This window comes from Triticum urartu, chromosome 6, assembly GCF_003073215.2.
Source record: "Triticum urartu cultivar G1812 chromosome 6, Tu2.1, whole genome shotgun sequence".
In the NCBI taxonomy this organism is placed as follows: domain Eukaryota; kingdom Viridiplantae; phylum Streptophyta; class Magnoliopsida; order Poales; family Poaceae; genus Triticum; species Triticum urartu.
Window position 1 is genome coordinate 507,102,074 of NC_053027.1, and position 72,089 is coordinate 507,174,162.

General features: G+C 46.3%; 1 protein-coding gene and 1 pseudogene across 1 annotated transcript; one reads left to right on the forward strand and one right to left on the reverse strand.

Annotated features, from left to right (window-relative positions):
- Positions 1–24,495: 24,495 nt before the first annotated feature.
- On the reverse strand, positions 24,496–25,947 carry LOC125514639 (expansin-A5-like). Its single transcript, XM_048679979.1, has 3 exons — positions 25,641–25,947; positions 25,200–25,530; positions 24,496–25,103 (listed from the first exon to the last, which is right to left on the reverse strand). Exons 1-3 carry the CDS (start codon positions 25,861–25,863, stop codon positions 24,797–24,799), a joined length of 861 nt encoding a protein of 286 aa, XP_048535936.1. The 5' UTR covers positions 25,864–25,947; the 3' UTR covers positions 24,496–24,796.
- A 4,866-nt stretch (positions 25,948–30,813) lies between these two features.
- On the forward strand, positions 30,814–35,370 carry LOC125516885 (annotated as a pseudogene).
- Positions 35,371–72,089: the final 36,719 nt, after the last annotated feature.

Sequence of the window (72,089 nt, forward strand, 5' to 3'; positions counted from 1 at the left end):
TAGTATCATATACTACTACATGGATTTGACGGAAAGATAAAAATACATACGGATCCATCAACGTTCAACGACATCCTCATGCCCTAGTGCGTCGGGTCACCAACCGACGTGTGAGGAGCAGCGGCGTTGGCGGCGAGCTCAACGTGCTTCTGAACAGTGTCGTCCAAGGTTGCCCTGCGCTCCAAGAAGGCCAGCGTCCTATCGTCCTCCTCTTGCATGTAGTAGTCCTTGTGGATGATTTGCGCGTAGACGTGGGTGATTATGTCGATGGTGTCTTGCTGCGCCAGGCGCTGCGCGGCGAGCGCGACCTCGAGGTGGACATTCTCCGGCACGACGGCGGGCAGTCGCAGGGCCACCAGTGCGTCGAAGAGGTTGTTACCATAGTGGCCGTTGAGGGTGGCGGGCATCGTAGTGCCTAGGCGCGTCGGCTGGAGGCTTACGTCAAAGTCGTCCGCAAGCTTCTTGACGACGGTGAACTTGTTGAGGAAACCGACGAGGACCTCATCGAACAAGGAGACGAAGCTGTCGTCCAAGCGGCCCTCGCCCTGGCGGCCTCAAGCAATACTACCTGGAGACGTTCCTCAGTGCCGGGCCGTAGGCCGGCGTCGTGGACCATCTGGCACAGCCGACTGATGCTCGCGCTCATCGCCTCCATGGGTTTAGCGTAGCTTCTAGTCAACTGATCTTGTGATTTGAGTGATCACTCAGCCCTTGGTTAGCGTGCGTAGGTGCGTAGGATTTCGTACTACTCCTCGGCCCTCTACTGCACCTGCCTTTGGCTGTATGATAGGTGGGCCAGCCACCCCCTGGGGCCATGTGTCATTCACCCAAAGGCAGTTTCCGTAAGTCAATGAAGCTGCGTCCCCCTCCGTGCCAGTGCAGTATAGTCATCTCACCGGACCTCTAGTTGGGGCCAAACGGGAGAAGTTTGATGGTTACTGGTTTATTGGTCCCCTTTGCATTTTGCGCCAAGTTTTGACCTTTGATTTGACTATTAAATGTTAATGCATGTAAACAAAAATGTTGTGTAAGTCACCTTACGAAAACCAAATAATCCCAAAATACTTAGGCACGGTGCATTAACTCCCTCCTCGTTTTTATTTCGTGACATATCAACCAATGAGAGATGTGGGCCGTGCATGCTTTCAATGACTTGAGACTACCAAACATGACATGTAGTGTTTAGTTCATTGCATGTTATCCTATTAGTACTCTAGTTAGGAGTAGCAAAAAACATTAAGTTCTCTCGCCGATAGGAATAAAACACCATGTATTTATTTACAGAGGGAGTAGTACATTTTTGGTGACATGCATTACTAGATATTGCTAGTCAAATACTAAAATCCAGATGGATGTGGTAGTACTCCTAAATCCAGACGGTGGTGCTACTAGTACTAGTAGTAGTACTACCAATGTAGTAGTAGGAGTACTAGCACTGTACTATCCGTTGATCAAATTATTACGTGCTGCTCCTCACAGTGAAGTGACAAGACCCTGCGCCGGAGATGACACTCGAGTATAGGCGCCGTGTTCGGCATACCATATTCAGCCTCACCGTCTGCAGTCACTATCATCATGGCTGTAGAGCTAGCCTGCTTAAAACTAGCCATGTTTGACATAATTTCCCGTGCATAGATGCCCGTGCATTGCACAGAACACCAAGATTGGGGGTGGATGGCTCCGGCAGCGGCCATCGCGCCAGATTTTTCCACGGCCTTCTACTCCTAGATGTGGTGGGGAGGAGATGAGGCTGATTGTGAGAGACAAGGAGTTGTTTTTAAATAGGGAACAAGTGTGGGCATCTTTTTCAAAAATGGAGAAGCTTGGTTTGTATGCATCAGATCTAGATCCGACGGCTATTGGTGAAAGATGGGAGGCACAACATCATCACCAACTCAGGACCTGTTTGATTCCAGAATTTTGAAAACGCGGGAATAGGTCACCCTGTGCGTTCGGTTTATTCGGTTTACATGGTTCGATTTATACGGTTTTTCAGTTTGTACAGTATTAATACTTCGGTAAATATGGTATGAAATTAAAATACGGTTCGGTTTCGGTATATACCAAATTATTTCGGTATGGTTTCGGTATATACCATAAAAACCAAAGTTGACGCGAATTTGGAAGTGACGTAATAATAATTAGCAAATTTATGACTCAAAACACATACTATTCTACACAAATAGTATATGACTATATATATAAGTATAGATGCATGCATTGATTCATCTGTTGATGGTTATGGACGTGCTTAGCATTTTAAAAATAGAAAAATGACTATGTTACAAGAAAAAATTACGTGCTTAGTAGTGCATTTAACTCATGTACAAGAAAAATGACAACTTGTATGGTTGTTCATCTCAAGAAATATAAATTTATTTTTTACTTCGGTTTATTCGGTTAACCGTTTGGTTTCCGGGTATATACCATAGAAACCAAGTTCAAATCGGTATGAAAAGTTCATACCATACCGAAACTAGAAACCATAAAAACCATAAAATTGGTTCGGTTTGGTTTATTTTTGGTATGGTTTTTCGGTTCGGTTTTTAAATGCACAGAGTGAGGAATAGGACACGGCAATATTACAAGTTTCAAACTGATATTACAAATGTTAGGAGTAATGCTGCACCTACAAAGAGGGAATTACTAGGAAGTTTACATAAGAACTTCTGTTACTTTAGGTGGATGCAACATTATCGTACAAACTAAAATCCACCACCCTGACAAGTCACTAATGGGCAAATAAGTTTTCGAGTCTCTGGCCACTTGATGTTTCAAAAACAAATTCAGCTTCTGCGAAGAAATGAGCTCCACCGTGTACCCGCGCGGGTGTGGCTGGGCACGAAGCGTGAGTATGTGCATGGTGCACCTATTCTCTTCTTGTATACGTACACCACCTACGTGGGGTTGTGTGAGAGAGATACAAACCTAGAGAGATATGGTGTGTGGGTTCTTGAGAGTTTTTTTGTGGGGGGGGGGGGGTCAATAAAAAAATTTAACATATGCAATGTGTGTGAAATAGAGTCCTGGATATAGCACATATATATAGAGGGGGCGATCCACGAGAAGAGAGTGGAGGTATCATCGGCTTGAGGTGTCCATAGAATCGAAGAGAGGGATGATGTGTGTGTGTATGCGCGCGCGATCGATAAAGAGTGCCATCGAATTTGTGTGTGCCCACGTCAAAGATACAGAGTGGCTGGCCTATTGGAACGTGAGATGGGACATGTGCAGTTTGTTTCTATGGCATGGATACCTACCTGCAGCGCTCGACTATCGGTGTGTGGTGGGGTAAGAGGGAGGCCCAATTAACTATAGAGGTACAATGGCTGGTATATGTGTGGAGGAGGAGAGAGGCCTACCTCATGTATTAAGGAGATCGATCTGCCTCACGTATTAAGGGAGATCGATCGGCATCCATGCATATGTGCAGGAGATGAATAAGGTTGGGAGAGAGACAGAGCTAGAGTGTTGGAGGGGGTGGTAGTGGAGTTGCTTCTAACAAATGGTGGGATAGGCTTGCTAGAAAAACGGAGGGCATGCCCGCAATATCAATAAGAGAGGAGATGGCTGCTTGTTGTATGTGCACGTGCGTGTGAGAGACGGGTCAGGAGGCATGCACGAATGATGAGGGGGGACGATGTGGCTGTGGTAAGCTGACGTAACTACATAGGAAGATCAATCGCCCTTTGTAAGATAAAGGAGAGACATAACTTGTGAGGTACGTCGATCGATGTGGGGGTAGTTAAAGTCGATCTAGGTATATGTTGGGAGATCGATCGGTATACATGCATGTGTGTGTTAGAAGAAAATGAGGCACGAGGAGAAGGATAGAGAGAGAGAGGGATGCATGTAGGAGGTGGTACGAGAGGCATACTATATCGAAGGGGAGGAGTGTGCGAGTACGAGAATGATGAAAAGAGTGGTGGGAGTGAGGCATGGACGGTAACAAGAGAAGAGGGGAAGCTTGTGTTTGTGCTAGGCACACCTGGCTAGAGAGGCATATCGATCGATGTGTGCTATAAAGAAGGAGCTGGCGGGCCTACACACACCGTGGGCGAACGACCTAAAGTGAAAAGGCGAATTTGCGCGATGGAGCTAGAGAATGCTAAGGGAGGGTGAGAGGGATGCGGGCGTGTGCATGCACAAGAGAAAGTTAGCACTAGCTACAAAGATAAGAGGGTTGTGTGGGTGTAAAAGACGAATAGAGATCATATATACTTCATTATAAAAAGCGAATTCGGATATTTGAAGAATTTATCATAGTGTTTCAAACCGATGGATGTGTGAATATATATAACGGTGATACACATGGTGTGGTTATGAACATGGTATACTACATTTAATATGTTTTATCTCTACTCTTATAAAAAACAGAGTTGTTGATGATGGTGTGCCTGCCATCCTGCATTATAGTCCGTCTGATTTATATCTGGCGGATAGCAAGGAAACTATGATGGTTGAAGTTGGCAACAATCATGATTGTAGATTCTTATTGAAATAGAGAAACGAATTCAAATTTAGTTCGAATTGTAGCGGTAGTATAGACATTTGGAATGCACTAAAATGTTGGTACGAGTAGGTTACATGCATTATACAGCAAGCGAAAAATTTTAATCGGACATAACATGGATTCATACTCCCTCCTTCCATCTATATAGGGCGTAATGAGATTTTTAAGACCGCCTTTGACTATTCACAAGATTAATAGTACATGACATGCACAATGTGAAAATTATATCATTGAAAGAACCTTTCACAGACGAATTTAACGGTGTGCTTTGTGTAAGTTGCATGTCATATATCATTGCTCTAATATTTGGTCAAAGTCAGCATCGAAAAACGCATTAGGCCCTATATAGATGGAAGGAGGGAGTAACTTTGAATAGCATTTGTATAGTAAAACGGGGCAAGACTCTCTCTTTATGTGGTGTGAATAGTTTTATTTTTTTCGTTTTCTTTTTGGTTGAGGGAAGTGCGAATTGATTTGGTACGTACAAGTACAATATTACTACACGTTAGGCTTGTCCCTAAAATTCAACCTGCGTCTTGTTATATCCCGAAAATTAAGATATCGTGCTCCCAAAACTGGCGCCTTCACAACCCGCGCCTTGCTATCCCAAAATTACAACGCGCGCGAAAACTCCCTCTAGCTGCCAAATCCCGACACGCGAAATCCCCCTTCTAACCCTGAGCCGAAAGGGCCGCTAGTTCAAATCGGTGGGGGGTACTTTTATAACACACCCTACATTTTGGACAAGCGCGTTCCTAAGTCATGCTTCACCCCCTCCCGTCGCCCCCTTTTCGCCATTCGAAATCCCAGGCCGCCATAACCTCTCCGCTCCAGCCGCGAAACCCCACCCTCCTCCGTCCGCCACGTCACCGCTGCCCAGCGGGAGCCTCTTCCCCGACGACGTCGTCCAGCGCGACAGCTCGGCGTCCCTCGTCCACCTCCCCGGATGAGGATCTGTCGTCCATCTCGCCGTCCCGCCGGTTCAGCCGCCCCATCCTCCACCTCCAAGGAGCTGCTCCAACGATCGCCTCGTCTATCGCGGCTGCTCCATCCCCACAGCGCCGCCTTAACCTGCACCACCGGAACCGCAACATCCTCACCGACTCCTCGGACGAAGCCGAGGCCTACTCATTGCATCGCACCTTCTCCTTAACTCGACCTCCCGGCGCCAACAGTGCTCCATCCCTCACCCCCATGGAGCGGCTACCTTGAAGCCGGCGCCGCGGGCGACATCTCCACGGCGGCTCTCTCCCAGTGCGAGGCCCCTTCGGCAGCGGCGTCCATACCAACCGGATCTGCTGCTGCTGCTCCGGCTCTCGCTCGATCGCTCGCTCACCCAGCTGCTGCTGCTGCTCTCCCCCTCGCTCGTGCTGCTGGTCTGCTCCGATTAAGCCACACTTCAGTTGACTGAATCGACTTTTGGGTCAGTCGATTTTCAGGGGTTGGGGGGGCTCGCCGGAGTTAAGGAAGAACCACCCGCAGCGGGGACGGGGACTCGCCGGAGAGGTACCCCACTATCTATCTTAGGGTTCAGGGTGGGCTGCGGGGAGCCTAGAGGGCTGGCCGAGGCGGCGGTGGTGAGTTGTTTCGGGGCGGCGAGGCGGCGCTGGGGCCGGCGGCAAGGCCGGTGGTGGCTGGCGGCTCAGGGGGGTGCAGGTTGAAGATGAACTGCAGGCCCTCCCTAAACTACATGTCAAGTGCCTCTCTACTACCATTGCGTTCAGTTTCGACAGTAGCATTCAGATTCCACAGTAAATTTCAGTTTCGACAGTTAAGTTTAGAGTCAATAGTTTTTACCTCATCTGTTGTAGTCATGTGGTTTTTGGTGATGTTAATTTTACACCCATTTTACATCATCTATTGGAGATGCTATTAGAATCCCACTTGAGATTGACGATGTCTGTCTTGTGCTGCTTCAGCCTTGACGTCTCACGGCTCACCGGAGCTGCTCCAACGACAGAACGATCCGTCACAACAAAGCAGTGCCCTGGACGCCATCTACAGATTCCTCAGATCTTCCTCCACACCTCCGACAGCCACCTCTACCTCAACTGCTTCAGTGACCAACCCAATGATGCTGAGGTCGACACGGCTACGTCAAAGAGGTTGTACACTTGTTGCATCACTTATTACTATACATTCACGTCGATCCATTAGGGCTATTTTGGTTCAACGGAAAAACATCGATCCACTGGTTGCTACCATCACTCTAAATTTCTGCATGCTCTCCTTACATAATCTCACCATATTTTTTCGTATGCATGTCAGATATTGTACACAGTCATGCTGAACATGTAGATAAAAAGAGAAGAGTTTTGTGCGGCAATACAATGTCATGCAGACATCGCTCCATGGTGGGTTCAATGGCAAACCCTCCCCACCCCTCTCCAGATTGTAATCCAGAGGAATATATCTGTTCTGAGGTGGATTCGAACGCCGCTAACCACTCCTATTTAGCCCCAAGGTGTTTGCTATACCTTCGCATGATGATGTTAGTCATATCATGCATATGTTGCCTTGCAGTGCCTCCTTTTAACATCATATATGTCATCTACTTAGTTTAGACATGTTCTGTAATGCCACCTGTTTAGTTTCTATATCATATATGGGAATTATGCAGTCTCATGTCTTTTAGCCAGCCATAATATATGTGAAATGTGCAATGCCATCCTGTTTAACCAGGCATCATGTATTTGAATGATATCTTGCCCATCCTTTTCTTCATTACATTTCCATTTGTCGACAATGTTTGTACATTAAACTACTCTTCCTGTGAATCAGCCATTTGGGTGGGAGATGGAAAAATCTGGAGTGAAAACAAGGCCTTCAGAGCAGACAGTGCTACCTGTCGAAGCAGATCTCTTGTTGGGTCCCGATAGCTCCTTAGAGATGGATTCAGAGACAAATGACCTGTCCTATTCCCCCGCTGAGGTGTACGCTCTAACTTGGCACGGTTATACTGCTCATATCATGCATATAGTGTCTTGCATTGCATAGTTTAGACATCATATACACAATATTCAACACCATGTTCTTAGTTCAGACATCATATTGAATGCCCTCTGTTTAGCATATAAATCACATGTGAATTAAATGATGTGATCCTGATTACTTAGATAACATGTAGGTGAATTATGTCATGCGATCATGTTTAGTTATTCATCATATCTTTGAATTATGTTATGCTATGCTATCCAGTTTAGATAGACATCATATATGTGAAATTATGTCATGCTATCTGTTTTAGTTAAACAATATACATGTCAACTATTTCATGCCCTCTTTTTTCCACACTATCTATTGTATCTGTCTCTCATACAATGTCTGTACATTCAACTATGTTTCCTGTTTATCAGCCATTTGAATTGGAGCGGGTGATGCCAGTATCTAGCGGACTAAAAACATGGTCTTTAAATAAAACAGTGCTACCTCTTGGTGGAGATAGCACCCCGGTTGTACATGCACAAGAACCAGCCCTACCACACATAACCCAAACTCTCGCAGATTGTACCCCTACTACGATGGACAGAGAACCAGCTTCACCCAATCTAACCCCAACCCCAGCCGATAGTAACCCAGTTCCTATTGACACAACACCATCTCCACCACAGAGCTCCCAAACAAGAGCAGTTAGTAAGGCAGCTCCAGTGCCCATAGGGCCAGTACTATCACGGCGAACCCCAACTCCACCAGTTAGTACGCCTATTCCTGCGGAGGAAGCACAACCAGCTAGTCGTAGTTTAGCATCTATCGCATTTGATGTTGTTAAATCGTATGTGCATATCTTCCCATCTTGGAAATATTATACTGAAGATGAAGGAAAATGCCAGTTGCAGGTGTTTGTCCAGGAGTTATGTGTAAGTAATGTTATTCATGGCAATTACTTTGCTTCGTCCCATACATCCTACCTCCATGATGGCTATAATAAGCAAATTTTCCCATTTTTCTCTATAGAGAAGGACCGATTTGGAAACTCAGGATGAGGTAACCACTGCTAATACCTCTGCTATCTTCAAGAATGCTTGGTGGCAGTATCGGAATTACCTAAAGAAAACGTACTTCACCGGTAAAGAAACTCATCAAATTCCCTTACGTTCTCCTGAGACACATTTACTGGACGATGACTGGGAACGCCTTGTTCTGTACTGGTCCCGAACCAAGAATTTGGTAAGGTCTATGAGCTCATTTTCTATTTTTAAGTATTATATTCTTGCGTCTTACTGTACTTTGTTCATGTAGAACAAGTGCCTAAACCTAAAGAACAACTGTTCTAATTTAAGATTCCATTACTACCATAGGACATAGATATATGTTTGTTTGATGCTTTCATTATGTACTAGTACTTGGCAATAGAAGACTTGGTAGTTTAATCCTGTCCACCTTACTAATGAACTGGTTCACCGCAATGAGTTTCATATACTAGTACATGCTGAACTTGTTATGTGTCTGCTTGTTTCTTCTTTTAAAATGCTGACAGAATATTGGGGAAGAGTGCCTTATTAAGAAACGGTAAAGGAAGTAATGCAGATAAGGTTCAGGATAGTGACACATCCTGTCTTGGTTTAGTGTTGGAGTTACTGGCCACTACCACTTGCACAAGCTATTCAAACTCACTGTCTGAATCAGTTCGGTTTGTTGAGTCTCAACTACAAGCTGAAAGACATCGATCAGCTGTGCTGCGACAAGAAGCAGAAGGACTGCGGAAGTCCCTGGAGCATTCAGATGCATACTTTCTAGTGCAACAGCAAGCGTTGGAGGATTTTAGCGCCAAACAGGACAAAGCTAATCAGCTTGCTAAGCTTATTGCCAGCATGGTGGATACCCAAGATAACGTTTCTTGAGCTCTTCTGAAGTTGTTTCAGTTATGCTCTTGTTCTGCTACCGCTTTTATTTGCACTGGTGGCCAATTTTGACGGCCAGTGTATATGATATGCTGCTTTGTTCCCTATATTTGCACTGGTGGCGAACTTTGTTGCCCAATGGATGTAATATGTGTAATAGCCGTGATAGCCTAGCGTTAATTGCTTGCTTATTTATTTCCTTGTTGTCTTGTTTATTTGTTTGCTTGTAGTCATTGCAGTTCTTTTTCCGCGGTTAACTTGTGGCTGCAATAACCTATTTTTTAAAACTAGGCCACAATAACCATGGACTAATATTTACTGTAGTGACACTCGGCCTCCTACGGGCCGTAGAAACAGTGGGCCTTCTACGGGCCATAGAAACAGTAGGCCTTCTACGGGCCGTAGAAACAATGGGCCTTCTACGGGTCGTATCATCAATGGGCTTTATACGGGCCGTATGATCGATTGGCCAAACATGGGCCAATAACAGGCCGCATTATGGCCGTAAACGGGCTAGAGTTGGAATCGTCCGTTCATGGGCCGACCGTAACGGGCCATCGTTAATAGGCCATATTTGATGACGCTATGAAAACGGCCCAATGTATTAACGGACCACAAACGGGCCGACTGTAACCACGGGCTGAATTTGGCCCACAAGCAGAAAATGACAGTAACGGGCCGTAAGTAAACGAATGCTGGAAATGAGCCCAAGAATAAATGGGCTCTGAGAAGGCTGAAAGATAACATGGGCTGGAAACGGCCCAACGGAATAACGGGCTGTTAATGGGTATAAAGTGATACACTGTTCATTACGGGCCAGTTTCACCACGGGCCGTTAATGGGTGTAAAGTGATACACTGTTCATTACGGGCCAGTTTCACCACGGGCCGTTAATAGGCCAAGAGTTACATAGGGCCTCATATGGGCCGAAAGACGTCATGGGCCATACAGGGGCCAGAAGTGAAAACGGGCTGGAATCATATTAGATGGCCCAGATGACGCTACTGGGCCTAATTCGGATAGGGCATAACGGGCCTTGGTTTAGCGGGCTATAAATGGGCTATATGCGAACAGGCCGTTAACAGGCTTTCCATGGGCCGGCCCGCCACCTTTTGACCAAATCAAACGGGCCGGCTTTTTCACAGGAATGGGCCTTTGTTGGGTCGTGCCACGTGTCGACGTATCATAGGCGCCTTCCGTCCAATGAGTGGTTGACATCTGTCCCAACGATGAGCCGACACGTGTTTCCTCCAGCCAATGATGATTTTACACGTGGAAAATCCCCATTGGTCGGGGTTGTTAATGGGTTATCGGATCCAAAACCCGACCCGATAGCTTAACGGTGTTCCGTTACGGTGGATGCCACGTGTCGGTCACCCTTGACGAAAGCACTTCTGTGACGCGCGATTTATCGTCATGGAAGTGGACACTTCTGTGATGATAATTTTGGTAATGTCATGGAACACTTCTACGACAACACACGTATGACTATCTTGATCCTGTCATAAATTTGTCATGGATGTACATGCATGACAAAAAAGCGACCTACTGTGACAAACACGTATCATCACGGAAGTGTATTTTTTTTGTAGTGGAGCATCCTCCGTTGTTATCTCGTCACCTTTTTTCTGGCTGCTGTGTTGGCTCGCGGTAGTACTGCTCCCAGGTGAGTGGTTGTACCGTAGGCACCAGCGGTAGTACCATGCTGCGGCGCGGTAGTACCGCAGGTGCCCACGGTAGTACCGCTTCCCTGGAGCTCCACTACCGTGGCCCACCAGGCTAGTACCACTCCCTCACGGTAGTAGGGGCGGATGTAATTTTTTACATCCGCACCTACCACGGTAGTACCGCAACCCTTCCGCGGTAGTACCATGCTCAGCTGTCAGGCAGTAGTACCGCCCCTCTGCGGTAGTACTGTGACGGGTTTTTGCTTCTTCCGTTTTCAGCGGAAGTAGGCACGGATGTTTCCTTATTCCCTGGCTAGGGGAATCCTGCCTTGCGGTAGTACCGCAAGGGGGAGCAGTAGTACCGCGCTCGCGGAAGTACCGCCCTCATCACTTGTGCTACAGGTCTGCCCTATCTATTGCTGGTGCTGCGGCAGTACCGCAGGCCTGCATGGTTGTACCGCGTGACCTTGCGGTAGTACCGCTTGGTAGCAAGCGGAAGTACCACGTGGCCCTACGGTAGTACCGCTGGCCTGGAGCGGTAGTACCGCTGGTCGCGGGCTGGTAGGTGGATAACGGTTGGATCTTTGTCCCACACTATAAAAGGGGTCCCCTTCTTCCCCGTTGACTTATCTCTTCCAACCCTAAGCTACATTGTTGCTCTAAGCTCAATTTTCGCCCGATCTCACTCCCTAGCCAATCAAACTTGTTGATTTGCTAGGGAGTGGTTGAGAAGGCCTCGATCCACACTTTCACCAAGAGAAATTTGATTCCCCCACTAATCCCTTGCGGATCTTGTTACTCTTGGGTGTTTGAGCATCCTAGACGGTTGAGGTCACCGCGGAGCCATAGTCCATTGTGGTGAAGTTTCGTGGTGTCGTTGGGAGCCTCCAATTGAGTTGTGGAGATTGCCCCAACCTTGTTTGTAAAGGTACGATCGCCGCCTCCAAGGGCACCAATAGTGGAATCACGGCATCTCGCATTGTGTGAGGGCGTGAGGAGAATACGGTGGCCCTAGTGGCTTCTTGGGGAGCATTGTGCCTCCACACCGCTCCAACGGAGACGTACTTCCCCTCAAAGGGAAGGAACTTCGGTAACACATCCTCGTCTCCACCGGCTCCACTCTTGGTTATCTCATGCCTTTACTTGTGCAAGCTTATTTGTGTTATATCTCTTGCTTGCTTGTGTTCCTATCCTTGTTGCATCATATAGGTTGCTCACCTAGTTGCATATCTAGACAACCTACTTTAAAGAAAAGCAAAAAATTGTTAGTTGCCTATTCACCCCCCTCTAGTCAACCATATCGATCCTTTCAATTGGTATCAGAGCCTCGTCTCTTTATTAAGGACTTTACCATCCGAAGAGTATGGTTGATACCGTAGACGGTGTGGAGGAACACTCCGGTGTGAATCCGATCTCGTCTACGGGCGATGGGGGAACCTCGGTCTCTCGTGAGGAGTTCAATGTGTCCTTGGAGACATTGAAAACCTCCATGACAACCGAGGTTGAAAGCATGTTTACTAAATTCCTTAAAGGGCTTAAACTATCCACCGCACCGTTGAAGGTGGATGATCCCACCGACAAGGTGACGGATGCTATCTCCGACAAGGGGGAAGCTAGTAGTGAAAAGGCTCCTTCTTCTAGTGGTAAAATTGGCACCGACATCTTTGCTCATGTGGAACCACCACTTGTTTATGGTGGATCGGTTCCTTCCACCCATTTGAATCATGCCGGTCCTCCCCCTAAGATTGTGAAAAATGAGGACTTTGATTCTTGGGTTTACCGCTTTAAGCGTCATTTAAATCATGTGAACACTAATCTTTGGAGAATCATTGAAGAAGGTTTCCATCCGCATGATCGAAGCAACTTCACTCCTCGAGAAGCCGCGGATAATCAATTCAATGAGAATGCTCTCTTCATCATTCAAGATGCAATTCCACCCGAAGATCTACCTCATCTTCGGCCATTCGCCTTGGCCAAAGACGCATGGCTTTGTGTTGTCTCACTCTACCGGGGAAGCTCAATCATTCAACGCTCCAACTATGAAGTGGTGCAAGATGAAGCCGATGAGTTTGCAATGAAAGAAGATGAAGAACCTCGTGAGCTTTATCGGAGAGTAATCAAACTCGCGGTCTCACTCCAAGATCACGGGAGCAAGGACACGGATGACAATTGGATCAAGCAAAAATTCCTCAAGGCGATGATGCCCTATCACAAGGCCATGTCCTCCGTCATTCTTCAAAGGCCGGACTTCCACACTTTGACATCAAGCGAAGTGTTGGATGAGTTTGTGGCCATGAACATCTTGGACAAGACCGCCGACAATGCGGTGCTTCGTTCTCAAAGGGAAAAGAATCCCAACCTCGCATTGAAGGCCAAGGTCTGCGTTGAAGAAGAAGAAGAATAGGAAGAAGAGGAGAGCAACCCCGAAGATACAAAGTATGCATATCATGAACACATGGCACTTGCTTCAAGGAAATTTTGGAGCAAGAAAAACTCAAGGCCAAACTTTAACAAAAACAACTCAAGTGGCACGAAGAGCAAGCAATGTGTAAGGACTTGCTACAATTGTGGCAATGTGAGTCATTTTGTTGCGGAGTGCTCGTATGAGAAGAGGGAGGACAATGGTGGAAAGCTCATCCGAAAGGACAAGGCCAAGTCGTTCCCCAACAAGAGCAACTTCACCAAGAAGACTCCTCCCAAGGCATTGGTGGTACAAGAAGAGTACAATGAGGATGATGACGATGATGAAGATGGTGAGTCGGTTGCCATGGCCTCAGTTGCCATTGCAACGACTCCACGGGTGTCCCTCTTCGACTCACCCAATGAGAGCATCACCGCCAAGTGCCTCGTGGCTAAAGCCACCAACAAGGTAACCCCTAACATCAAAACTACCATCATTAATCATCCTTCTTTGACGGATAGCATTGATGAACATGAGGGAACTAATGTGGAGGCGAATGAGTTTGAGGCCTTTATGGGCAAACTTAAGGGTAAATCCAAGAAGCACTTTGTTGCTCTTTTGGAACAACTTGATGAAGCCAATGACATGATCGAGGCTCACGAAGATACCATCACTAAGATGGAAGGGCATAGTCGTGACTATGCCGATGAGATTTCGGATCTTTCCAATGCTCTTGAGGAAGAGCGTGGTCTTCGTTTGGCTCTTGAGGAGTCAGACAACGTTGATCATGCTAAGTTAAAGAAAGATTATGATCATGTTCTCATTGTTTCTCATGTGCTAAACTCCGAGAAGGCCGAACTTGAGGTTGATCTTGCTAGACTCAAAGAGGAGTTTGATCTACTTGACAAGGCTCACAAGGTCTTGAAGGGTGCTCATGCTAGCCTCAAAGAGTCTCATGATCAACTTCAAGTAAAGCTAACCAAGGAAAAAGCCACTTTTCCTCGTATGATGTTAATTGATAATGCAAATGCTACTAACCCGTGTTGTGAGCATGTGCATCTTGTTGAGGAGAACGCTAAGCTAAAGGTGCAACTTGAGAGAGGTCTTGCGACTTGCATACAAGGCAAGAAGAACCTCAACGACCTCTTGATCAACCAAAAGGGAGTTGTGGCCAAAGAAGGGGTTGGGTACGTGCCCGAGTCCAAGAACAAGAAGAAGAATGACAAGACCAAACGACCTCCTCCTCTCATGCAAACCTTTGTGAAGGAGGGAGAGAGTGCTTACAAAGAGAAGAAGAACAATGCGAAGGGTGGCGGTGTCAAAAAGGGCAATGCCACTCCTCCCATCAAAGTCGGCGACTTTAATCCTTCTTATATGTTATGTCGTGCTAGTGATGGGCATGTCTATGCCAAATTCGTTGGTTCTCCTCATGAGTACATTGAATGGTCTATTTGGGGTTCCCAAGACCCTTGTTACTAACATCAAAGGACCCATTACAAAATGGGTACCTAAAACCAAGCATTGATCTCTTGTAGGTGTTTGCTTCCGGTGGGGGATCATGGTTGCTCGATAGCGGAGCTACAAATCATATGACCGAAAGCAAGGACTTGGTGGTGGACGTGCACAAGATTCCATCTATGCCCACCAATGTCGAGTGGGGTGACGCCTCATCTTCTAAGGTATTGGGACTTGGCAAGGTAGTCATCTCTCATGATCTCACGATCGAGAAGGTCATGCTTGTTGAGTCCCTTGCATACAATTTACTTTCCGTTCGTCAACTTGCAATCATGGGCTTTTCCACTTTCTTTGATATCGATACCGTGGCCCTCTTGTGGAGCAATACTCTTAAAGTAGTCTTTGTTGGGCATGTCGAGAACGGTCTATATGTGATTAACTTTTCAGAGCGACCCACTAAGACCGCGACATGCCTAATGGCTAAAGTTGATGTGGGATGGCTTTGGCATCGTCGTTTAGCCCATGTCAATATGAGATCTTTGCAAAGTCTTCTCAAGGGGGACCATGTCTGTGGACTAACGAATGTTAGTTTTGCTAAAGATCGTGCTTGCAGTGCTTGTATCGAAGGAAAGCTACATGAGAAGGCTCACCCTCCCATGACTATCATTTACTCAAAGAGGCCGTTGGAGCTCCTTCACTTGGATATCTTTGGGCCTCCATCCTTCAATAGTCTTGGGGGTAGGAAGTATTGCTTGGTGATTGTGGATGACTACTCAAGATACACTTGGGTGTATTTCTTCAAGAGGAAGAGCGAGACCCAACAAACCGTCATTGAGGAAGAGCGAGACCCAACAAACCGTCATTGACTTTGCAAATGAAGCACAACATCAACACAATGCAAAGATCTTGACAATAAGAAGTGACAACGGCACCGAGTTCAAGAATTACACCTTGGACGAGTTTCTTAGTGATGAGGGGATCAAGCATCAATATTCCGCACCTTACACCCCTCAACAAAACGGTGTTGCGGAGAGGAAGAACCGGACGTTGATGGATGCGGCAAGGACCATGATGGCGGAGTTCAAGTCTCCATACAACTTTTGGGCCGAAGCCATCAACACCGCGTGTCATGCATCCAATCGGCTCTACCTTCGCAAGGGCTTGAACAAGACTCCATATGAGATACTCACCGGTAACAAGCCCAACCTCAAGTACTTTCGGGTGTTCGGGTGTAAGTGTTTCATTCTCAAGAAAGGTGTTCGGTTGTCTAAATTTGAGGCTAGAGCTTATGAGGGCATATTTGTTGGTTATGCTACAAACTCTCATGCTTACCGTGTCCTCAATAAATCCACGGGACTTATTGAGGGGACGTGTAACGTGGAGTTTGATGAGAATAACGGCTCCCAAGTGGAGCAAAGTGTCACTTGTGATATAGGTGATGAAATTCCTCCTCAAGCCATAAGAAGAATGGGTGTGGGTTTTATCCTACCCATTGAGGAACCCCTTGTGGCCGAAGGAGAAGGACAAAGCTCCACTCAAGTGGAGCCATCACCAACCCAAGGCCCACACGCTTCCGAAGAACAACATGAGGGCCCTCATCCTCAAGAACAAGACCAAGGGCAAGATCATGCTCAAGACCGTGTTGACACACCAAGTGATGCCCAAGGTCAAGTTCTCTCCTCCGAGCAAGTTCAAGAACAAGAACAAGCTCAAGACGACGCTCAAGATGATCAAGTGACCACTCCTCGTCTCACCCCCGAGGAGGAATTGGAGCATCGTGCCGCCAAGGTTTCTTCCAAGCTCTCCACCAAGGATCATCTCATGACGAATGTGCTTGGAAGCTTAAGAAAGGGGGTAAGCACTCGTAGACAATTAGCAAACTATTGTGAGCATCACACGTTTGTCTCTTGTGTCGAACGTCACAAGGTCTATGAGGCGCTCAAAGATCCGGATTGGCTCAATGCCATGCATGAAGAACTCAACAACTTCGAGCGCAACAAAGTGTGGAGATTGGTGCCAAGACCGACGGGGAACCACAATGTCATTGGAACCAAGTGGATATTTAAGAACAAGCAGTATTCCCATGGGATTATCATTCGCAACAAGGCTCGTTTGGTAGCACAAGGCTACTCCCAAGTCGAGGGTATCGACTACGGTGAAACCTTTGCTTCCGTTGCTCGTCTTGAATCCATTCGCATGTTGATTGCATATGCTTCTCATCATAACTTTAAGTTACAACAAATGGATGTGAAGAGTGCTTTTCTTAATGGTCGTATTAATGAATTGGTTTATGTCAAGCAACCCCCCGGGTTCGAGGATCCCTACTTTCCCGATCATGTGTATCAACTCGATAAGGCACTCTATGGCCTTAAACAAGCCCCACATGCGTGGTATGACCACCTTACCGAGTTGTTACAAGACCGTGGTTTTGAAGTTGGGCTAATCGACCCCACTCTTTTTACTAAGAAGGTCAAAGGGGATTTGTTTGTGTGCCAATTATATGTTGATGATATTATTTTTGGCTCCCTAACAAAGCTTTCAATGAGGAATTTGCCGCTCTCATGACCTCAAAGTTCGAGATGTCTTCCATGGGAGAGTTGAAGTTCTTTCTAGGGTTTGAAGTGAAGCAAAGAAGAGAAGGAACCTTCATCAACCAAGCCAAATACACTCAAGACATGCTCAAGATATTCAAGCTAAGTGAGGTCAAGCCGGCTTCCACTCCAATGCCCACCAAGTGCCAACTTGACATAGATCCCAATGGTAAAGCGGTGGATCAAAAGGTATATCGCTCCATGATAGGCTCCTTGCTTTACCTTTGTGCATCTAGACCGGATATCATGTTAAGTGTGGGAATTTATGCACGGTTTCAAGCCGCACCTAAGGAAAGTCACTATGTGGCGGTCAAACGAATCTTTCGATATTTGGCTCATACCCCAAACTTTGGCTTATGGTACCCAAGAGGAGAAAACTTCAAGCTTGTAGGGTATTCGGATTCCGATTGGGCGGGAGACAAAGTGGATAGGAAGTCCACTTCCAGAGGGTGCCAATTCCTTGGTTGCTCTTTGGTAAGTTGGTCTTCCAAAAAGCAAAGCTGTGTGTCTCTCTCGTCCACCGAAGCGGAGTATGTAGCGGCCGGTAGTTGTTGTGCACAACTCTTATGGATTAGGCAAACTTTAAAGGATTACAGTGTCATTTGTGACAAAGTGCCTCTTTGGTGTGACAATGAAAGTGCCATCAAGATCTCTCTCAACCCCGTGCAACACTTCAAGACGAAGCATATTGAGATTCGGTATCACTTCATCCGGGATCACATTAGGCGAGGAGAGATCGAGCTCAACTATGTCAACATTCATGATAACCTTGTAGATATTTTCACGAAGCCCTTGGATGAAGCAAGATTTCGTGAGTTAAGGCATGAGCTAAATATCATTGATTCGAGCAATGTTGCTTGAACCCTTGCACACCCCACCATACTCAATTTGTTGTCTTGTTTAGATGTGGGCATGGACATAGGGGGAGTGTTGTTCTCTCAATGAACTCTCCCTCCCCCCATTATGCATAAATTGATCAAGTCTTTCACATTAGCCATGTTTGATGGTACTTGTGCTTCAAAGACGAGTTTTGGTCTTGGGCCCAAGGATAATTCTTCGCGGTGCCATACCATTTGACTCAAACATAGGTGGCTCCGGCCACCACCCTCTCTTTGGACAGGTGGTGCCTCGTGGTTGTTTCATGTTGTCATTTGCCTTTCTGCTTTTGTGTGTCACGTGGTCTTGTGGTGTCGTGTTGCCTCGGAGTTTTTGTGCAAAGACCTCTTTTTCGTGTGCTTGAAACATGCAACTTCTTGAGCCCACGGTACTACCGCGGCTTTCCGCGGTACTACCGCGTTAAGAGGGCACGGTACTACCGCGCTAGAGAGCGGTACTACCGCTCAGGTGCGGTACTTCCGCCGAGCGGTACTACCACGATGAGGCACGGTACTACCGCGCCGTCGAGTGGGTGTGGGGGTTATGACTCGGGCAGGGGAGTTCCAACTCCCCATACCCATTCACTTGTCTCTCTCCCCACGTCTCTCTCTCTCTCATGCTCAAGAACGGCGCCGGAGGTCCTCGCCGGATCTCCGTCTCCGGCCACTCTCCTCGGATTCCGACCGGTGGGATCGTTCCCCACCACTTCCTCTTGCCATGGACCAAGGTTTTTCCCCAAATCCCTCTCTTTCTTGGTTGTTCTTTCGCTTCTAGGTTTTTGGGGAGATGCATGGTGTTCTTGAGATTTTAGGCCAAATCTGTGCAAGAGTAGGATGTAGGAGAGTCGTGTTGCATAGGAACTATACTTGATATGTTGTCCTGTGATAGATTTGATCAGCCATAGTACCGCCGTAGTTACGTGGGCTTTCTTAGATTTTAACTTGTTCGGATCTGACGCGGTGCGGTACTACCGTGTGTCCCATGTGCGGTACTACCGCTCGTGTGGTACTACCGCCCGTCAGGTGCGGTACTACCGCGCTAACTATGGCACTAAGATCCTACTACCGCTCCCAGACCCGGTACTACCTTGACCTCTCACGGTACTACCGCGACTAGGAGCGGTACTAAAATCTTAGTACCACAGCACTCGGCAATTCTACCGTTGGGGTCAAATCTCTCTCATGGCAATTTTCACGTGTGCTTCCTACATGCTTCTTTTGCCCTGTTGTGGTCTTTGCATTGATCCTTCTTGCTTGTCGTGTGTGTTTTGCGTTGTGTGTCTCAGGTGGTGGCTCTCGTCGTTCCAATCCCAGTCGTGACACTGGCTCCAAGCGTCTACGCAATCCCCAAGATGAAGCACCAGAGGGCTCCAATGCCCCCAAGCGCAATGTCAAGACCACTGCCAGCAAGCAAAAGGAACCTGCTAAGGGCATGGACGAGATCTCCATCAATGAGTATGTCGAACGCTGGAAGATCAACCCCTATGTGAATCCTCGTGCTGTCCTCAGAGGCATTGAGTTGTTTTGGACCAAGCAGCAGGCTCTCATTTATCTGGATGTGATCAAGAACAAGCAGAATACCTTCGTGGATGTCAAGTGGACAGACATGAATCACATGAGGAAGGACAAGTTTCATGACTATTTTGCAGAAGCTCTGGACTTGGTGGAGCAGTTTGCTATTGAGCATGTGATCTCCTTTCACCTTGACTATGACCCTGAGGTTGTTTGTCAGTTCTTTGCCTCAGTTTACTTTCACCCCGGGGTTGAGCGGAGGATGACCTGGATGACCAACGGCCGTCAGCTGTCTGCTACATGGAAGGAGTTCATGGATCTGCATCACATTCCTGATGACGGGCTTCACACACCCGTTGGTGTTCGCCCCCACGCCAACTCTGAGTCTGCTAACAAGAAATTTCTTCAGCCGTACTATTTTGAGAAGGTGCTCCCCAATGGCAAGTCGACTTGGGTGCTGAACTCCTTTCTGGATATCATGCATCGCATCTTCCGCAACACTCTGTTCCCACGCATTGGCGACAAGGACAAGGTTCATTCCTATCTAGTCGACATGTTGCTCCTGTGCGCGGAGGCACGTTCGTCTCACACTCAGCCACTTGATGTCTCACGCATCATGTGGTGTGAGCTTCGGTTTGCAGTATTCACCCGCAAGGTACCTATCTATGGACCATACTTGTTTCTGTTGCTCTCCACAACTTGGGAGAAGATGTACCCTGGTGATGAGTTCCTTACTCCAGTCTGGATTCGGCATGAGTCCATCAGTCTCCGCATCAAGCCCAACTGGGCCAACACTACTACCCGTGCTGAGGCATCTGCTGCTAGGAGGGCTATTGGTGAGGAGGAGGCTGGTGCAGAGAATGTTGCTGAGGACCGTGCTGTTAGGTCTTCCACACCTTCCTTTGAGTCGTCGTGGGCCAAGAAGTTAAAGGACAAGATGAAGGCTCTCTTCTGCATGCAGGCGAAGGGACAGTACGGGACTCACGTGGCAGACAAGGAGAGTCGCCGTTGTGACAAGAAGGTCATGAGGCTCTTTGAAGAGGATGTATCTGGTGGTTCTGAGGATTCCATCACGCCAGAGGCTGCATGGATGGCGAAGCAGGGATACAAGTGGACTAGTTCTGAGGAGGACATCGAGGGGACCGTCCCCGCCGCTGAGTCTGACGAGGAGCACGAGGAGCAGTGGGATGACTTCTCTGCCTGAGCCACCCCGTTTGTGTAGGTGTCCTCTCTGCCTTTTTGGCGTCTCGATGCCAAAGGGGGAGAGAGTGTAGGGATTTGCGTTATGTCATGCTTGGTGTGTTTGCGGTGTGTTTGCTTTGTCGTTTGAACCTCGTTTGCTTTGTTTGGTTTGTGCCCTCGAGACTTATCCTTCATATGGTGTAAGACATATGCACTCTATTCTATCTTAGTTAACTTGTTTGTGCTATCTTGTCAAGTGTTAGCCTTACTTTTGCAAGATATGCCTTGTCTCTATAATATAGGGGGGGTTTTGATCCTAGTATGTGTGTCGTGCAGTCCAAAGCACCCATCTAGTTGGCACACATCTAAGGGGAGCCCGTCTATATTCTAGAGAGGAGGGGTTTGCGTTTGCTTAATATTAATTCTCTTGTGCAAATCCTGTATTGTTATCAATCCACCAAAAAGGGGGAGATTGTAAGGGCATATTTATCCCTAAGGTGTTTTGGTGATTGATGACAATGCGTTTGCGGACTAATCGTGTGCCTTGACTTTTCCAGACGTTTCATCGCTAGGCACTAGACGGTTTGGTGCCCCTCAAAGACTGTTGAAGACGGCGTCTTTTCTACGTTTTTTTTGGTGGACTTGAGTCGTAGGTAAGCCGTACTATTAAGAGGGGGTCCGCGTCAAAAAGGTTTGGGTGGAATCATCACGTACACGTCTCTTTCTAGTCCCCTCCTTTCCCCTGCACCTTGGAGCATCCTCCGTTGTTATCTCGTCACCTTGTTTCTGGCTGCTGTGTTGGCTCGCGGTAGTACTGCTCCCAGGTGAGCGGTAGTACCGTAGGCACCAGCAGTAGTACCGTGTTGCGGTGCGGTAGTACCGCAGGTGCCCACGGTACTACCGCTTCCCTGGAGCTCCACTACCGTGGCCCACCAGGCTAGTACCGCTCCCTCGCGGTAGTAGGGGCGGATGTAATTTTTTAAATCCGCGCCTACCACGGTAGTACTGCAACCCTTCCGCGGTAGCACCGTGCTCAGCTGTAAGGCAGTAGTACCACCCCTCTGCGGTAGTACTGTGTCGGGTTTTTGCTTTTTCCGTTTTTCAGCTGAAGTAGGCACGGATGTTTCCTTATTTCCTGGCTAGGGGAATCCTGCCTTGCGGTAGTACCGCAAGGGGGAGCGGTAGTACCGCGCTCGCGGAAGTACCGCCCTCAGCACTTGTGCTATAGGTCTGCCCTAGCTGTTGCTGGTGCTGCGGCACTACCGCGGGCCTGCACGGTTGTACCGCGTGACCTTGCGGTAGTACCGCTTGGCAGCAAGCGAAAGTACCGCGTGGCCCTGCGGTAGTACCGCTGGCCTGGAGCGGTAGTACCGCTGGCCACGGGCTGGTAGGTGTATAACGGTTGGATCTTTGTCTCACACTATAAAAGGGGTCCCCTTCTTCCCCGTTGACTTATCTCTTCCAACCCTAAACTCCATTGTTGCTCTAAACTCCATTTTCGCCCGATCTCACTCCCTAGCCAATCAAACTTGTTGATTTGCTCGGGAGTGGTTGAGAAGGCCTCGATCCACACTTCCACCAAGAGAAATTTGATTCTCCCCACTAATCCCTTGCGGATCTTGTTACTCTTGGGTATTTGAGCATCCTAGACGGTTGAGGTCACCGCGGAGCCATAGTCCATTATGGTGAAGCTTCATGGTGTCGTTGGGAGCCTCCAATTGAGTTGTGGAGATTGCCCCAACCTTGTTTGTAAAGGTTCGGTCGCCGCCTCCAAGGACACCAATAGTGGAATCACGGCATCTCGCATTGTGTGAGGGTGTGAAGAGAATACGGTGGCCCTAGTGGCTTCTTGGGGAGCATTGTGCCTACACACCGCTCCAACGGAGACGTACTTCCCCTCAAAGGGAAGGAACTTCGGTAACACATCCTCGTCTCCACCGGCTCCACTCTTGGTTATCTCGTGCCTTTACTTGTGCAAGCTTATTTGTGTTATATCTCTTGCTTGCTTGTGTTCCTATCCTTGTTGCATCATATAGGTTGCTTACCTAGTTGCATATCTAGACAACCTACTTTGATGCAAAATTTAAATTGTTAAAGAAAAGCAAAAAATTGTTAGTTGCCTATTCACCCCCCCCCCTCTAGTCAACCATATCGATTCTTTCACCCTTCCCGGTGGGACTCATAGTCTTTCCGATCGGTGATGGGGAAGGAGTTATTTTCCTGCTGCCGGGACCACGATGATCCAGCCCCAGAGGACCCAGCGCCCGTTGAGCCGACGCTATGGAGTCATGGCGGACAGATCTGTTCGGCGGCCAAGCGCTGTCCTCCGGGGAGCGGTGGAGTGCAATGCGGACTGACATTGCCTCGTCCAACCCTCACGGGATGATACCCCGGTCGATAGATCCGGACTAGTCGGAATCAGATCCGCTGCGTGCCATGCCGGAGATGGCCGAAAATCACCGAGTATGACCTCAGGTGATAGAGGAAGTGGATGGGAGGAAAGTGTGAGGTGTTTAGGATTTGGTCCGATGATCGGATTGGGGGCAAATATATGTGGGGTCGGGTGGGCCAGCCTGGGCCGGGTCCGACGTGGCAGACACACCCGGGAGCTCTCATATTTGGGCTGGATATCAGTGATGCCAGTAAGGCCGGACGTTTGAGGCGTTTGTCTGGGTCGAAATTTCATGACCGGTTGGGCCGCTCGAGCATTTGAGGAGCCTGTCAGTCCGGATGTTTGAGACTTGTGTCTCAGGTCGAAATTTATGACTGGTTGGATTCGCTCGAGCATTTGAGGGTTTGGCCGCTCCGGTATTCGACGAGGGTTTGGTTCTCCGAGCTGTAGATGCTCTTAGGTGGAGTATGTTGTTTGTTCACGAGAGAAGCCTCACTTCTCGTTTTGTGTCTCAAACACCACCTTCCCTGCTGATTCTATTTTTATTGGAGAACTCCCTTACTCCCGTGGCTTCTTGTTTTGTGTCTCAAAACTTCACCTCTGCTGCTGATGCTATTTCTTACTGGATAACTACTTAAGCCCCGCAAAAAAAAAAACTACTTAGCAGGGTTCTGCAGTTGATTCTTCGACCAACGGATAGTGATGTTTCATGTTATAATGCTCGGCCTCGCACCGACGACCAAGAATAAAACGAAATGTTCAGAAATCGACCAGAAAAGTTGTCTGCTTCCGTTTGAAGGTGAGCTCATTTGCGAGTAGAAGACAGCAGCGCAATAAAATTACAAGATGGGACAAGCACTGCTGTCTTCATCAGAGTTAAATACTTACATTGCTCAGAAGAGGAGGAAGTAAAACATGCAAAAGCCAGAGGCTTAAATTAACTCGGTCTGAGGTTACATCACAGCCAAGCACACACCACACACGAAAACATCCACGAGACAAAGGCCACCACCCAAGAGGCCCACTCGCTAAACAGGCGGGTGATACAAGGCGGCGTCGGTTAATCAAGCCAAGCCTTTACCACCGCTGCCATCCTAGCCAAAACCTCGTTCAAATGCTTTAGGCTTCAGCTACCACTCACTCACTCACTCACGCACGCTAACCAGACAATTAAAAGCCCATGATAATACTAGGCCTAACTACCTGCTACAGCCTCGAATCCCCGAAGAGCGTCGGACGCTTGTGGAAGAACCATCATAAAACCATGGCGCTTCCCAGCACGCTCCAGTCGGGAGGTTGACGACGACCACTACTGACCACTACTACTACAAGATAGTACTGCTTCGGCGGATGGATGATGCGGGCGCTCAGTGGAACTGGGCGCCGCTGAAGGTCTGGCCGAAGGACCAGCCGCGCGGCACGGCGTTGTTGGAGACGACGGACTGGCCGTTGCCGGCCGTGACGCGGAAGGAGAGGCCCTGCCCGTCGAGCAGCGCGTTGCTCTGCCAGTTCTGCCCCCAGTTGCGGGAGAGCGACTGCCACCCCGAGCGCGTGGACTTGACGGACACCGCGTGCACGTCGCCGGGGCCGCCCACGTTGGTGACGAGCACCAGGTTGAAGTAGGAGTGGCCGTTGATGGTGAACCGGATGCCGCCCTTCTTCTGGCACGCCACCCTGCACGACCAGATCCACGCCACCGTCAGTGTCAACTCCCTTAACAGTTCTTGGGCAGGCAAGGGTAGTAGTAATGCGTGACGGAAGGGGGCGAACCTGCGGTAGGAGACGGGGACAATGCCGGCCCGGTAGAGCGCGATGCGCTGGAAGACGGGCTGGGACATGTCGAAGTGGGCGCGGGGAGGGTTGCACCAGCCGCCGGCGTCGGAGTACTCGGCGAAGTTGGGCGGGCAGAAGTTGGTGGCGGTCACCACGGTGGAGCCGGGGAGGCAGGCGTGCGGCGCGCCGGCCTCGGTGCCGCCGGGGTCGCACCGCACCTCGAAGCAGGCCCCGCAGCTGAGGCCGTTGTTGAAGAGTGCCGTGCTCAGGGCCGCCGTGTTGGAGCCGTACCCCGTGCTGTAGAGGTTCCCGTAGCCGCACGCCCCACCTGCACACGCGCACGAGCAGACGGTGAGCACCGGCAGCGAGCGGCATCCAAGATGCACCAAGAAACAGTACTAGTACAATGCTGTGAGTGACGGTGTTTACTGCACGTACCCATGGTGCCGGAGGCGTCACCGCCGCCGTAGAAGGTGGCGTGCGCGGAGGCCCAGGCGCCACCGCCGAGCGGCGCGTGGGCGTGGTGACCGATGCCAGGCCCGTGCCGGTGGACCAGGCCGTGCCCCGGCAGGTGCGGGCCACGCCCCTGCCCGCGGGACAGGGCGAGCGGGAGCAGCGCGGCCACGAGGAAGGCGAGGAGGGCTGCTCGGGCGGGCGCCATCGGCACGGTGGAGCGGCTGCCTGGTGCGCGGTGAGGCCGGCGGGGGTGGGTGGAGCGCGGTGGGGATGTGCTGTGCTCTGGCGTCCGGGCTGGGATCCCATAAATAGAGCCGGGCGGCGCGGCGCGAACGGTTTCGAAACGGTGCGGCGCAGTGTGGAGTGAGGACTGGGGCGGGCACGCGGGCGGGGCCCGCGGTGGAAAAAGCAGCAGGTGGAGCGGCACGGAGGCCGCGACACGGGTTTCCTGGGGCGTTGGGGGGCGTGGCGGGAGTGGTAAAAGCAGCGGCAGCGGCAGCGGCCAAGACAAAAGCTGTGGCGCTGGCGGTGGGTGGAGGGTGGACTGGCTCGGGCGTACTCCCGCGCGGCGGTGGCAAGTTTGGAAGTGGGCCGAGCGGGAGCTAGCACTAGACCCGTAGGCCTGCTTGGTTCGCGGGCAATTTACAGATGCATAGCATGGCTCCACGATGATGAAAGGTGGATGGAAATTTCCGTCGAACGTGCCGGCCACGGGCGCCGGGTTTCGATTGCGTTACTGCTTGTCGTGGTACTACTGCTACGTTCCGTGGAAGATCACGTGGCCTGTTGCATGGCACTAACTGGGTGTTTTGGTTTTCAGTTTTAAACAAAGCTTAGTGGTTTGTTGGTTTTGCTCCGGTGTTTGGTGTGGCTTGCGAATACACAAATCTGGAAGTAAAATAAGGACGCCGTGGGGAGGAGCTCCGGTCTCAAGCTCGGGTCAGTCGGTTGCTTAAGAACAAGAACCTGCAATGCTCCTATATTCTAACGGAACTTGTCAGCCCCGGGATTGTAGGTGGCAAGCGGGATTTTTTTAAGCAAAGGTTTCTACGGTATCTTTGACCAAAGTACGGAGAAGTCTCGTTGATTTTTAACTTCAACATTCTACGACGCCAGCACAGACCGGAGTTTATTTCCTAGCGAGTGGCGATAGCATCTTTGATTTGGATGTTCCCGAAAAAACATTCATTTCCCTGGTTACCAAAGTAAAATGACATGTCGAACCATGTACTGACGGCGACTTAGAGCAGTCATGCGCCTCAAACCCTCCTCTCATGCCCGCGCGGACCCCTCGGTCACTATCCGGTCAAGAAATTTCGACTTAGACGGACGTCTCAAACATGCTTTAAATGTCCGGACTGACCGGTATCCCTCTTATCCAGTCTAAATATAGAGCGGATATAGGGACGCCCGCCATGTCGAAGCTAGCCCACGCTGACCCACCCGACCCACATATGTTCGTCCCTATTCACTCGTCGGATCAAACCCTAGCCACTTCACACTCCACTCCATCCATCACCCGAGCTCACCTCCAGCGATTTTCGGCCGTCTCTGGCATGGCGGGCAACTGATCTGACTCCGACCAGTCCGAATCCGTCGACAGGGGTATCAATCGTCCGGGTTGGAGGAGGCAGTGGCGGTCTGCATTGCACTCCGCCTCTCCCGAGAGGACAGCGCCCAGCCAATGGACGGATTTGTCCAGCGCGACTCTATGGCGTCGGCTCAACGGGTGCTCGGGTCCTCTGGGACTGGATAATCGCAGTCTCGACGGCCGGAAAATCTCTCCTTCCCCATCACCGCCCGGGCAGACTATATGAGTCCCACCGGGAACGGGTAGCCCGCTGTGGGAAGGAGAGGATAAGGACCGCCGAGGCCTGTATCGCGACGGAAATGGTAGCGGCGGAGACGGCTAATGCGGCGATGCGGGCGGCCGTAGAGGAGGAAGTCATCCGCTCCCGCATTGTGAAGAAACGACAACGGAGAAACACGCGCGTCCCTGCGCGGGAGCAGAACCGGGTGTTCCGTGCCATGGCCGGACTGCCACCGAAGGAGGAAAAGGAGGACAACGGCGACGAGGACAGCTTCGGCGACGAGCAGATCCGGCTCAATCCCTACCACGTCATCTACCGGTATTTCCACGGGAAGGACGACAAGGGCGCCGGGAAGGGCAAGGGAAGTCGTGGATGATCTCCACCATAGCCAAACATGTCAAATTTTGGTAGTCCGATGGCACGTTTCGAAAGTAGCGATGGAGTAGCCGGACGATGTGTGTGCGTTGACATAGTTGCATGAATTTGGGATATGATAGTAGTGATGGAGCACAAAAGTAGCAACGATCGAAAATGCAAGGCCTCCTGCCTAGGACCTCCTAAGTATTCCTCGAAGTCGAATTCCACGTAGAATCATCCTCGGGATCCTCTGGCTCCTGGACTCCATCATATGATCGCAGTAACCGGAAAAAGGGGGAAAAGAAGTAGGAAAGAAACCGTGAGTACTCATCCAAAGTACTCGCAAGAAAGGATCTACACTACATATGCATTGGTATCAATGAAAAGGGTAGTAACTATGGACTGAACTGCAGAATGCCAGAATAAGAGGGGGATAGCTAGTCCTATTGAAGATTACGCTTCTAGCAGCCTCCATCTTGAAGCATATAGAAGAGAGTAGATGGTAAGTTCACCAAGTATCATCGCATATCATAATCCTACCCGGCGATCCTCTCCTCGTCGCCCTGTGAGAGAGCGATCACCGGGTTGTATCTGGCACTTGGAAGGGTGTGTTTTATTAAGTATCTGGTTCTAGTTATCATAAGGTCAAGGTACAACTCTGATTCGTCCTTTTACCGAGGGACACGACTATTCAAATAGATAAACTTCCCTGCAGGGGTGCACCACATTTCCCAACACGCTCGATCCCTCTGGCCAGACACACTTTCCTGGGTCATGCCCGGCCTTAGAAGATCAACACGTCGCAGCCCTACCTAGGCACAACAAAGAGGTCAGCACGCCAGTCTAAATTCTATGGCGCAGGGGTCTGGGCCCATCGCCCATTGCAAACCTGCACGTTGCGTGGGCGGCCGGTGAGCAGACCCAGCAACCTCCATTACAAAGGAAGTCGCGTTACGCGGTCCAACCCGGCGTGCACCACTCAGTCGCTCACGTCAAGAAGGCTTCGGCTGATACCACGATGTCGAGTGCCCATAACTATTCCCGCGTAGTTGGTTAGTGCGTATAGGCCAGTGGCCAGACTCAGATCAAATACCAAGATCTCGTTAAGCATGTTATTTTGAAGTAACCGCGGACGCCGACCAGGGCCAGGCCCAACTCTCTCCTAGGTGGGGCTCAACCTGCCCTGTCGCTCCGCCACAAAGTAATCATCAGGGGGTTGTCGGGAACTCAGGCCCATCACTACCTGGATGGAACCACCTGCCCCTTCAGCCCCCATCTCCGAACAGTAACATAAGTAATGTAATAGTATAGTATAGTGTATATCCGTGATCACCTCCCGAGTGATCATGGCCCAGTAATATAGCATGGCAGACGGACAAGAGTGTAGGGTCACTGATGATAAACTAGCATCATATACTAATCATTTAGGATTGCAGGTAAAGGTAACAACAGTAGTAGCAAAGACAGGCTATGCAGCAGAATAGGATTAACCCAAAGGAGTAACATGCTACACTACTCTAATGCAAGCAGTAGAGAGAAGGAGTAGGCGATATCAGGTTGATCAAGGGGGGGCTTGCCTGGTTGCTCTGGCAAGGAGGGGTCTTCGTCGATGTAGTCGATCACAGGGGTATCGGCAACAATCTCGGGGTCTATTGGAAAGAAGTAATGGAGGGGGAACACAATAAATAACAGAGCAATCAAAACATCACAAAGCATAAAATGGCAATACGCGGTGCCATGGGTGATCTAACGTAGGGATAGGTGATACCGGCGAAGGGGAAAAACATCTGGGAAAGTATTCCCGATGTTTGTCATTTTTGGACAGCCGAACCAGAGGGGAATGTTGCAAGTTCGCTATGCTAGGGATGTGTGGCGGATGAACGGACTACGTATTCAGATTCGTCTCGTCGTTCTGAGCAACTTTCATGTACAAAGTATTTTCATCCAAGTTACGGTTTATTTTATATTAATTTTCAAAGTTTTAAATAGTTATTATTATTATTATTAATACAAAAGAACATATTGCGCCAGCATGACGTCATCCCGACGTCAGCAGTCAACCAGCCAGTTGACTGGTCAAACTGATGTTTGGGCCCCACCTGTCATTGATAGTGGGTTTGACATAGTTTAAAACTAATCAAATTTAACAAATTAACCTACTGGACCCACACATCAGTGTCTACTTAGTGTAACTAATTAAATTAATTAATTAATTTCGGTCTCAATAAGTTTGGGGATGTGGGCCCCACTGGTAGTGACTTGGGGTGCACAGTCAGCACGTTGACCTGAGTCAACGCGGTCAATCGGGCCCGTGGGTCCCACCGGGCAGTGACCCAGGGGGTGGCCCCGGGCCAGGCTAGGTCAGCGCGGCCGGCTCTCGCCGCCGGCGACCAAATACACGACGCTGACCCGCCAAAATTCACCGGAAAACGTGCACAGGGCATGGATTCATTCGCGCTTGGGCTCGTTCGAACGAGCGCGAAGAGGCACATCTACTGGCATGAGCGGTTCGTCCCGATGTGGCCGGAGATGTCGCCGGCGCCGAGCTGAGAAGCGGCCGGAGCTCGGCCGTGGTCGGGATTGGTGTTGCGGGGGGGGGTTGTTCGATGCGCGGACAGGCTCATTCCATAGCTAGGACTCACCCGCGTCGATTGGTGGTCGCGGAGCGGCTGGGAGTGGTCCACAGGGACGACGACAACGAGTGGAGCGGCGGCGGCGTGCGGGCGAAAGCATAACCGGAGCTAGGGGCACTAGGGGATGTGGGTGTGCGTGCGTTGGACTCCTGGCAACTCCAGGAGCACGTATGTGGGCTCAGACACAAGCGACAGTAGTGGCGTGTGTGGCGGCGAAGCTAACAGCGGCAGTGGGCTCGGGGGCGAGGCCATGACCCCCGCGGGTTTGCTGCTGATCACCGGCGACGAGGGACACATGATGATGATGCCATCTTCCTTGAAGATCTCTCCAAGCATGGTGACGAAGATGAAGGCATGGGGGACTATGAACCCTACTCCCCGCCTCATCGTGGTGCTGTTTTTGGTCGCAATGGTCATCGTTATGACCGTCGTGATCAGGATGACCGTGACAACCAAGCGAGAGTGAAGCTACATGAGCCATCATTCACGGGAAAAGAGGACCCGGATGCATATATTGAGTGGGAAGAGAAGTGTGACTAAATCTTTCGCATCCATGGTTTTTCTGAAGCTAAGAGAGTTGATCTTGCTGTTATGGAGTTCTCTGGTTATGCTCTTACATGGTGGAATCAGCTGCAAGACGATCGGTTGATGTCAGGCAATAATCATATCCGCAGCTGGACCTTGATGAAGTAAGTCATGAGGCGCCGTTTTGTTCCATCATACTATGAGAGGCAATTGTACAAGCTGTTGCAGGGGCTCACTCAAGGTTCCCGCACTGTTGAGGAGTACTATAAAGAGATGGAGGTGTTGCTGATTCAGACAAGAACCCATGAAAATGATGAGGCGGAAATGGCAAGATTTTTACATGGGCTGAATGATGAAATATCAGATTTTGTGGAGATGTTTCCTTATGATACAATACAAGATTTGGTACATCAAGCTATAAGAGTTGAGAAGAAGAATATGCGTAATGGTCGTACTTGTGGTTTCCAAGGCTGCACCACCACACGCTCATGGCAGCGAACACAACATCCATATGGTTCTCAATTTGAGGGCGCACCACCTAGGCACCCACATGCCTCGACGGCTTCCTCACCTGCTATTCGCAATGAAGATAAGAGGCCATCAGCTATAGCAGGAGTATCCTCTGCTCCACCTCCAGAAAAGAGTTCTACACGCAACAGCGACATTCAATGCCACAAATGCGAAGGAAGAGGTCATATTTCTTCGGAATGTCCCAGCAAAAGAACTATGATCCTCAATGAACGAGGTGAATGGGAGTCTGACAGTGACCATGAAGGTGGCAATGATGAAGTGGAATAGGAGCAAGGTTGGGAAGTAGGAGGAACTATTTTATCTAGTGAGGGACTTGATGGAGAAGCTTTGGTTGTATGTCGTTCACTTAACGCCCAAGTTGTGGAGGAGGAAAAGGGGCAGCGACATAATCTTTTCCACACGCGTTGCCTTATCAACTCAAAGATATGTCGAGTGATTGTTGATAGTGGCAGCTGTAGCAATATTGCAAGCACGGGGATGGTCGAGAAGCTTCAATTGCAAACAAAACGTCACCCACATCCATACCGCATGCAATGGCTGAATGATTGTGACGCAATTAATGTGATTAGCAGCATGCGAATACCAATTTCAGTAGGGACATATCAAGATGATGTTGAGTGTGATGTGGTGCCGATGGACACTTGTCACTTGCTTCTTGGACGACCGTGGTTGCATGACCGTGATGTGCAAATCAGCGGGCATGCGAATCGCTTATGTTTTGTCCATAGAGGAGAAAAGTTCAATTGGCTGCCCATGACACCTGAGGAAGTCTATCTTGATGAGATGAAAAGAAAAGGAAAGAAAAAGGGAGAGAGTGATCATACACAACGAGTGAGCCACCAACATAGTGAGGGAGTGTTTCCACAGCCAAAAGCTCCATAGCCAAATATGACCAAGCCCCGGGAAAAAGAGGGATTAGTTATGACAGCTAGGAAAAGGGATATGCGGGAATTGAGGGAACCTAATACTCCATTGTTTGTACTCATGTACAAGGAAACTTTATTGGCTGCTAACGACTTACCCTCAACTCTTCCTAGTGTTGTTCTTGATCTTTTGCAGGAGTATGAGGATGTGTTTCCCAAGGAGGTACCACCTGGTTTGCCACCGAAGCGGGGCATTGAGCACCAGATCGACTTGGTTCCGGGCGCCCCACTACCAAACTGGCCACCATATCGAGCACACCCAGAGGATACGAAGGAAATTCAGAGGCAAGTAGAAGATCTTCTTAATAGAGGGTATGTAAGGGAAAGTCTTTCTCCTTGTGATGTTCCCATACTTTTAGTTCCAAAGAAAGATGGTACCATGCGCATGTGCACTGATTGTAGATCCGTTAACAACATAACTGTGAGATATCGGCACCCTATTCCTAGGCTCGATGACATGCTTGATGAACTTTGTGGCACCACCATATTTTCCAAAATTGATTTACGAAGTGGTTACCACCAAATAAGAATGAAAGAGGGTGACGAATGGAAAACTGCATTTAAGACAAAATTTGGCTTGTATGAATGGTTGGTTATGCCCTTTGGATTAACAAATGCACCTAGTACTTTCATGAGATTGATGAATCATGTGCTTAGATCCTTCATTGGCAAGTTTGTCGTGGTTTACTTTGATGACATATTGATTTATAGCAAAACTTTGGAGGATCATGTTGTACATATAAAATGTGTGCTTGCTGTCCTACGGGAGGAAAAGTTGTATGCTAACGTGGAAAAGTGCACATTTTGCACAAACAAGGTTGTGTTTCTTGGCTTTGTTGTTTCAGCAAAAGGTGTGGAGGTCGATGAAGAGAAGATCAAGGCTATTCATGAGTGGATGCCTCCACAAAATGTGAGCTAAGTACGTAGCTTCCTCGGACTTGCAGGTTTCTACCGCCGGTTCATGAAGGATTTCAGCACCATTGCTGGACCAATGAATGAGTTAACGAAGAAAGACACTCATTCCAATGGGGTGATGCCCAAGACAAGTCCTTCCAAGAATTGAAGATGAGATTGACATCAGCCCCATTGCTTTCACTTCCTGATTTTGGTAAGACATTTGAGATTGAATGTGATGCAAGTGGTGTTGGTATTGGTGGAGTACTAATGCAAGAAGGTAAACCCATCGTCTATTTTAGTGAGAAGCTTAATGGTCCAACTCTTAATTATTCCGTCTATGATAAAGAATTGTATGCACTTGTTTGATCTTTGGAAACATGGCAGCATTACTTGTGGACAAAAGAGTTTGTAATACATTATGACCATGAATCTTTAAAACATCTAAAGGGCCAACTAAAATTGAACCATAGACATGCAAAATGGAGTGAGTTCATAGAGTCTTTTCCTTATATTGTCAAGTACAAGAAAGGGGAGGATAACGTTGTTGCCTACGCATTGTCTAGATGTCACATTTTACTTTCCCAACTTGATGTTAAAATCCTTGGTTTACAAAGCATCAAAGAATTGTATGCTAACGACTCATACTTTTCTAAACCATTTTCAAAGTGCAACAAGGGAAAGGGATGGGAGAAGTTTCACTTGCATGATGGATTTCTATTTCGAGCTAACAAATTGTGCATCCCAGAATGTTCTGTTCGTCTGTTGCTCTTGTAGGAGGCTCACGCTGGTGGCATCATGGGACATTTTGGAGCCAACAAAACCGAAAGTGTGCTCGTTGATCACTTCTTTTGGCCGCGCATGAGATGTGACGTGGAACGCTACGTGATGAGATGCGAGATTTGTCACAAAGCTAAGTCCCGCTTGAATCCTCATGGTTTATATACTCCTCTATCTATTCCGAATACTCCGTGGAAAGATATTTCTACAGATTTTGTTCTTTGTTTACCACGGACTAAGAGGGGGAGTGACTCGGTGTTTGTGGTAGTTGATCGTTTTAGCAAAATGGCACATTTTACCCCTTGTCATAAGAGCGATGATGCTTCACACATTGTTGATCTATTTTTCAGGGAAGTTGTGCGGCTACATGGAGTACCACGCACGATTGTGTTAGACCATGACACCAAATTTCTAAGCTACTTTTGGAAGACCCTGTGGGGAAAACTTGGCACCAAGCTCCTATTTTCCACGACATGCCACCCAAAAACTCATGGACAGACTGAAGTTGTCAACCGAACGTTGTCCATGATGCTACGAGCAGTCCTCAAGAAGAATTTGAAGATGTGGGAAGAGTGCCTACCTCATGTGGAGTTCACGTATAACAGGGTTGTACATTCGACCACTAAATTTTGCCCATTTGAACTTGTTTTTTGGATTCAAACCTACTGCTCCCATCGATCTTTTGCCTTTGCCACTGCAGGAACGAACCAGCCTTGATGCAAGTAAGCGTGCTAATTTCGTCAAGAAACTTCATGCCCAAGCAAAGGAGAACATTGAGAAAATGACTGAACAATATACGAAGCGGGTAAACAAGACCATGAAGAAGCTGGTGTTCGAGCAAGGCGATTTGGTATGGGTACACCTTCAGAAGGACTGTTTTCCTGAGCAACACAAGTGAAAATTACACCCACGTGGTGATGGACCATTTGCGGTGCTCAAAAGGATCAACGACAATGCTTACAAGATCGATCTTCTAGAAGAATATGGTGTTAGCCCAACCTTCATTGTTTCCGATATTTCCCCATACTTTGGGCCTTTAGAGTCGAGGACGACTCCTTCTCAAGAGTGGGAGGATGATGAGGACATCCCAACCATGGGCAACACACCACCAATCATCAACGGTCCAATCGCAAGAAGCCGCGCGATGCAAATACATGATCAGGCGAACGCTAACTTAAGTATATCATTTGACCTTGAAAACATGGTTGTGCCTTCTCCTCCTTTGTTGTTGGTTGAACTCAGGTGCGATATCGAATAAGGCCAAACACATTTCAGTCCGTGCGAAACAATGTTTTATGGCGAAGGAACAAAGTTAGGAATTCATGAAGAATGAGTTGTCTGCTGAAGAAACATTGTTCTGATTCTGACGAAACAATGTTTTGTACGAGTTTGCTATTCCAACTTGCGAAAGGTTCCCAGAACTCGAGTTTGCGGCTGAAGGAAACATTGTTCGACTCTAGTGAACAATGTTTGGTCAGGAACTGCCAACCACCTCCAACGAGAGTATTTTAGAAGCTACCCCATTAAGTCTTGAAGCCATTTAGTCAAACAAAGCTGGTTCCCTTCCACACCTAAGCTAGTTCCAGAAGCTAGTTCTCTTTCACACCTATACAGGGGGGTTGTCCCAATTATAAATAGGCTAGCTCTTCCCTTTGTTGGGCACTTTTGCCATTTCTATCAAAGACCAAAGACATAGACTCCTCCTGAGATTGGAGAGCTCTTGTTACCCTTATTCTCGTGATTCCTTGAGAAATTGCTCCTAATTCGTGCTCCATGACTAGATCGTGTTGTGTGGGTTAGAGTTCGTGGTTTCCCTTGCGGATTGCACCTATCCCGTGCTCCACGACTTGAGCATGGTTGTGTGGGGTAGTATTGCGGGTTGTGGATCGGTGAATGTTCGGATTGCAAGGTTTGGTGAGCCTCCTCCTCGTCGGGTCATAATCTCTTATTTTCCATTTTCTGGCTGCTTGCAGCTAGTTATCCCCATCCGTTTATCGATCCTACGCCGTGAAGATCGGACCTCCCCTTGAACACCCTCTTCTTCGAAGACGGGGTCGCAGCACCTTTGGAGGTCACTTAAGCTGGGCAGACGCTGATAACCCACAAGTATAGGGGATCACAACAGCTTTCGAGGGTAGAGTATTCAACCCAAATTTATTGATTCAACACAAGGGGAGCCAAAGAATATTCTCAAGTATTAGCAGCTGAGTTGTCAATTCAACCACACCTGGAAACTTAGTATCTGCAGCAAAGTGTTTAGTAGCAAAGTAATATGATAGTGGTGGTAGCGGCAACAAAAGTAAAGACAACAAAAGTAATGTTTTTGGTATTTTGTAGTGATTGTAACAGTAGCAGCGGGAAAGTAAATAAGCAAGAACCAGTATATGGAAAACTCGTAGGCACCGGATCAGTGATAGATAATTATGCCGGATGCGGTTCATCATGTAACAGTCATAACATAGGGTGACACAGAACTAGCTCCAATTCATCAAGGTAATGTAGGCATGTATTCCGTATATAGTCATACGTGCTTATGGAAAAGAACTTGCATGACATCTTTTGTCCTACCCTCCCGTGGCAGCGGGGTCCTATTGGAAACTTAGGGATATTAAGGCCTCCTTTTAATAGAGAACCGGAACAAAGCATTAGCACATAGTGAATACATGAACTCCTCAAACCACGGTCATCACCGGGAGTGGTCCCGATTATTGTCACTTCGGGGTTGCCGGATCATAACACATAGTAGGTGACTATAGACTTGCAAGATAGGATCAAGAACTCACATATATTCATGAAAACATAATAGGTTCAGATCTGAAATCATGGCACTCAGGCCCTAGTGACAAGCATTAACCATAGCAAAGTCATAGCAACATCAATCTCAGAACATAATTGATACTAGGGATCAAACCCTAACAAAACTAACTCGATTACATGATAAATCTCATCCAACCCATCACCGTCCAGCAAGCCTACGATGGAACTACTCACGCACGGCGGTGAGCATCATGAAATTGGTGATGGAGGGTGGTTGATGATAACGACGGCGACGAATCCCCCTCTCCGGAGCCCCGAACGGACTCCAGATCAGCCCTCCCGAGAGGTTTTAGGGCTTGGCGGCGGCTCCGTATTGTAAAACGCGATGATTTCTTCTCGCTGATTTTTTTCTCTCCGAAAGCAAATATATAGAGTTAGAGTTGGCGTCGGAGGGTTTCCAGGGGGCCCACGAGGTAGGGGGCGCGCCCTAGGGGGGGCGCCCCCACCCTCGTGAGAAGGGTGTGGGCCCCCTGGTCTTCATCTTTGGCGAGGATTTATTATTATTTTTCTAAGACCTCCCATGGAGTTTCAGGTAATTCCGAGAATATTTGTTTTCCACACATAAAACAACACCATGGCAATTCTGCTGAAAACAGCGTTAGTCCGGGTTAGTTCCATTCAAATCATACAAGTTAGAGTCCAAAACAAGGGCAAAAGTGTTTGGAAAAGTAGATACGACGGAGACGTATCAGATGCCACATGTCTGAAATATACTGGACATCCAACCGAAAAGAAGGGAAGTCATAGCAACATCAATCTCAGAACATAATGGATATTAGGGATCAAACCCTGACAAAACTAACTCGATTACATGATAAATCTCATCCAACCCATCACCGTCCAGCAAGCCTACGATGGAATTACTCACGCACGGCGGTGAGCATCATGAAATTGGTGATGGAGGATGGTTGATGATGACGACGGCGATGAATCCCCCTCTCCGGAGCCCCGAACGGACTCCAGATCAGCCCTCCCGAGAGGTTTTAGGGCTTGGTGGCGGCTCCGTATCGTAAAATGCGATGATTTCTTCTCCCTGATTTTTTTCTCTCCGAAAGCAAATATATAGAGTTGGAGTTGGCGTCGGAGGGTTTCCAGGGGGCCCACGAGGTAGGGGGGCGCGCCCTGGGGGGGCGCCCTAGGGGGGGCGCCCCCACCCTCGTGAGAAGGGTGTGGGCCCCCTGGTCTTCATCTTTGGCGAGGATTTATTATTATTTTTTCTAAGACCTCCCGTGGAGTTTCAGGTCATTTTGAGAATATTTGTTTTCTGCACATAAAACAACACCATGGCAATTCTGCTGAAAACAGCGTTAGTCCGGGTTAGTTGCATTCAAATCATACAAGTTAGAGTCCAAAATAAGGGCAAAAGTGTTTGGAAAAGTAGATACGACGGAGACGTATCAACTCTCCCAAGCTTAAACCCTTGCTTGTCCTCAAGCAATTCAGTTGACAAACTGAAAGAAAGAAAGAAAACTTTTACAAACTCTGTTTGCTGTTGTTGTTGTAACTATGTCAAGCCAGCATTCAAGTTTTCAGCATAGATCATAACTAACCACATTTGCAATAATTCTCAGGTCTCATAATTACTCATATCAATAGCATAATCAACTAGCAAGTCATAATAATAAATCTCGGATGACAACACTTTCTCAAAACAATCATAATATGATATAACAAGATGGCATCTCGCTAGCCCTTTCTGAGACCGCAAAACATAAATGCAGAGCACCTTTAAAGATCAAGGACTGACTAGACATTGTAATTCATGGTAAAAGAGATCCAATCACAGTCACACCCAACATAAATTAATAGTGATGAATGCAAATGACAGTTGTGCTCTCCAGCTAGTGCTTTTTAAATAAGAGGGTGATGACTCAACATAAAAGTAAATGGATAGGCCCTTCGCAGAGGGAAGCAGGGATTTGTAGAGGTGCCAGAGCTCGGTTTTGAAATAGAGATAAATTGTATTTTGATCGGTATACTTTCATTGTCAACGTAACAACTAAGAGATGGCGATATCTTCCATGCTAAACACATTATAGGCGGTTCCCAAACAGAATGGTAAAGTTTATACTCCCCCTCCACCAACAAACATCAATCCATGGCTTGCTCGAAACAACGAGTGCCTCCAATATACATCAGGTCCCAGGGGGAGGTTTGTTTGCAATTAATTTTGATTTAGTTTGCATAAAGCATGGGACTTGGCATCCCGGTGACCAGCCATTTTCTCGTGAGTGAGGAGCGGAGTCCACTCCCCTTGAGAATAACCCGCCTAACACGGAAGATAATGATAGCCTTGGTTGATACATGAGCTATTCGAGTATACAAAACAGAATGTTTATTTGAAGGTTTAGAGTTTGGCACATACAAATTTACTTGGAACGGCAGGTAGATACCGCATATAGGAAGGTATAGTGGACTCATCTGGAATAACTTTGGGGTTTAAGGGATTGGATGCACAAGCAGTATTCCCGCTTAGTACAAATGAAGTCTAGCAAAAGACTGGGAAGCGACCAACTAGAGAGCGATAACAACCATGTACATGCATTAAAATTAATAAACATTGGATGCAAGCATGAGTAGGATATAATCCACCATGAACATAAATATCGTGAAGGCTATGTTGATTTGTTTCAACTACATGCGTGAACATGTGCCAAGTCAAGTCACTTAAAACATTCAAAGGAGGATACCACCCCATCATACCACATCATAACCATCTTAATAGCATGTTGGCACACAAGGTAAATCATCATAACTCATAGCTAATCAAGCATGGCACAAGCAACTACGATCTCTAATTTTCATTGCAAACATGTTTATTCATAATAAGCTGAATCAAGAACGCGGGACTCATCATATTTACCAAAACAAAAAGAGGTCGAGTTCATACCAGCTTTTCTCATCTCAGTCAGTCCATCATATATCATCATAATTGCCTTTAACTTGCATGACCGAATGGTGTGAATAATAATAAGAGTGTGCGTGCATTAGACTAAGCTGGAATCTGCGAGCATTCAATAAACAGGAGAAGACAAGGCAATATGGGCTCTTTGGTTAATTCAACAATAATGCATATAAGAGCCACTACAACAATCTAATTATGGTCTTCTCCTACTGACCCCCAAAGAAAAGAAAAAGAAATAAAACTATTTACACAGGAAAGCTCCCAACAAGCAGAAGAAGAACAGGAAATATTTTTGGGTTTTCTTTTTAATTACTACTACAAGCATGGAAAGTAAATTAATTAAAAGCTACAACTAATTTTTTTTATTTTTCTTAAGGTTTAACAAACACACAAGAAGAAAGCAGGTAAAAGAAAATAAACTAGCATTGATAATACAGTGAAAAAGTATGAGCACCGACATCTAGCAATGAGTGTGTGTGAACATAAATGTAATGTCGGTGAGAAATGCGTACTCCCCCAAGCTTAGGCTTTTGGCCTAAGTTGGTCTATGGCCACGGCTGGCCTGGCGGATATCCATAATAATAGTGGTTGGGGTCGTACTGTGATGAGGAAGAAGAAGGCTCCGATTGCCACTGGCTGGCAATCATCTCCAGATCCCACTGATAGTTGGACTGCCGTGAAGGATCAAATTGTGGTTCCGGTTCTGGCTCCTCGGCTGGTGCAGGGTTCCGGTAGGCGTGAATAGCCGTCAACGGAACAAGGTACGTGCCTGCAGTCAAATCAAACAAAGAAGGAGCAGGCAAGGTAATAGTCTCAGGATGATGTTTATTAAAGAACAATTGATATTTAAGCTCTTCTGCCCTATTCTTAACAATAAAATCATGTGCTACCATACTTTTATGATCTAGATAAACACGGGGCAGCACCTTTTCTTCCTTCTCAGCATGCCTAATAGGTATGTTAAAATGTGCGGCTAGGCATGTAGCATAAATGCCTCCAAAGATGGGGCCCTTAGTACGGTTCATATTTAACCGTCTAGCAATAATACCGCCCATACTAAAAGTGTTATCACTGTATATAAACCCTGGAGTAGAATAATTAAATCAGGGATACTAAGGTTTCCACAGTTTCCGCATCCAATTAAACAACGACTAGCAAATAATGCAAAGTAACGTAAAACAGGAAAATGTATGCTAGTGATTCATGCATCGGAAACCTTCATGGTTTCTCCTACAGTGATATTATTAATAAATCCCTCCACATCATCGTGATGTGGTTCTTATGTCTTGCCCTCAAAAGGGACTAAACAAATCCGACAGAAATTATAAAGTGACATCTCCTTGCTCATCATATAAATGAAACTCCACCGTGGGTGGTGAGTTCCTAGAATGAAATTGAAAGTTTTGCACAAAGGTATTTGTGAGTAAGAGATATTGATCGCATTGGTCGTGGAGGAAAGCGGTGAGGCCTGCATTGTGAGCCAATTCATGAAAATCTTCATAGATACCGGCTGCTCTCAAGAAATCTTCGAAAGGCCATTCACACGCCCGAATCTCCGCGGTGCGAGGCAGATTATACTTAGGCTTTGGTGCCTTTTCCTTTGAGCTTTGGCTCGATGAGCCCCTCAAGAATCTCCTCATTATATTCTGAAAAATTCTGAAATTTTTAGTAACTTCAAACAAAAGTAAACCAACTTCAATAAAACTGATAGCAACTACTCTTACAAGTGCCTAGAGCCTATATCAAGCATTAGAACTACTTGTAACCATATAAATTTGACATGCAAGCTCAAGAACATGGTCACCTATGCAGCATAAATTTGCAATGAATTAAGCACTAGAACAAAAACTAATTGGACCAATGGATGAGTCACATACCAAGGAACAATCTCCCCAAGCAGTTTTGCGAGAGGTGCTTTGAGCAAGGAGATCGAAAACCACAGCAAAAGTGGCTGGAACTCGTGCTTGAGTTGGTTTTTCGGGTTTGTGTGAGACAGAGGAAGAAGATGGGTGCTGGGATAAGTGGAGGAGGGCCACCGTGGGCCCATGAGGCAGGGGGCGCGCCCTATAGGGGGGGCGCCCAGCACCCTCGTGGCCAGTGGCAGCTCCTCTCGCGGTAATTTTTGCACAGTAAATCCTCAAATATTCCCGAAAAAATCATATTAAATTGGCATGTCATTCTGAGGACTTTTATTTTTGGGATATTTTTATATTGCACGGATAATCAGATAACAGACAGAAAAATATCTATTTTTATTTTATTTCTACTAATTAACAGAAAGTATAGAGAGGGTACAGAAGTTTGTGCTTCTAGTTTCATCCATCTCATGCTCATCAAAAAGAAACCACTAACAAGGTTGATCAAGTCTTGTTAACAAACTCATTCCGATAATCATGAAACCGGAGAAATTTCAAATAACACTAAGTTACCTCAACGGGGATATGCACTTCCCCTACAATAAGTATATCATATTTCTTCTTGACAGTAGGAAGAGGAAATTCAAAACCTCCAAATATAATCGATGGAATTTTTCCAATGGAGTTGATACTATGAACTTGAGGTTGTTTCCTCGGAAAGTGTACCGTATGCTCATTACCATTAACATGAAAAGTGACATTGCCTTTGTTGCAATCAATAACAGCCCATGCAGTATTAAGAAAAGGTCTTCCAAGAATAATTGACATACTATCATCCTCGGGAATATCAAGTATAACAAAGTCCGTTAAAATAGTAACGTTTGCAAGCACAACAAGCACATCCTCACAAATACCGACAGGTATAGCAGTTGATTTATTAGCCATTTGCAAAGATATTTCGGTAGGTGTCAACTTATTCAAGTCAAGTCTACGATATAATGAGAGAGGCATAACACTAACACCGGCTCCAAGATCACATAAAGCAGTTTTAATATAATTTCTTTTAATGGAGCAAGGTATAGTAGGTACTCCGGGATCTCCAGGTTTCTTTGGTATTCCACCCTTAAAAGTATAATTAGCAAGCATGGTGGAAATCTCAGCTTCCGGTATCTTTCTTTTATTAGTAATGATATCCTTCATATATTTAGCATAAGGATTTGTTTTGAGCACATCAGTTAATCGCATACGCAAAAAGATAGGCCTAATCATTTCAGCAAAGCGCTCAAAATCCTCATCATCCTTTTTCTTGGTTGGTTTTGGATGAAAAGTCATGGGTTTCTGAACCCAAGTCTCTCTTTCTTTACCATGTTTCCTAGCAACAAAGTCTCTTTTATCATAACGTTGATTCTTTGATTGTGGGTTATCAAGATCAACAGCAGGTTCAATTTCTACATCATTGTCATTACTAGGTTGAGCATCATCATGAACATCATTATTAACATTTTCACTAGGTTCATGTTCATTACCAGATTGTGTTTCAGCATCAGACATAGATATATCATTTGGATTATCAGGTGGTTCAGCAATAGGTTCACTAGAAGTTTGCACAGTTCTATCATTTTTCTTTTTCTTCTTTTTAGAAGAACTAGGAACATCAATATTATTTCTCTGAGAACCATAGAAGCATGTTTGCTAACAAGTTTAAGTTCATCTTTAATATCAGCCATATAATCACCCAAGCGTCTAATCATATAAGCATTTTCTTTTAATTGTCTACCAAAATAAGCATTGAAGTCATCTTGCTTATACATAAAGTTATCAAACTCATCCAAGCAATGACTAGTAATTTTAGTAGGAGGAACTTCAGCTTTATCATATCTATAGAGAGAATTTACCTTAACTACCTGTGTTGGGATATCGGGGTTAGGAGGTTCTTCAACAAATAAATAATTGAGATCATAAGTTTCTTCAACAGGCGCTGAATTAAGACCATGTATTTCTTCAATAGGAGGTAAATTCTTAATGTCTTCAGCTTTAATACCTTTCTCTTTCATAGATTTCTTTGCCTCTTGCATATCTTCGGGACTGAGAAATAGAACACCTCTCATCTTCGGAGTTGGTTTAAGAATAGGCTCAGTAATTGGAGCAGGAGCTGGCTCAGGAGGTGCCCAATTATTTTCATTTGTCAACATATTATTCAATAGAATTTCAGCTTCATCTGGTGTTCTTTCCCTGAAAAGAGAACCAACACAACTATCCAGGTAATCTCTGGAAGGATCGGTTAGTCCATTATAAAAGATATCAAGTATTTCGGGTTTCTTAAGAGGATGATCAGGCAAAGCATTAAATAACTTGAGAAGCCTCCCCCAAGCTTGTGGGAGACTCTCTTCTTTAATTTGCACGAAGTTGTATATTTCCCTCAAAGCAGCTTGTTTCTTATGAGCAGGGAAATATTTAGCAGAGAAGTAATAAATCATATCCTGGGGACTACGCACACAACCAGGATCAAGAGAATTAAACCATATCTTAGCATCACCCTTTAATGAGAACAGAAATATTTTGAGTAAATAGAGGTAACGTGATCTCTCGTCATTAGTGAACAGGGCAGCTATATCATTTAACTTAGTAAGATGTGCCACAATTGTTTCAGATTCATAGCCATAAAACGGATCAGATTCAACCAAAGTAATTATATCAGGATCAACAGAGAATTCATAATCTTTATCAGGAACACATATAGGTGAAGTAGTAAAAGCAGGGTCGGGTCTCATTTTATCTCTAAGTGATTCTTTGTTCCATTTAATTAATAACCTCTTAAGCTCATATCTATCTTTGCAAGCAAAAATATTGGCAGAAGATTCCCTATCAAAAATATAGCCCTCAGGGATAACAGGCATATTTTCATCATCACTATCATCATTGTATTCAGATTCAATAATTTCTTTTTCTCTAGCCCTAGCAACTTGTTCATCAAGAAATTCACCAAGGGGCACAGTAGTATCAGACATAGAAGCAATTTCATCATAAGTATCATGCATAGCAGAAGTGGCATCATCAATAACATGCGACATATCAGAACGAATAGCAGAAGCAGGTGTAGGTGTCGCAAACTTACTCATAACAGAAGGTGAATCAAGTGCAAAGCTAGATGGCAGTTCCTTACCTCCCCTCGTAGTTGAGGGATAGATCTTGGTTTTTGGATCTCTCAAGTTCTTCATAATGATAAGCAGATATAAATCCCAAGTGACTCAAAGAATAGAGCTATGCTCCCCGGCAACGGCGCCCGAAATTTGTCTTGATAACCCACAAGTATAGGGGATCGCAACAGCTTTCAAGGGTAGAGTATTCAACCCAAATTTATTGATTCGACACAAGGGGAGCCAAAGAATATTCTCAAGTATTAGCAGGTGAGTTGTCAATTCAACAACACCTGGAAACTTAGTATCTGCAGCAAAGTGTTTAGTAGCAAAGTAATATGATAGTGGTGGTAGCGGCAACAAAAGTAAAGACAACAAAAGTAATGTTTTTGGTATTTTGTAGTGATTGTAACAGTAGCAGCGGGAAAGTAAATAAGCGAGAACCAGTATATGGAAAACTCGTAGGCACCGGATCAGTGATGGATAATTATGCCGGATGCGGTTCATCATGTAACAGTCATAACATAGGGTGACACAGAACTAGCTCCAATTTATCAATGTAATGTAGGCATGTATTCCGTATATAGTCATACGTGCTTATGGAAAAGAACTTGCATGACATCTTTTGTCCTACCCTCCCGTGGCAGCGGGGTCCTATTGGAAACTTAGGGATATTAAGGCTTCCTTTCAATAGAGAACCAGAACAAAGCATTAGCACATAGTGAATACATGAACTCCTCAAACCACGGTCATCACCGGGAGTGGTCCCGATTATTGTCACTTCGGGGTTGCCGGATCATAACACATAGTAGGTGACTATAGACTTGCAAGATAGGATCAAGAACTCACATATATTCATGAAAACATAATAGGTTCAGATCTGAAATCATGGCACTCGGGCCCTAGTGACAAGCATTAAGCGTAGCAAAGTCATAGCAACATCAATCTCAGAACATAATGGATACTAGGGATCAAACCCTAACAAAACTAACTCGATTACATGATAAATCTCATCCAACCCATCACCATCCAGCAAGCCTACGATGGAATTACTCACGCACGGCGATGAGCATCATGAAATTGGTGATGGAGGATGGTTGATGATGACGACGACGATGAATCCCCCTCTCCGGAGCCCCGAACGGACTCCAGATCAGCCCTCCTGAGAGTTTTTAGGGCTTGGCGGTGGCTCCGTATCGTAAAACGCGATGATTGCTTCTCCCTGATTTTTCTCTCTCTGAAAGCAAATATATAGAGTTGGAGTTGGCGTCGGAGGGTTTTCAGGGGGCCCACGAGGTAGGGGGCGCGCCCTAGGGAGGGAGGGGGGGCGCCCCCCACCCTCATGAGAAGGGTGTGGGCCTCATGGTCTTGATCTTCGGCGATGATTTTTTTTCCTAAGACCTCCCGTGGAGTTTCAGGTCATTCCGAGAATATTTGTTTTCTGCACATAAAACAACACCATGGCAATTCTGCTGAAAACATCGTTAATCCGGGTTAGTTCCATTCAAATCATACAAGTTAGAGTCCAAAACAAGGGCAAAAGTGTTTGGAAAAGTGTTTGGAAAAGTAGATACGACGGAGACGTATCAGACGCCACATGTCTGAAATATACTGGACATCCAACCGAAAAGAAGGATTGGACGTCCGACCGGAGTTGGTCGTCCGGCCACTGGAGATTGGAGTCATTCAGGGCAGCAGTAGAGAGAACATGAACACAGGGAGTGAACGTCCGGAGAACATCAGCCGTTCGGTGCACGGTCGTCCAGAGAGGACGGAAATCCGTTATTTTCGATTCTGTGGTGTGGCACAGGATGTCTGGTCAACCCCGGACGTCTGGAAGCTGGTCGTCCGAAAGAACCAAAAATCCATGGGTTTCTTATTGCTATCGTGGCACCGGACTTTCGGTGAGCAACGGACAGCCGAAGGACTGTGACGCGCCGGTCGTTCGGACAAGGCAGAGGCCAATGTTAAAGCTAGGGTAAAAACTCCACCAAGAGATTTTCCTAGATTTGATCAAGTCTTTTTGCGAGAACCAGTGATCCCCTCTTAATAGTGCGGGATCCCTATAGTCAAGAGAGAACCGAAAAAGAGCTAGAGCTTTTTGTCTCATTTCTCCTTACTTTGAGTATCTTGAATATGTCGGTCATGATCCGCACAATAATCTTCTGGGAACTAAACCTGAGATGCACTTGACAGAGATGATTAGTTCCCTATGTATGTTGTCAACAATATAAAAATATGATTAAGGGCATGATTGCAGTTTCAGTATCCCCCTTTTTGGTAGTTGATGACAACTTACATATAGCTCTAAAAAAAGACTTATGAAGCTGAGGAGAGATTTGTTATAGAGCCCCCCCTTATTGTATGCATAATGAAACTAAAAACAGGCAGGAGCTCTCCCTTACTTGATAAAGAGCACATAAAACACATTACATAGCTCAATATGACAACATACAGATAATACATGATAGTTGCACGACTCAACATAAGGTTCACCAAACGATCAACATACATAGATAGCATAATGGTTCAAGTACCATAAAACATAGTGGTTCAACAAATAAAATACTAAGACAATCTCCTCCCCCTTGGAATCAAGTACCCCAAAGGGGAAAGCACTGAGAGAACATCCACGCAATCAGAGATCATCACCATCATCGTCATCGCCATGGGTGCCACTGCCTCCAGCCTCGTCAAAGAAATCATCCCATTAAGGGCCAGGTGGGAATCCAAAGTCAGAAGGAAGGGCTCCTGGAAGGCGCTCATCCTCACTCACATTAGTGGCTTCGGAGTCTCTCAGACGAGCCTTCAAAGCATTCTTAAAGGAGATCATGCGAGTGACCACATTATGGTTTTGTGAGCAGTTGAAGGAGAAAGCCTTCATCATGGCAGAATGGGCTTTCCCAAGAAAACCGGCAAGGCGACCGAAAGGAAATGAGCCAGAGAGATCAGGATGAGGCCGAGTAGCTGTCCGTTGCTACCTCTTGAGCATGCATTGGTTTTCCCTTGAAGAGGAAAGGGTGATGCAACAAAGTAGCATAAGTATTTCCCCCAGTTTTTGAGAACCAAGGTATAAATCCAGTAGGAGACAACGCACAAGTCACCTAGTACCTGCACAAACAATCAAGAACCTTGCAACCAACGCGATAAAGGGGTTGTCAATCCCTTCACGATCACTCACAAAAGTAAGATCTCATAAAGATAGTAAATATAAATATTTTTGGTATTTTTGTTGTATAGATTGGAAAGTAAAGATTGCAAAACAGTAAACGAGATGCGATTTAAATAAAAGAGATGCAATATAATAAGAAAGAGACCTGGGGCCATAGGTTTCACCAGTGGCTTCTCTCAAGATAGCATGCATTACGGTGGGTGAACAAATTACTGCCAAGCAATTGATAGAAAAGTGCATAGTTATGAAGATATCTAAGGCAATGATCATGAATATAGGCATCACGTCCGTGTCAAGTAGACCGGAACGATTCTGCATCTACTACTATTACTCCACACATTGACCGCTATCCAGCATGCATCTAGAGGATTAAGTTCATAAGAACAGAGTAACGCATTAAGCAAGATGACATGATGTAGAGGGATAAACTCAAGCAATATGATATAAATCCCATCTTTTTATCCTCGATGGCAACAATACAATACGAGTTGTGCTGCCCCTACTGTCACTGGGAAAGGACACCGCAACATTGAACTCAAAGCTAAGCACTTCTCCCATTGCAAGAAAGATCAATGTAGTAGGCCAAACTAAACCGATAATTTGAAGAGACTTGCAAAGATATCAAATCATGCATATAAGAATTCAGAGAAGAACCAAATAATATTCATAGACAATCAAGTTCATAAATCCACAATTCATCAGATCTCGGCAAACACACCGCAAAAGAGTATTACATCGAATAGATCTCCAAGAACATCGATGAGAACTTTGTATTGAAGATCAAAGAGAGAGAAGAAGCCATCTAGCTATTAACTATGGACCCAAAGGTCTGTGGTAAACTACTCACGCTTCATCGGAGAGGCTATGGTGTTGATGTAGAAGCCCTCCGTGATCCATTCCCCCTCTGGCAAATCGCCGAAAAAGGCCCCAAGATGGGATCTCACGGGTATAGAAGGTTGCGGCGGCGGAAAAGTGGTTTCGTGGCTCCCCCTGATGTTTCTAGGGTATAAGAGTATATATAGGCGAAAGAAGTACGTCGGTGGAGCTACGTGGGGCCCACGAGGGTGGGGGCGTGCCTACCCCCCTGGGCGTGCCCTCTTGCCTCGTGGACGCCTCACGGAGTTCCAGACTTCCACTCCAAGTCTCCTGGTTTGCTTTCGGTCCAAGAAAGATCATCACGAAGGTTTCATTCTGTTTGGATTCCGTTTGGTATTCCTTTTCTGCGGAACACTAAAATAGGCAAAAAACAGAAATTGGCACTTGGCCTCCGGTTAATAGGGTAGTCCCAAAAATAATATAAAAGAGCATATTAAAGCCCATTAAACATCCAAAACAGATAATATAATAGCATGAAACGATCAAAAATTATAGATACGTTAGAGACGTATCATCCATCGAGCAGGGGCAGAGGGGGATTTCTTGGGAGCCCAATCACCCACCATATGAGGTGGAATGACCCATTGCAGATGCACATGAGTCCGAGCTATGGGGAAAGGAGCTATACTCTCAATGAGGGCCTGAATAAAAGGATCATGAGAGAAAGCTCGCTTGTACCGAAGACTAGCAAGACGAATCTCATGCCATAGAAAGTGAGGAACATTGATCTTCATGTTGGGATGCTCATAAAGGTGAGACATAAGATCAATACAATACCCATTACAGGACCCCTTGTCACCTATCCTGGGATAGATGGTGCGGATGACACACTGAAAAATAATGAAGAAAGAGACCACCAAATAGATACTTGATTTAGATCCTTGCCCCTTTCCACACTATCTAGTTGATCAAGAGGTTTTAGGAGATAACCACAAGACTCAATGGCTTTGGGCACATGATTGGGCTCAGCCTTATGGATTTTGAACCCAGTGTCAGGAAAACCACGAGCAACGACAAACTAAGCATATGAGGCGATGAGATTGGTGTCAGAAGTCATCCAGGTGATGGTCTTGTCAGGGTCAAAGAAACAAGTGGCATAAAACGTATGAATCGCAACATGATTGAAATTGTGTTTAAAAGCAAACGGGGCAGCAAGACCAAAGGACTCAATGAGATCAATGGCACCCGTATATTTCGCCAGGTGAGCACGAATATGTTCTAAGTATATGTAGTGATGAACAAACAGACCCTTAGGAATAATGACGGTGGTGAAAATGTCTGCCTGAACATTTGTACGAAAATGAAAATCCATCGAATCATGCTAAACAGTGAAATGGTCAACATCACGACGAAACTTGAGATAAGCTGGTTTGGAAACTAAGGTGAAGTTTTTGATCTTGCGACCTAGAGATGGAGGAGGCTCAAGAGAGATGCGGCGAGCATCACCATGAGGCTGATCCAGAGGTGGAGGTGGCATGTACGAGGGCTTCCATGTACCAGGCTTTGGAACATTTGCGCGAACAGCGACATATTTAGCCCGATGTTCATACTCCATGTCTTCCTAATAGTCGGAGCCCTCCGTAGATGAAGTAGAGGCCAGAGTGGCACGTTTTGCACGACGCTTCAGAGGATGAACAGGGGCTGAAAAACAGAGGAGAGAGACATTTGCTCATATGAGTTGGAAATGAGGAGGAACAAATCGTCATGGCAAGAGGATAGTACCATGAGCAGACGATCCCATAGGAGTCTTGTGCCCAGTGTGCTTGATATTCGGCATTGTGAGACGCCACCACCACGTCGCAAGACCTAGAAGAGAAAAGGATCTTAGATTCCTCAACCATTTTTTTGAAGAACTAATCAATGGAGGAGGCAGAGGAAGAGAGGATCTACCTTGGGCGAAAAAACGAGGGAAGTTGGCCAGAGAAAACGGCCGGAGGACAGCCGGCGACGGCCCGATGGTGCGAGATCAGAAGTGGATCGGCATGGGGACGACGATTATTTTAGGGAAACTACCCCAGCACGAGCCCCCACATTTATATGAGTGGCCGAAGAGCCGGACGACTGGAAGAACCCGGACGTCCGAAAGAAGCCGGACGTTCGGGGGTAGGTAGTCAGATACCAAGGCATAGATGACCGGAAACTATAGGACATCCGGAAGATGCCGGATGTCCGAGAAGATGACAAGGAGCATAGGTGAAAATTGAATGGGAGTTAAGATAGAGGCACTTGGCAGTGACACATATGATAGTGAGATGATGATATGCGGCATATAGCACACAAGGAACATGACCACACCAAACAATGATGACCCTATATAAGATAAGTAAGCCGCTCTATTGGGGCGGTGGCTTAGGCCACCAAGTTTGAGTAAACGTGGTATGGCACCGTGTAGGATCGAAAGTATGTCTAGAGGGGGGTGATTAGACTACTTGACCAAATAAAAATCTATCATTTTCCCAATTTTAGTTGTGGATAGATTTTAGCAATTAGCACAAGTCAAGCAATCAACCTACACATGCAATTATAAGAGTATATCAGCAAAAAGTGAAACATTGCATATGAAGGTAAAGGGAAGGGTTTGGAGAAGGCAAACACAATGGAGACACAGAGATTTTTGGCATGGTTCCGATAGGTGGTGCTATCGTACGTCCACTTGATGGAGACTTCAACCCACGAAGGGTAACGGTTGCGCGAGTCCACGGAGGGCTCCACCCATGAAGGGTCCACGAAGAAGCAACCTTGTCTATCCCACCATGGCCATCGCCCATGAAGGACTTGCCTCACTCAGGTAGATCTTCACGAAGTAGGCGATCTCCGTGCCCTTACAAACTTCTTGGTTCAACTCCACATCATGACAGAGGCTCCCAAGCGACACATAACCAATCTAGGAGATACCACTCTCCAAAAGGTAATAGATGGTGTGTTGATGATGAACTCCTTGCTCTTGTGCTTGAAATGATAGTATCCCCAACACTCAACTATCTCCCTCTCTCAAATTTGGCTATGGTGGAAGAGTGATTTGAGTGGAAAGCAACTTGGGGAAGGCTAGAAATCAAGGTTCATGATAGGCATGTAATCTCTTGATCTCAACATATGAGTAGGTGGTTCTCTCTTAGAAAATGAATGGTGGAAGTGTAGGCAAGTTCTGATGGCTCTCTCTCAAACGGAGACGGGGGTGGAGGGGTATATATAACCTCCACACAAAATCCAACCGTTACACACATTTGACTCATCTCAGTGGGACCGAATGGTTAAACTCGGTGGCACCGATCAGTTCATAAATGTGAACATTAGGAATCTTGGTGGGACCGACTAGAACAACTCGGTGGGACTGATGTGCTAGGGCTTAGGGCAAACATCATCTTGGTGGCACCGATTGCATAAACGCGATGGGACCTAAGTGAAGCAATAAGCAACAAAGAATCTGTCAAGCCAACTTGGTGAGACTGATTGCATAAACTCGTCAAGACTGAAGCAAATGCAATAGATCAAGGAGCGCTGGCAAGGCCATCTTGGTGAGACCGAGATCCGTATCGATGAGACTGAGTTGTTAGGGTTTCTGGAAGTGGCTATGTCATATGAACTCGGTGGCTCTGATAATCCCCAAGTGCAAGGAATCATCGTAGCAATTTCCAAAGGTGGAAGTGACAAGTATGGAGTGTCGAACCCACAAGGAGCTAAAGGTAAGATAAATATTCTCTCAAGTCCTATCTGCCACTGATATGACTCTACGTATGCTACCTTTTGAGCGTGCGTTGGTTTTCCCTTGAAGAGGAAAGGGTTATGCAGCAAATTAGCGTAAGTATTTTCCCTCAGTTTTTGAGAACCAAGGTATCAATCCAGTAGGAGACTACACACAAGTTACCTAGTACCTGCACAAACAAAAAAGAACCTCGCAACCAACACCATAAAGGGGTTGTCAATCCCTTTAAGGTCACTTCCAAAAGTGAGATCTGATAGAGATAATAAGATAAATATTTTTGGTATTTTTTGTATAGATTGAAAAGTAAAGATTGCAAAATAAATAGTAAACTAGAATTGTAGATCAGAAACTTATATGATGTAAAGTAGACCCGGGGGCCATAGGTTTCACTAGTGGCTTCTCTCAAGATAGCATATATTACGGTGGGTGAACAAATTACTGCCGAGCAATTGATAGACAAGCGCATAGTTATGATGATATCTAGGCATGATCATGAACATAGGCATCACGTCCGTGTCAAGTAGACCGAAACGATTCTGCATCTACTACTATGACTCCACACATCGATCGCTATCCAGCATGCATCTAGAGTATTAAGTTCAAAAGAACAGAGTAACGCATTAGGCAAGATGACATGATGTAGAGGGATAAACTCAAGCAATATGATATAAACCCCATATTTTTATCCTCGATGGCAACAATACAATATGTGCCTTGCTGCCCCTGCTTTCACTGGGAAAGGACACCGCAAGATTGAACCCAAAGCTAACCACTTCTCCCATTGCATGAAAGATCAATCTAGTAGGCCAAACCAAACTGATAATTCGAAGAGACTTGCAAAGATATCAAATTACGCATATAAGAATTCAGAGAAGAATCAAATATTGTTCATAGATATCTTAATCATAAACCCACAATTCATCAAATATCGGCAAACACACCGCAAAAAGAATTACATCGAATAGATCTCCAAGAACATCGAGGAGAACTTTGTATTGAGATCCAAAGAGAGAGAAGAAGCCATCTAGCTAATAACTATAAACTCAAAGGTCGGAGAGGCTATGGTGTTGATGTAGAAGCCCTCCGTGATCGAATCCCCCTCCGGCAGATCGCCGGAAAAGGTCCCGAGATGGGATCTCACGGGTACAGAAGGTTGCGGCAGTGGAAAAGTGGTTTTGTGGCTCCCCTGGATGTTTTCAGGGTATAAGAGTATATATAGGCAAAAGAAGTAGGTCGGTGGAGCTACGAGGGGCCCACGAGGGTAGGGGGCGTGCCGCCCTACCTCGTGGCCGCCTCGCTGCTTACTTGACGTCCACTCCAAGTCTCCTGGATTACGTTTGTTCCAAAAAAGATACCCATGAAGGTTTCATTCCATCTGGATTCCGTTTGATATTCCTTTTCTGCGAAACACTGAAATAGGCAAAAAAAACAGCAATTTGCACCGAGCCTTCGGTTAATAGGTTAGTCCCAAAAATAATATAAAAGTGCATAATAAAGCCCATAAACATCCAAAACAGATAATATAATAGCATGGAACAATAAAAAATTATAGATACGTTGGAGACGTATCAAGCATCCCCAAGCTTAATTCCTGCTCGTCCTTGAGTAGGTAAATGATAAAAACAGAATTTTTGATGTGGAATGCTACCTAACATAATTTTCAATGTATTTCTGTTTATTGCAGCATGAATGTTTAGATCCGAAAGATTCAAGACAGAAGTTTAATATTGACATAAAAATAATAATACGTCAAGCAATGCTAACCAAGCAATCATGTCTTATCAAAATAAGATATCCAAAGAAAGCTTATCCCTACAAAATCATATAGTTTGGCCATGCTTCATTTTCATCACACAAAATGCTCCCACCATGCACAACCCCGATGACAAGCCAAGAAATTGTTTCATACTTTAGTCTTTTCAAATTCTTTCAATTTTCATGCAATATATGAGCACGAGCCATGGATATAGCAGTATGTGTGGAATTTAATATGATGATGGAGGTTGTGTGAGAAGACAAAAAGGGAGAAAGTCTCACATTGACACGGCTAATCAACGGGTTATGGAGATGCCCATCAATTGATGTCAATGCAAGGAGTAGGGATTGCCATGCAACGGATGCACTAGAGCTATAAATATATGAAAGCTCAACAAAACAAACTAAGTGGGTGTGCATCCAACTTGCTTGCTCATGAAGACCTAGGGCATTTTGAGGAAGCCCATTGTTGGAATATACAAGCCAAGTTCTATAATGAAAAATTCCCACTAGTATATGAAAGTGACAAGATAATAGACTCTCTATCATGAAGATCATTGTGCTACTTTGAAGCACATGTGTGGAAAAAGGATAGTAACATTGCCCCTTCTCTCTTTTTCTCTCATTTTTTGGGCCTATCTTTTTTATTTTGGCCTTTCTCTTTCTTTTTCTTTCGAAGAACTTTCCTCACATGGGACAATGCTCTAATAATGAAAATCATCACACTTTTATTTAATTTACAACTCAAGAATTACAACTCGATACTTAGAACAAAATATGACTCTATGTGAATGCCTCTGGCGGTGTACCGAGATATGCAATGAATCAAGAGTGACATGTATGAAAGAATTATGAAGGTGGCTTTGCCACCAATACGATGTCAACTACATGATCATGCAAGGCAATATGAAAATGATGGAGCGTGTCATAATAAATGGAACAGTGGAAAGTTGCATGGCAATATATCTCGGAATGGCTATGGACATGCCATAATAGGTAGGTATGGTGGCTGTTTTGAGGAAGATATAAGGAGGCTTATGTGTGATAGAGCGTATCATATCACGGGGTTTGGATGCACCAGCGAAGTTTGCACCAACTCTCGAGGTGAGAAAGGGCAATGCACGGTACCGAAGAGGTTAACAATGATGGAAGGGTGAGAGTGTGTATAATCCATGGACCCAACATTAGTCATAAAGAACTCACATACTTATTGCAAAAATCTACAAGTCATCAAAACCAAGCACTACGCGCATGATCCTAGGGGGATAGATTGGTAGGAAAAGACCATCGCTCGTCCTCGGCCGCCATTCATAAGGAAAGCAATCAAAGAACACCTCATGCTTCAAATTTGTCACACAACTTTTACCATACGTGCATGCTAGGGGACTTGCCAACTTCAACACAAGTATTTCTCAATTCCATAATTACTCAATTAGCACAACTCTAATATTGCCACCTTTATATATCAAAACAACTATCAAGAATCAAACTTCTCATAACATTTAATGCAATCTATATGAAATTTTTATTATACCCATCCCGGATGTCTATCATATTAGGACTAATTTCATAACCAAAGCAAATTACCATGCTATTCTAAAAGACTCTCAAAATTATATAAGTGAAGCATGAGAGATCAATAATTTCTATAAAATAAAACCACCACTGTGCTCTAAAAAGATATAAGTGAAGCACATAGAGTATTCTAATAAATTCCGATTCATGTGTGTCTCTCCCAAAAGGTGTGTACAACAAGGATGATTTTGGTAAACAAAAAAGCAAAGACCCAAATCATACAATACGCTCCAAGCAAAACATATATCATGTGGTGAATAAAAATATAGCCTCAAGTAAAGTTACCGATAGATGAAGACGAAAGAGGGGATGCCTTCCGGGGCATTCCCAAGCTTAGGCTTTTGGTTGTCCTTGAATTTTACCTTGGGGTGCCTTGGGCATCCCCAAGCTTAGGCTCTTGTCACTCCTTGTTCCAAAATCCATCAAATCTTTACCCAAAAACTTGAAAACTTCACAACACAAAACTCAACAGAAAATCTCATGAGCTCCGTTAGTATAAGAAAACAAACCACCACTTTAACGCACTGTAATGAACTCATTCTTTATTTATATTGGTGTTAAACCTACGTTATTCCAACTTCTCTGTGGTTCATACCCCCGATACTAGCCATGGCTTCATCAAAATAAGCAAATAATACACGAAAACAGAATCTGTCAAAAACAGAACAATCTATAGTAATCTGTAGTTTTCGGATACTTTTGTAACTCCAAAAATCCTGAGAAATTAGGACATCCTAAATAATTTGTATATTGATCTATTGCGCTTGAATCAGTTTTTAGTGCTCTCTGGTTAAAAATGAAAATTATTCTCGTGAGCGCATACTTTCATTTTTTTCCAGCAAGATTAAATAACAATCATCCAAGAAGATCCTAAAGGCATTACCTTGCACAAACACTAATTAAAACATAAAAACACAATCATAACAGAGGATAGATGATTTATTTATTACTAAACAGGAACAAAAAGCAAGGAACAAAAATAAAATTGGGTTGCCTCCCAACAAGCGTTATCGTTTAACGCCCCTAGCAAGGCATAAAAACAAGAATAGATCTAGGTATTGTCATCTTTGGTATGCAATCCATATGTGGCTCTCATAATAGATTCGTAAGGTAATTTAACTTTCTTTCTAGGAAAGTGTCCCATGCCTTTCCTTAACGGAAATTGGAATCTAATATTTCCTTCTTTCATGTCAATAATTGCACCAATCGGTCTAAGGAAAGGTCTACCAAGAATAATAGGACATGTAGGATTGCAATCTATATCAAGAACAATGAAATCTATGGGCACATAATTCCTATTTTCAACAATAAGAACATCATTAATACTTCCCACAGTTTTCTTAATGGTGGAATCCGCGAGATGCAAATTTAGAGAACAATCATCAAATTCACGGAAACCTAACACATCACACAAAGTTTTTGGAATTGTGGAAACACTAGCACCCAAATCACATAAAGCATAGCATTCATGATCTTTATTCTTAATTTTAATAGTAGGTTCCCACTCATCATAAAGTTTTCTAGGAATAGAAACTTGTAGTTCAAGTTTTTTTATGGGATTGCATTAAAGCATCAATGATATGTTTAGTAAAAGCTTTGTTTTGATCATAAGCATGTGGAGAATTTAGCACGGATTGCAACAAGGAAATACAATCCATTAAAGAGAAATTATCATAGTTCTATTCCTTGAAATCCAAAATAGTGGGTTCATTGCTATGTGATACGTCTCCAATGTATCTATAATTTTTGATCGCTCCGTGCTATATTATCTACTGTTTTGGACATTATTGGGCTTTATTATCCACTTTTATATTATTTTTGGAGCTAACCTATTAATCGGAGGCCCAGCCCAGAATTACTGTTTTTGCCTATTTTAGGGTTTCGAAGAAAAGGAATATCAAACGGAGTCCAAACAGAATGAAACCTTTGAGAACGTGATTTTCTCAACGAACAAGACCCGGGAGACTTGGACCCTATGTCAAGAAAGAAAAGAGGAGGCCACGAGGTAGGGGGCGCGCCTTCCTACCCCAGGAGCGCCCTCCATCCTCGTGGGCCCCCTGTTGCTCCACCAACGTACTTCTTCCTCCTATATATACTTACGTACCCCCAAACGATCAGATACGGAGCCAAAACCCTAATTACACCACCGCAACTTTCTGTATCCACGAGATCCCATCTTGGGGCCTGTTCCAGAGCTCCGCCGGAGGGGGCATCGATCATAGAGGGCTTCTACATCAACACCATAGCCCCTCCAATGAAGTGTGAGTAGTTTAGCTCAGACCTACGGGTCCATAGTTAGTAGCTAGATGGCTTATTCTCTCTTTTTGGATCTCAATACAATGTTCTCCCCCTCTCTTGTGGAGAACTATTCAATGTAATCTTCTTTTTGCGGTGTGTTTGTTGAGACCGATGAATTGTGGGTTTATGATCAAGTCTATCTATGAATAATATTTGAATCTTCTCTGAATTCTTTTATGTATGATTGGTTATCTTTGCAAGTCTCTTCGAATTATCAGTTTGGTTTGGCCTACTCACTACAAAAAAAGACACATCCATGACATTTTGGGCCGAACGAAATTTTTTCTGTCATACATATGACACTTCTATGACGATAATTGTGACAAAACCCGGTATCATCATAGATGTGGTGGGCTCCTACTTCTATGACAAAAAATCATGACAGAAAATGGGCTTTTCGTCCTGGACTGGCCGGAGACGCAGCTGCATGACATTCTTTGGGCCGTCCATGACGGAAAAAACCGTGGTAGAAGCGAGGGGGAGGAAAATTTCGGGGAGTTCCCGGTTAGTGTCGGAGGTCTGGGGCCGAGCGATGCGCGTTTCTCTCGTACACGTACGCGCGTGTGTGCGAGGCGTTGGCTCTAAATGAACCCGAGCGAGGTGTTGGGCTCTAAATGAACCCGAGCGATTGCACTGCAGGCTACGCGCTACTGAACCCGAGTGATCGATCGATGGATGTTAACTGAACCCGATCGAGCGATTCCTTCGCTACTACTGCTAACTGAAGCCGATCGATGCTGCCTCTGGGATGAACAGTGAGCATTGCGGGGGGGGGGGGGGGGTGGATGAACAGTGAGTGGTGGCATTGCCTCTGGATGAACATGACCCCATGGTGTGGTGGAGGGCTGGATGAACAGTAGACGGTGGAGGGGTGCCCGTGGAGGGGTGGTTGAACAGGACCCCGTGGTGTGGAGGGCTGGATGAACAGTAGACGGTGGAGGGGTGCCCGCGGAGGGGTGGTTGAACAGTAGCCAGTGGAGTAGTGCGCGATGGAGGTTGGATGAACAGGAGCCCGTGGAGGCTGGAGGAGGTCGACGGTAGCCCGTGGAGGCTAGAGGAGGTCGACGGTGGAGATGAACAGTATCCCGTGGAGTCCCGTTTTGCGGTACGCCACACCCCTCCCGATGAATAGGACCCTCGTTTCGACCGTAGCGCTCCAACACAAATCCGTTTCATCCGTTTTGCGGTATGCCACACCCCTCCCGATCAACAGGACCCCCCTTTCGGCCGTAGAAGGTCCGTTTCCTCCGTTTTGCGGTACGCCAGACCCCTCCCGATCAACAGGACTCCGTTCCGAACGTAGGAGGTCCGTTTCCTCCGTTGTGCGGTACGCCGGGCCTCGTTTCCATCGCTTGTCCCGTCCAAGCACTCCCGATGAACACGCCCACGCATTCCGTTCCGACCCAGCCGGTTGGCTCCCACGCGGTCCGTTGCCTCCCGATGAACACGACGCATTCCGTTGCCTCCCCATGAACACGACGCATTCCGTTGCCTCCCCATGAACACGACGACGATGCTGTTTCTCCGTTCCGACCCAGCCATGTACACGAGCCCTGGCCGTACATATGCGCGAGTAGGCGTTCGAGACCCTGCCCGTATGTACGTACATGGCCGTATTTTCTTTCTTGCACCCTGGCCACTGTACATACGTGTACATGCTACGTGCGTGCCTCTACTACGACATGTACGCGCCTCTACTATGACACGTGTGCGCCTCTACATCCACCAGTATATATGTACGTACACGTTCTCGACGAGAATGACAACGCTACGTACGCTTCGACCAGGTGGGTCCCGACTGTCAGGCACTTCCTTGCCTGCGAAGATGTAGCTGGTGGGTCCCAGTAGTCAGGGGGGCGAATCGTTTTGTTTTTTTGCCCGGATGCACTTCCTTGTGTGCGAAGATGTAGCTGCTGGGTCCCAGCAGTCACGGGGGAATCGTTTTGTTTTTTTGCCCGGACGCACTTCCTTGCGTGCGAAGATGTAGCTGGTGGGTCCCAGTAGTCAGGGGGCGAATCGTTTTTTTTCGAACAAACTTCCTTGCGTGCGAAGATGTAACTGGTGGGTCCCAGCAGTCAGGGGGGCGAATCGTTTTTTTCGGACGCACTTCCTTGCGTGCGAAGATGTAGCTGGTAGGTCCCAGGAGTCAGGGGGAAATGTTTTTTTCGCGAAATACGGTGGCCCGTCCGGTGGGTCCCCGTTGTCAGGTGGAGGAATAATTATTTTGCGTGTAATAAGGAGGCACTTCCTTGCTGCGGCCGTGGACCCAGTTGTCAGCCTCTCCACGTACAGTCCACGTCCGATGGAAGCCATTCCTTGACCACATTGACCACGCCGCGCCGAGAACACCAGGGCAGTGGACGACGGCGGGGCCTAGGAACGGGATGACACGGAGCCGGGGAAGACGCGACAGTGGATGCCCACGCATAGAGGAGTATGAGGGTTCACTCGTTCGGCTGCAGTGTGAGGCTGCCGTCACCACAGAATAACATGGGGTGTGGGTGCGTAGAGGGATGGCCTGGCAAGTGGTGGGAGTAGTAGGGGGCGGTGAGGCCTCCGCAGCATCACAGCCGGCCACGGGCAGCAGGAGCAGGCGGCACAACCGGCGCTGCTTTGGGCGGCTGGAGCAAGAAGACCAGAGGTTGAAGAAGCACTACGACCGTTGGATGGACATCGTACGGTAACTGGAGCTAGAATCGTTATATATTGACTAAAGTTGACAAAGGCCTCCGTCCCAGTCAACTTAGTAGGCCCACAAGTCAGCCTCCCACCAAGGTGTGTCCCAGGTAGCAGGGGGTATTCATTTTTTTGTGCGTAATAAGGAGGCACTTCCGGTGGGTCCGAGTTGACAGCGGGGGAACGTTTTTTTTGCGAAATACGGTGGCCCGTCCTGTGGGTCCCAGCAGTCAGGGGGAAACATTTTTTTTGCGAAATACCGGTGGCCTCTCCGGTGGGTCCCTGTTGTTAGTTGAAGGAATAATTATTTTCCGTGTAATAAGGAGGCACTTCCTTGTGGATGCCGTGGACCCAGCTGTCAGCCTCTCCACGTATAGTACTCTTCCGATGGAAGTCGGTCGTTGACCACATTGACCATGCCGCGCCAAGAGCACCACGGCGGTGGACGACGGCGAGGCCTAGGAAGGGGACGACGCGGAGCCGGGGAAGATGCGGCAGTGGAAGCCCGCGCGGAGAGGAGTACGAGGGTCCACCGGTTCGGCTGCGGTGTGAGGCTGCCATCGCCGCAGAATAATAGGGGGTGTGGGTGAGTACAGGGATGCCCTAGCCAGCGGTGGGAGTAGTAGGGGGCGCTGAGGCCTGCGCGGCAGCACAGCCGGCCACGGGAGGCGGGAGTAGGCGGTCCCGCCGGCACTGCTTTGGCGGCTGGAGCAAGAAGATCAGAGATTGAAGAAACACGACGGCTGTTGGATTGACATCCAACGGTTACATCTGCTAGAATCATTTGTTGACGTATATAATAACTAAAAAAATCTTGCATACGCGTCAACTAAACAGGCCCACAAGTCATACCACTCCCTCTTTTTTTAATAATTTATATATAGCTCATGGCAACTTCTTATGCCATTTATTGCAGTCGTTTTTTTGGTTGGCCAGGGCCAATTTCACATATTTCTGTGGGTTCCAAACTATTTTTAATACCGAAATGTCGAGCCAGCTTTAAAGTACTTTCAAGATATATTTAAATTAGGTTAATGCCCAGTGAAATAGGAATCTGAAAATGTGAAAAAATTCAGAAATTATAAAGTAATTGCCAATTTGTCATCTGTTTTTATATTTACAACCCATTTCATATTACTTTCAAGATTTGCACTCGTCTTGAAAGAGTTGCAGCCCATCAGGGCATAGAAAAATAAGTAGGCCTGGATTGGGTATTCTTCAGAAAAAATAAACTGGGCTCATTTTCACAAAGAAAAAATAGTTGGGCTGGTCACATGGTGAACATAATATATAAGCCTGGGCCAGACGGGCCACAGCCCAGTTCAAACCCTACTCCGTCTCAACAATACCAAACAAAAGAAATACTGCTCGAGTAGCTATGTCCTAGGTGTCAGCCGATCTTGTGCTGTTCTCTTGTCTATTGACTATATACGCTCACAATGTCGTGGGTCCCAGATGTCAGGAAAACACTAGGAGGAAGCATTTTATTTTTCCGTATGCTGACGTGGTGGGCCCCTACTGTCATCCTCTCCACGTACTTCTGCCGATTCCTGTTGTTTGTTGACCATGTTGAGAACGCGAGAGGGCGGCACCGTGGCAAGCGCACCAAAGTGCGCGGAGGACGTCGGCATTAACGATTTTGGAGACGGTGGGGCGGCGATGCGTGCCTGAGGCGCAGCCAGCCGTGGGAGGCGGAAGCAGGCGGCCCCGCTGCGCGCTGGTTTGGTTTTGGCGCCTGGAGGAAGACAGGACTGAAGAAACACGACAGACTCTAAAAGCAGCAGGAGTACTTAACAACCTTAACTGAAACCAGCAGGGGCACTTAACAACCAAAGCTGAAAGCAGTATGAGTACTTATACAGGTTCAATCGTACAAAGCACGCCTCGAACAGTGCTACTTTGCCTACAGTTAACCAAGGGTGAGGCCGCCAAGCTCCAGGACAAGGCCCATGCGCCACCCCGTGCATCCACAACCTTCTGAAAGCGTCTTCATCTCGCAACATGGTCAATAAACAGGATATTCACTTTAGAGCCATGGAAAAGCATGAACATAATCTTCTGTCCTATTCTCCAAGATGGACGTGCCTTCATTATTTGAGACCACCCATGAATAAGTATCTTTTCACCTCCAAGGGGAATTGAGTAGGTCGACATAAACATCATGTTGTGACCAAGCGCAAGTCTGACCCGACCATGGTCTGGCATCTGTATAGGAACAATAGAACTCGACAGTTCCTGTTTCAAGAAGATCATAGCTGTAAAACTGTGTATAAGCAATAGTTTATGAACACCATATATAACAGAAAACAGCTCGTACCATAAGTTTCTCGACACAGTTGGACCTGTTCAACGAGTGCAGCAGTGGGGCACATATCCCACGTGGCCTTCCACCATTGAAACGCCCCACAAGGACCTCAAGACGATCAATAAAGTGTAGGAACTTGTGGATGTTGATCCAGTCAACTTCAGTGCCATTAGTAACAGCCGAGTTATTACAGAGTAACAAACGAGCAGACTGCTTAACTCTAAAAAAACCTACACGTGCCACCAATTATAAGAAAATATTAGTTAGAAGTAGCATCTTCGTGAGAGATTCATTGCTACTTCTAAAGTTAAATTGTGATTAGTTAGACAGAATAGGTGGATTAAGAAGTAATCGAGGCAACAAGCAAGAACCAAATACAAAACTAACATGGATGAACAATTGGAACGACGTCGGGGTGGAAGATCACAGTGAAGATGAGACCAGGTTCTGCTATTTCCATCAACATTCGTGCGCCAACTTTCAGTGTGTAACACTTGAGAAAGTTTATCCAAGTTCGGCCATAAAAAAGCAGCGATCTTCTTGGTTTATGAACCCAACTCAGAACTTATATCCATGGCTTGTCTTCACTGTGACCATTAAACTAGTGTATTCAGTTATGGCAAGGCCGACCATCTTGAGTACATGTGCTCTGGCAGAGCAAATAATACACTGCAGGAAAAATAATATGAGAACACAGCATGTTCAAAAAAACCCTACCCTCCCGGATAGAAAAGAGGATTCTAGGAACATACTGTGCACGTTTCAAAATGTTGTGTTAGGATGAGAAGGAACAAGTGTGGCGTCTCGCCGAGGGCGTAGAAACCTGTAGGGTACTCGCACTTTGGGCACTGCAAATGAAACACACTAGATTCAGTAGGAAGAAAAATGCATCAACGGCGGCGGCTGCCATCCTAGGATTACCTGCGACCAAGGGACGTGGATTTATCGGGGATGGATGAAGAATTCGTACCTGGTTCTCCATGAGAAAACCCTATGCAATCACCGAGAGGGGGTTTTCTCTGAACAAGCAGACGAGGGAGAAGGGGATTCAGGCCTAGTGAAATATTGCCGCTTCGTCCGTCCAGCTTACTGCTAAAGCTGGAAATGGGGGGTTGTGATTTGACGGCTCATTAGGCATTACTGCGGCGCTACGACTGGGGTGTGTCTACCGTGAAGTTGTGCACTCTAATTTGTGCATATGGCACGTGGACCCCGTTGTCGGTTGCCCCACATATCAGCGAAAGAAAGTAGAAAGACAGGAGTAACTAGTTACACATAAATATATTTTTTGACAGAGAGATACTCCCTCTATAAAGAAATATACAAATCTTTTATATCACAGGCTCACCTTGCCGAGAAATATACTCCCTCTGCAACGCACGGGCATTATGGGGGTTCAGCTTTTTTTATGGGGTTCAGCTGAGAATATAATACTCAGATAGGCTCACGGTTCTGGACTTTGGGCCGCAGGCCGACCCTGCATGTTTGGGGGCCCATGTGTTCTACCTCAGCACTTTTCATATTGCAAGCGATCGGTACGGCACTGGTTTTAGATGCTGTCGCAAGGCGAATACACAAAATTGAATAAAGCACGACAGCTGTTGGAATGAAATCGAACGACAGTTCCTAACCAGCAATCAGAGTTGCAATACTCTCAACGATATACCATGTGATAAATAATATTGTCGTACTACTTATACACACAAGACACTTGTTTCACCATGCCAGATTATTACATCAAAATCTCTCGGAGGATAGATCAGTTCGGCAGTTGCGTGCTGCTACTGAAGAATTTCAAAGTTGATTTGGACCAGCTCTCCTTGCCGAGAAAGTTCGATTTTGACATCATCCCCTACCGCATGATATGATTTAGATTTGAACCTTGACCATCCTTTAGCATCAATCATCATGTGACCATCCTTTGTACTTACGATATATTGAGCAGGTTCATTCACACCAAGGCTGCGCATGGTAAGAGAAACTTGGCCGCGGTCGCCCGGATTGTTGAACGACTCCCTCGTTGCTCTAGGAATTCTCTGTTTGCAAACAAGAAGACATACCCAAACAGTTAGATCAACATAGTGAATTATGTGAAACAACATGGAAAGAAAAAAGAACGAAGCACTTGGGCGGCCAATGCTTACCCAGAAGGTGGACATGTCGGTTTTTGTAAGGACTTTGGTATATGAAGTGCGAACTGCAGCCCAGTCTGTTGCCGGTGCAACTGCACGGGCCAGAGCAGATGCAAGTGCAAGTGTTGGTGCAGGTGCCGAAGCCGCTGCTGCTGCCGGAGATGGTGCTCCTTGTAGAGCTGGTGCCGGTGTCGATGCCCGATCCTCTGGTAGATCAGACTGATCCGCTGACGCAGTCGGTGCCCAATCCTCAGCTGGATCAGACTGAGCTGCTGCCACTGTCAGTGCTAGAGCAACTGCTGATGCTCGATCTGCGCGAGACAACGGCGATCGTGTCTGGTCTGCTATGATCAGCTTTCTAACTTGACTAGGATCCGTGACCGTGATCCAGTTTTTTCTTCATTTCTTTTAAACGCGAGAAGGACTAATTGTGACGTTTTTGTTAAAACAAACTGCAGTTCATCATAGGGATTCAGCTTGTACTCAGACAATAGACTGATCCAATTTTTTCCAGTACTATAAGTGATGGACAGTGCCTTCGTTACTGACACGGCATAAGAAGTGAAACCTGCAAAAATAGCCATCGTAGAGCAAACCAAACGGTTTATTATATGATGAATGTCACATGGCAAAACCTGCATCGTAAAATTGTAGGAAAAGAAAGAAAACATGACATTAAATCAATAAGATTTACATGATGTGACACGAGTGAATCCTTACTAGGAAATCACTATGTTGAAGTACTAAACAGAAGATTGATCGTCCAACTACGTGTGGCATGCAGGGGCCTCGCCTACTCCCACAAGCAGGACAGTCCAAAGGTCGTGACAAATCGTATGGACCAAACATCCATGGGACTGGAAATCCTGGTGGGTGCGATAAACCCTACAATGCATACATATATTGGAGTGTAACCATAATTGATAAACCGTCCTCACAAAACATATGATCTGGATACTTCAAAATATACAGACTGAATTGAGTGGACAGACATTAACATAGACCGTTCTCAGGACTGACCACACACCAAAAGCGGCAGTACTAATAAACAATACAGGGTTCACAAACACAAATCAAGTACTGAACAATAGTACTTACTACACACAAGCAAAGTTGCACTAACTAAACTCTGCAGACTATTTCTTGCCACCGACCTATGGGATGAACCCCGCATAACTGGCCAGGCCATGGACTTCGTGTGAGATGTCTACATGCACCATCACCATCTTGTCAACCTTGGAGAACCTAACAGAGTGGTCTTTCCACTCATAAACATGATGATGAAGACATGCCGCATCAGATGTGTTGGGAAGCTTTACAAGAACCACACCATTCGTAATCGAAGGCACAACCAAGAAATTGTTGCGGTCAAGTACAACCTCGAGAACACGCCTGACAACAATGCTACAGGAAAACACTAGTTCAGGACATGTGGCGACAAGGACACATCAGCTAGATAGTTCAACAGTAGAACTCATCATCAGGTCTTCCAGTTCACACGGCATGACTTTGAGAACTTCATCTCCACCGCGGACCTGGTTCTAATTCAAACAGAAACCATATTTTGTTACTACCTCCGTTCAGAAATATAAGATGATTTTCGATATTATACTCCATATATGACTACATACACGCACAGAAATGAGTGAACAAAGACACTAGAACATGTCTTCAAAGGCATGAGAGCAGAGGGATTACATGCAATATCCATAACACAAGTTACTGAGGCAAATATACCCTCTTAAAAGGTAGCATTGATGTTCATAAAGTACTCCCTCCGTCCCAAAATTCTTGTCTTAGATTTGTCTAGATACGGATGTATCAAGTCACATTTTAGTATTAGATACATCCGTATCTAGACAAATCTAAGACAAGAAAGTTGGGACAGAGGGAGTAGTTGAAAGTAGTCTATAAGAAATCAGTGTCAACCTCTCGCATGTTTTGGTCAAAAGAGGAATTTAGAACCGTCATTTGGCACACTAAAATCACATGCAAGATCACGCAGAAAGTTTTACTACCAGTACTAGTACTGCGTGTTAGATGAAAAAACACGATCAAGATCGAGAAAAAGATCATCAACAAGAGACATTACCTTGACTTGCTTAATGAGGGATCCCGGAGAGGGGGGCTTGGACAGGGCGATGGCTTTGAGCTTGTCTGCGGTAGTCTCAGCGGGGTGCTTGCGCTTCTTCGTACCATGAGCCTTGAGGGTTTTGGCCAGAGCCATAGACATCACGTCGGCCGGTGCTCCGGTGTCCATCCAACAGAGGAAGCTGAGAGAGAAGAGTGAAAGGAGGAGTGAGATGAGGGAGAAGCGAAGCGAGTGGGGGTTTTCTTCAAGAGAGGAAGCTGAGAGAGAAGAGTGAAATGATGGTTGCTTCATCCGTCCAACTTACTGCTGGAAAGGATGGGGTTTTGTGATTTGACGGCTCATTGGGCATTACTGCGGTGGTTCGATCGGGGTAGTCTACCGTCACTCTACTACGGAGTAATTTAGTGCATGGCTGGTGGACCCAGGTGCTGGCTGTCCCACACGTCGGTGAAAGTGTGTAATTTAGTGCATGGCTGGAGGAGGATCCACACGGTAGAGCGTGTCCACTGTTTTTCTAAAGAGAAAAATGATTACAGCAAGCGTTTCCACTCTTACGACGGAGGAGTGCGAAACACAGTAGTCACTTGAACATACACAGTGCTCCTACTACTAGGCATGTGCAGTGGTTCATACGTCAATACTACACAATCTTGTTGCTAGTGTAGTAAGATATGACAATAACAAATGATGTTGTGCGCATGTCAACTACTCCTATATGTAACATAGTACCGCTTTTTCAACTGTCCGATCGAGAATGAACGGTGAGATCAATGTTAACAGAACTAGGTCCACATCGCACGGAGAGTACGATGCTACAGTACTCCATGAAGCATGATCCATATGAAGCACGAATAATGTTAGGCAGGGTGTATGAAGGGTGCACGGGATGGGAGCAAAAGTTCCCTTCTCGACCCACTTTTGGGTGTTTGGCAGAGTGCATGAAGGGTGCATGAGTCCACACTAGTAGGTTGACAAAAATACACGAAGAGGAAACAACTATATTGAGATGAGAATGCAACCAAACACACCCACACGCTTTGTGCTACAGTGACTGATCTGCACCGTCTGAGTTTGATCCAATGGCCATGTTGCGCCGAGACATGGACATGCCCATGCAGAGGGCGCCTAAACACCACCGAAGTCCCTCTGCTTCTTGAGGCGCACGACGTTGGTGATGCAGGGTGCAACCGCCCGCTCCCGGTCGATGGGCGCCAGTGTCAGGCGCCTCACCTCGGACTCCGTGATCTGCTGCGCCGCCATGGCACCAGGTAGAAGCAATGGGGAGAGGAAGCAAAGGGGGCGAAATGGCTGAAAGGCAATGCAATCTACGGGAAGGCGGAGGGAGCGGGGAATCTTTTGGTTTTCACCACGGTAAAACACCAGTCGACGACTTCTCACATCAGGGAGCAGTGGGTTTTTTCACGCGGATTCATCGTGACTAATTGCTGCCGCGCCTGCTCCCGCACCCAAACACCAGAGCAACGCCGTGGTGGATATTTAAATTTTCCTGCCGGCAAGTAGATAAAAAAAGGGGTGAAAAACAAATGTCGCGGCGGCCTAGCTAATCGGTCAAACTAGCCCAACTAGCTAGCCACCGTGCTTCGCTGATGTACTCGGCGGGAAAGGTGGTCTTTCGTGATTTGACGACTCATTTACTTGCTTCGGCGCTAAGACCGAGGAGGACCCAGAAAACGCGCGGTAGGGCGTCCCATGTTAGGAAGAATATATGCGTGTACCACCCGGGAGGACCCTGAAACCGCGCGGTAGGGTGTGCCACGTGTCGGCACGGAGGAAAAATGTGCGTGTAAAAATATACTGTATCAGACGTAGTACCTATGGTTCGACCTCGGGACCCAGCCAGTTGGTCGAAAACACTCCACTAGCCACACAGCTTCATCATGCAAACGTGGCACAGAGGATAGATGTGGTTAGCTCCGTCTCGACCAGCCACAACGTCTCTTGTTCTAGGCGATTCTTCTATTTTCCAAGCTTTTTTAGTTGTATTAACACCACGGCAAGCTAGCGCCGCTCTTCGTGTGTGCCCGTGCAAAGGTTAGACGATGGAGAGAAGAGAGGTTGAGATCGCAGACTTGGGACCCACCAGTAAGTGAGACAACGGTCATGCACGTGTTGACGAGGCACTCCCTCTACTCTACTCAACGTGAGTACTGTATAAAATCAAGTTATGGGACAAAGCCAACAACCGTTCATTTTTTCAGGCTATCGACTTACGCTTTGTAGTCCAGGTTGCTAGTTCGAATCTCGTCTTTCAGATTTGTTAGTTTTAGGTCCAAGTTTGATTAATGACAAGTGATACCCCCGTGTGTTGTTCCGATATCTCAGTGTAGGATGGTTTTTTTGAACAAACACTTTGCGCGGTTAGACAAGTAACGGCATGAGTTACACGTATTTTGCAAGTTTACGAACAAAAATGACACTGGAATAGAATATCACATCCACCCCGTAGCTTAGATACTATGGTGATACGAGTTTTTACACCGTTGGAAGTGAGATCCAATGGCTTGGGAGTAGTCTTTGTAATTATGCGCAATTTCCGAACTCTCCCAAGGTTTTTTTTGCAAATAAAACATTTAGGCCTCGTGTGTGCCGCTGCATCTTCGATCCAATGGCTCCCCGGCGCTCATATTAGGTGCTCCCCGTAGCTTAATTACCCGCTACGGTGATATGAGCATCCAGGTCGTATGATCAGTGATCAGATGGCACATGCGTAGTACTTGTACTCTCTGTGCATTTCCCAAACTCTATCAGCCGTATATTGCAAAAAAAATTCAAACCTCCTATTGTGGGCGTTAGATCTCAGTGAACTCGTATCACCGTAGAATCTACGGTGCGGGAGCACCTCATACTCTCCCGTGCGAGAAAACATAAGGTGCTATCGCAGCTTGGATGCTACGGTGATACGAGCTTGGAGGTCGTTTGATCTGAGATCCAATGGCATCTGAGCAGTCTTTGTGCTTGTAAGCAATGGCCGAACTCTTTTGGGGATTTTCTGCAAAAAACCATTCGAACCACCGAGGAGGTGTTGGGTCACAAATCCAACGCCTCCGAAGAGCTTGTATCACCAAAGCATCTAAGGTGTGGTAGCACATGATATTCTTACATACAGGAGAATATGATGTCCTCCTTCATCTTAGATGCTACGGTGATACGAGCTTCGAGGTCGTTGGATATGGGATCAAAGGGCATCTAAGTAGTTTTTGTACAAATTGTGTGCAATTCTCAAACTCATCAAGGTTTCCTACAAAAATATTAAGACACATCATGTGAGCTGCTATATCTCAGATCTACAAGCTCCAAGCAACTCGTATCGGCATATAGCATCTAAGGTATGGGGGCACATGATATTCTCCCGGGGAGGAGGGGTGGGGGTGCACAACCAATCGGTGGTTGGGAGGGTGGGGACAAATATAATCTAAACAACCCTAAATAGAGCTCCACAATTTTATCTAAGGTCGAGGGGTTGACCCCCGACAATCATACCTCCGCCTAAACACAACATTTGCATGTACTGTAGTACTAGACTTAATATTCATGTTTCAGTTTCATGTTCATTTTAAATATTCAACCGAGGACCATGGATGTCTTACATTTTACTCCCTTCGTTCCTAAATATTAGTCTTTTTAGAGGCTTCAAATGGACTGGCACATACGGATGTATAGAGACATATTTTAGAGTCTAGGTTCACTCATTTTGCTCCGTATGTAGTCACTTGTTGAACTCTATAAAAGACTAATATTTAGGAATAGAAGGAGTATTTTTGAATTCGTGTCATACATGCATGGTTTGGAAAAATAGATGCACTATACTTATTGGATTGTTGTTGTGTTCGTGCGTGTGTGTCTCTGTGTGTGTGTGTGTGTGTGGTCATATGCTTGATACATGCAAAGTTTTCTCACCTCCATATTGTTCATCTTTTAAATTTGAATTTGCATTGGAAAACTTACTAGGGATACCATGAAATGTGAAATCCACATTGAGATCACTATATCACAAACTCACTCTAATTCAACAACTCGTCATAAATCAATTACCACGTTGAGATTAGTATTTGCAAGGAAAATACGGGTATTGTAATACACATAGATTCGTTCGACAATTTAAAAGGTTCCTTTCGTATTCTCGAATGGTAGGACCCAACGGCGTACCAGCTAGACCTTGGCTCATGTTGATCCTAAAAAAACTGGGCTCGTGTCCTTCGGTGGCGTGCGTGGTACGCACATTAGGCAACCCCAACCAGTCGAGCCTCAGTTTTTCAAGTCGAAATATCTGGCGGCCAGAATTCCAGCCCTAGGAAATTCCCCTCATGTCCCCGGTCCATAATGACTACCGGTGAACAACAGAGGGATGCTTTAGTAACTAGACAACGTTACCTACCGTCCCGAGCACGGTTCAATTCTCTTGGTCGCCGCTCGTCAAGGTCACCCGTCAACTGCATTGCCTAGTACTACTAGTACTACTACTACTACTACTACTACTACTACTACTACTACTACTACTACTACTACTACTACTACTGCTACTGCTACTACTACTACTACTACTACTACTACTACTACTACTACTACACTTGGATGAGCACAGAATTGAGCCCGTTTGTTCATTCCTAGTACTTGAGTTAATATATCAGGCAATGCACTGGTACAGAGGGATTATCCT

Bases quoted from the DNA above. Each gene is read 5' to 3' on its own strand.
- LOC125514639 (XM_048679979.1), bottom strand. From the start codon at position 25,863: ATGGCGCCCGCCCGAGCAGCCCTCCTCGCCTTCCTCGTGGCCGCGCTG. The intron at 25,531-25,640 runs GTACGTGCAGTA...GCGCGTGTGCAG, and splicing joins TGACGCCTCCGGCACCATGG to GTGGGGCGTGCGGCTACGGG. The intron at 25,104-25,199 runs GTTCGCCCCCTT...CTGGTCGTGCAG, and splicing joins GTCCCCGTCTCCTACCGCAG to GGTGGCGTGCCAGAAGAAGG.